The following is a 72089-nucleotide window of genomic DNA, read 5'->3' on the forward strand; positions in this document are numbered from 1 at the left end:
TATCATTCTTTCCAAGTATGGGCTATGTAAGGTACCCAACAACATATCAACCAGCTCCCTATCCAGTATTGGTGGTTGAACGCGAGCAACCAACTCTCTCCTTCTTTGGGCGTACTCCTTGAACAACTCGTTACACTTTTAAGAAAGACTTTGCAATTTAGTATGGGTCAGAGCCATATCAATGTTGTACTTATATTGATAGCAATCCAACTCCATGAAGGTCAAAAGATCTCTCTTAGTAAGTTACTTTTTGCCACTTTATATCAATCAATAGGTAGTGCATATTACAAACACAAACACCTCTCTGAAACCAACAAAAAATACCTTATTTATGGCCCCTTGTGGCTTTTACAACTTTGGTTGAATGCCACATTCAAACCAAAGCTAGAAATAACCATTTCGAAAGCTTTGATACAAGAGAATGATTGCAGGGGCATCTAAGGCACTAGACTTTCCCTAACTACCCCACATGACACTCTTTCATAAATAACGTTCATGAAGTATATTAATTTATTTATAGAGTCCAAAACCTTCGTCTCAACCATGGCACCAATTTTAGATAGATGCATTGGCCCAACTTGGTTTCGAAATAAGTTTCCTAGTGTGACTCCCTCTGTTGTTGCAATGTCGAATTCTATTTAGGCAACATTTTTGACCCCTACGCTTTTATCCACACACATTTCGATAATGCCCCGTCAGCCGAAATCCACTTTATTCATCCGACCGAGAAAGAGTCCCACTAGAGCTGAGATTAATTTGATAGAGGTATGCATGGATGATATGACAAGTATACCCTCTGATGGTATCTCAATAAAAGATCTACCAAGATTACTCCAACACTGAATTTCAAAAGGCATGACTTTGACTTCCTTATCCCGTCAGGGAAACATTTCGCACTGATAAGTTGAAGTACTACCGCTTCCATAAGAGTCACGACCATAACACTGACTAATGCATCCAACTGAAGAATGCCATCAAATGGATGTTTGAGAAAGGTAGTTTGTCTGAGCATGTCAAATGAAAAAAAAAGAGATAGGGATGAATCACCTAAAGGTAAATCCCCCTCGAAGACTGTAAATGTCGGGACTAGCAGAGAAATCAAGAAAGTCGGTAAAGGAAAATGCACATATATCGCCTCCATCACTAGAGGCGCACCTTGAGAAAATCTACCCTCAAAAGGGACCATGAAGAGAAAGATCGCCGAGATGATGACTATCTATAAAAAGGATGTGAGCACGTCGACAAAGGTTCCTGATCGGCCCATGTTGGGATTCCAGGAATCGGAGAAAGTCGGAGGTATCTCCAACGAGATTTTCCCCTGGTGATCACCGCCACAATGGGTTAGTTTGATGTCTCTCGGATCCTCATCGATGGTGGCAACTCCCGTGATATTATGTACTCAGAGTTGTTTGAGTAGATGGGCCTCGACAAGGACAACTTATGCTCGTATGAAGGTTACGACATCCAAGCGTTCAATGAGGCCACCTCCCGTCTATGGGATGCATAGAGCTTATTGTCTATGTAGGCGACGGGAATGACATACATGAAGTCAATTCACAAATACTCATCGTCCCCTTCCGGATTGTTTAAAATTGTATTCCAAGAATACCTTTTACAGCTAAGTTAGATATCGTCGTAATGCTAGTGCATCTGAAGCTAAAATATCACAATCTCTAGGAAGAACCGGCCACCATCAGTGCCGACCTAGAGGGGGCAAAAAGAATCGACCAAGCCCTCTAAAAAAGATCATGGAAAAGACATGTCATGGAGATTAATGTAGCTTCCCTCGTAGACAACTCGGAAGGATGAACATATGTTCTCCCAAAAGTGGCTAGACCAACAAAAGCTAGCAAATGGAATAAGCGGTAGCTAGCCTGCCTGATTATGTTTTCTTTGCCTTATTTATATTAAATATTCTGATTGTATAACCATTATTCTTATGTACATGGATATTTTACAGTTACAAATTAAACATGTCATTTTCTAAAATATTTGTTTCTCTCTATTTGTGCATGTAGACGACGATTCCAAGGTATGACCAACGAGCTTAAGGCCTGATACATCTAATAGTCAAGGATGCTTCCAGATAAGCTTTGTATATTTTTCTACATCAATCAATTCCACACCTAAAGTCATGAGTGTTATCAGAGACTTTTTGTACGTTCGACTACAACAATCAATTCCCCATCTAAAGTCGGGGGTGTTGTCGGAGACACTTTGTATGTTTGTCTACAACAATCAATTCCCCACCTAAAGTTCGGGGTGCTTCCAGAGACGTTTGATACGTTCGACTACAACAATCAATTATCCATATAAAGTTAGAGGTGTTGGTGGATACATTTTGTACACCCAGCTACAATAATTTATTCTCCACAAAAAATAACAGGCAACCCTCTTTAGCAGCTAGCCACTCTAGAGGTCGTAGTGGGTTTGACACACGTCTATCTTTGATCGAGTTTTCATCCGATATGGGAAAGGGGAATCGATATTTGACTGAACACAATCCTAATGACATCCAATTAACTTCGAGGACAGACCTCGTAAGTTCACAAATATCCAAAGCCATGTACTCAGGATCCTACAAATGCACCTCTAACAAGTAAATAATCATTTCAATTCAAAAATAGCAGTATACACACATTTATTATTTTATTACAAGGTATTTGACATGTAGTAAACACACAAAAAAAAAAAGGGCTAACTAAGATAAACATATATTCATATACATGTTTTCAATTTTTTAATTAAGAGTATTCTTTCATGTTATTTTGTATTTGTAATGTAACCGCTAATTTATCAAACACTTAAATTATCTTAACTTATCGATTACTGATCATAAATATGAGCTATTTTTATCAAATAAAAGTTGGTCAATAAAAAATGGTACTTCTAAGTCCTAAATCATAAAAATGAAAGAAAGTATGAGGTAATAATGTGGAGTTTTAAACCAAAATACCTTTTTTTTTAAAATACAAATTCCAAAATATCTTAAGTTGAAAAAAAAAATTCAAACTGTCTCTTTTTCTGAAAGATTCGTCTATTCATTGACCGAAAACATGAAACGAGATTTAATAAAGAAGAAGTTCGATCATTGAATATATATATATATATATATATATATATATATATATATATATATATATATATATATTTATTTATTTATTTATTTATTTTTCTTTTTCTTTCTGTTATCAATATCATGATCATTTCATTGGTCGATGCCCAACACACGCAACAAATAGAGGATACTCCCGGTCATTCAATGACCGAGTTCCTTCTTTAAATAAGATATCATAAATTTTTTATTTAAAAATAGGACAGTTATGAAAGTTATGAAATTTCTTTTTAAAAGTAAGGCATGACAGAAAAACAATTAATAATGTGTTTGTAGAGAGAGGAGAGAGAGTAAAATAAATGATAATAATGATTTATATCTTTTAATTAAAAAATTAAAAAATCCCACCAAGTTTTATACCCAATAAAACTCAAACTCAACGAAAAATAAATAAAGATTCTAAAAAGTATTTTGTCTTTTTTGTTTGCTTTCTTAATACCGAATCCGTATCCGCGTATCACGAAGGAGGCATCTGAGCCGTCGAAATCACAACCAAAAATAAAATCTAACACGCGTCACTCAGAGGATCATCTATTTTTTGTGTTTCCCAAAAGCCTCTAAACAAACGTAAACGTCTCTTTCTACTCCTCTTAAACGATTCTAGATCTTTCTCCACTCCACAACCACCCTCCTTCTCACACAAACCCTCCCTTTTCCCCTTCAATTCTCTCCTTCCGTGCTCGCGTGCACCTTCAGAAGCGGATTAGAAGATGGCCGATTGGGGTCCGGTGATAATTGCGGTGGTTCTGTTTGTGATTCTCTGTCCAGGTCTGCTGTTTCAAATACCAGGAAGAGGAAGAATAATAGAGTTCGGGAACATGCAAACAAGTGGTGCTTCCATTCTTGTTCACGGCATCATTTACTTTGGACTCATCACTATCTTACTCATTGCCATTGGCGTTCACATCTACACTGGGTAAAGTAAACTCATCGACATCGCACTGAATGGAAAGGGGATCTAGAATCTGGACGCATTTTGTTTTGCTTTCTTAATTTTCGAGATTGTCTTTATCTGTTTTGTAGGGCTTCTTTTCTGTTGTCTGTACTTTTCACGTGTATGTATGTATGTGCTTTGGAAGATGAATTTGATCTGTGATACTGTTTTTTTTTGTACTTGAAATCTGTTTCGATAATTTCTGTAACCCCACTTTCCCCTCCATAAAAATAAACAAAGGGATAAGGATGATTTTGTGACGGTGGATTTGCCTTAAATGCATTCACTTTCCTAACTTTTTCCATTATCGCCTTCTCACTTGAAAATTATTGAAAATAATACACACACGTAAACATCAAACAGAAGCAACAATGTTGACGTAAAATAAAATTAACGCATGAACAAATTTGTAGCAATAAATGAGAAAAATTCTAACATTACAAAATATTTTGATTTCCTTTTTTCTCATCCCTTTCTTTTTATGTATTGATAAGTCTAAAGTAGTCTTTGAGTATGCGTGTAAACCGTTTTAATTTTTTATATTTTAAATATTTGTAGGTATTAATTAAAAAGTATATGTAATTAACAATAATAAATATATTTAGTCATTTAACAAATTATATTTAAAGACAATCTTTGTGGAAGGACAAATAGACACAAATGAGATATTTAGGGACAAGGGCAAAGGGAGTAACGACTATTAAGATCAAATTATAATCTATTAAGATTGTGTAATTACATAATAAAATGCTAGCAATTTCATCTATAAGTCTACCTTCTAGAGGGAGTATTTTGTTTTATTAATCAATCTACAAAATTAAAAAAAAAATCAATTGAATTGAATTTTCTTTCGTTTTTTTTTGTCAAAGTAGCTTATGATTGAAATTTATCTTATAAAATCACTTGAATTCATCTTATAATGGAGAATAAGTGAGATGTTGCGGGTTGAAATTCGCGTCCCTACATTTGATGTCCCTGCAAAGCTACCAACCGAGTTGACTTAAGATCTTTTAAAGACATCTGTGTGGACCTTTTTTAAATTAGAAGTACACAATTCCGCTCTTTACTGCATTAATCACCGTATAATTCAATCTGGTGATTGACTGCACAACACGTTACATCATACACAATTAGTTTAAATCAATATTAATATATAAGAGTAAAACGCATTATTTCAGGTATTCATATTCATTTTGACTCACACATTACTCTTTATTTCTCTCACTAACTTGGCAGTTAGAATGCTAACTTTGTAGGTTAGCCCCTTTCAATTGTATTGGAAGCACAAATCCTATCTAACATTTCATCTCTAGTTCCTAATTGAGGAGTGATGTTGTTTGTAAGAATTCGACTTCTAATTTATGCTAATTTCACCCCAAAAAAATCATCTTCTCTCCACCAAAGATTCAAATATCCTTTTCTTGAAGTTTTATCGGTTTTATTCTTTGAAGTTTCAACGTCCTCCTCCAACAGATGTATCATCAGATTCATCAAGTATGATGACATACAAAATCACTCGATCCGTCATTCAACGACAAGTTGTTATTGTAGCCCCTAAAGCTTAACTTCTTCCTCCTCCTCCAGCAAAACACGGTATAGTTCTGGTGGCATCTTTTTCAGAACCTATACAACAATATTTTGATCCTCCAAGAGTCGAACAAGGAACATTCCAGGATCTTTTGTTCTTCAAATTCACACAACAATATCACAAAGGAAGACCATTACAGAGACCTTCTCCTCTACGTATCATACTTAGACATGAAATTATCCCCAAGCCTTCAGTTGTTATAGACAAATATCATAGTACAATGAGCCACAAACTTTCTAAACAACTTCTACAATTTGGTGCACTAGAAGAATTCACCATTCCTGGTAGAAAGGATTATCAGTAATGTATAAAACATTTAGTATGATTCACCAAGACACTGCATTGTACATAAGGCAACTTCTTCAGGCGATGAGGCCACCACGCTAAAGTCGGTTTCCGCTGGCATAACTATGACACAGAGAGAAGTCATGAAGTCACCATCTTGATACCAACACCAATGACGAATCAACATTCATACTACTCTCGAGGTCTAATTACCTCATCATCACGAACATGTCATCCCTAAAGAAGGAAAAGATATGTCACAGATGATTCAACTCTGGATACAAAGAAGAACTTATTATATGTCTGCATCCTTGAAAGTAGGATCCCAAAGTCTTTGTAAAAACCTTCAAAGATGCAGTTATGACAGAACTGGAGATCCAGACGAATATGTTGAGCATGTAGAGAATAATTTGGATTACTATGACACCTAAAAGGAGATGAAGTGCAATCTCTTTGCATAGACTTTGACCGGAGCCATAATGACATGATTATAAACCTTCCCCGATATGAGCATGGATTCTTGGAAGGGCCTACGTGATTCCTTCACCGTCTGGTTTACTGCCTGAAAGTGGAAACTTACGACCATGGTCGTACTCAGCATGATCAGTCAGCGAAAGAATGAAACCTTGTGTGAGTACACTAACTGCTTCACAAAAGTGGATGTAAGCATAAATGATAGGCTGAAATACTGGATGTTCAAGAATGTGTCAAGACCGCACTGCATGTACCGAGAAGTCTGCAGCTCGAGTGAGCCAATAATCTTAGTGATTTACTGAATATGTCTAAACCATATATTAATTATGAAAAAGAGTGTTGTGTTATTTATATGTGCAAGTATACATAGTCAAATAGTAGCAAGTGTTGTAAAAGTTAGAGTATTGATCCCATTGAGATTGTAGTAATTTAAGTTGATTCTCATTGTAAAAATTTGTGAATAGTCATGAGAAAAAGATAATAATAATGGTTGGTTGTCATGGATTTAGGTTGAGCAGTAGTGATTAAGATTAAAGAAGTTAAACCAATAATGAGAGACATGTTGGACAATAATTCATTTAATGATTTTTATACTTTGTGTGTGAATGATGAGATATATCATGACAAATGAGGCATAAAGTGATATAGGGGTATATGTATACAATATCAAAGCATATGCATTAAGTTAGGGGAACAAATATCTAGATATCGCAATAACATTAAAGCATATCTTGAATAACTTATTATTTCTCTTATGATTGGAGTCCTGTATACCTAAAGTGACTAATCTAGTGAACATGTCTCTCTTACTATTTTCAATAATATTTTACCATGAATTTCACTAGTTAAAAAATCTCTCAATCATTAAGAAACTTTTACCTATTCTTAAGGTGATTAGACAAATAAACAAATGTATATCAATATTTCACATTATAAAAATGCATCACTAGAATCACACCATCTAATACAAAATACTACTTTTCATTAAAATGCACATTTCTCAACATAAAAGAGTTTGGCTCATGGTGAGCAAAAGAAATACAACAACACAAGTTCTTAAAGTTAACATTTCTAAAAAATAATGAAAAGAAAATGAAAAAATAAGTGTAACACTTATACTTCTTGAAATCTTTAGTCAACAAGAGGTGAGTTATGTCGTGCCTAGTGGCATACCCCAATTTTGCCCATAAATTAATAAACTGATACGTTCATTGTAACATCTGTATCATCTGAATATCATAACGTTAATTTCTTTCTGAATAATGCTTAAAGTGTCGACCATAATAAAATTTCAGTTTTGTAGACATATCGGTTGAAACTTTTCACAATTGTGTAGAATTAGTGAGGGAAAATTTTCGAGATCGGGCTTGTAGTTGTCTATTTGATTGATTTACGATCCACATAGTTTAACTGGGTACTTTTTACTACGAGATTTGATATTTATCTGTCTGTTTTATGGAAGCATATTTTCCGTAGATTATTTCAATGCATTCATTTTACTTTTTCGCCCATTTTTACGTCCGATTTTTATCCATTTTAATTCCTTTTATTTTATGTTCTTTTGTTAAATATCAAGAAAAAATAAATAGAGATAAATAAATAATCATTTTATTTTTATTAAAAAAATTGAATTTTATTGAATTTTATTCTTTTAAATTTTTTTTTATCTTTAAAATATCCAAGGACTTTTTTTTGCAATGAATTTAATTTTGAAAAATCATAATTTGCTTATTATATTGTGCAAACTCTTTTAGCCGTTGGATTGATGTTAATCAACAACTCACAATTATTCTCATCATTTTCAGTTGGATCACTATCCATGTTTATCTCTGATAACCAAATTACAATCTCATTTCAACAAAGTTAACTTCAACAAACACACCTAGATGCAATCCGAACCCTCGATTAAACATTTTTTTCACATGGATCACTAATTAGTGCAATTCTAACCATTCTTCATTTTCATTCTAACTCCCTCCAAAACTTGCCCTCATATTTCACACAAATTTGAATTCACTTACATTCATCTTATCCTATTTAAACAACATCATATCACCATAAAAGAAATAGGAAAAAAATCAAAAGGATAACATATTCACTACTTGAATTTTCCTCAAAAATGAAAAATAATTGAAGAATTTGAAAGAGGAGAAGGAAAGGATTGAAGAGTGATTCAGATCACGTTGATCAATACCTATTTGAAATTTCATCAGAGGGTGTATACATGAAAATTTATGGAACTCTACATTCTTTTATTATATAAATATTTTCATAAATCTATTGTTCTATGATAGTGCATTAGTATACAAAAAAGAAAAAGCTATACTCTCTTTATTTTGAATCTTTCATTCACACATATATAAAATGACTCAACTTTACTTGAGATACTTTGTGAAGGTTGGTGATATAATGCTGCACTGATATTGAAAAACAGTATTTATGTCCTACACTTATTTTTTTTTAATAAAGACTCATATAGTGATAAAAGGAAAGGCGTTACAAAAAAAAAAGATCAAGTTAACCCATCAATGATAAGAGAACTTAAAGAAAGGTATGCTTAACCTATTCTTTACAAAATCATTCTTAATCAATACTACGGAAAACACGAATAATGACGGTTACAAAACACATATAATGATAGTTGCACGTTCGTTGTTAGGTAATGTGTGATTGTATGTGTGTTGGTTTCCACAACGGACGTGTGACCAAGCTAGGTAGCACGCTACCTATCACAACAATTACTTTAAACAACCATTGTGATATACTACCCCGGCATGATGTATAAGCAAAAAAGACAAGTTTTACGTTTATCACAATTACTAGTATACCCTCAATAAACTTTATGTTTTATGAGATGCATTTATTGAGGGAGACAATAAACTTAATGATGAAGATTGTTCAATTTCTCAATAAACTTAATGATTTTATGTGAGAGGGACAACACAATTACTAGTATACCCTCAATTAAATTGTCTTCTAGTAACAATAAAGTAATTAATGCAATGATACTTTTGGAATAAAGATATTAAATGTACTTAGATTTGTTGACATTTGCTTATATTTAAGGCCAAAAAAATTAAAAGACTTTTGTTTATAAATAAGGCCGGAGGGAGTATAATTAATATTTCACCACGGTTATAGAAGATAACCTTTGTGAAAAGTACCCTGAGTTTATTAGAAAATATGTAGATTGCTTATTTTTCCCTACACCTCATTAAACATATACAACCATTAAAATTGATGTAGAAGATAATAATTTAAAAAATTAAATTATTCTTCAAAAATAACTTAAACGAACCATCATTATGTTGACTAATTCGGAATCATCATCATCACTATCATCATTAGTATTTTAATCAATGATAAAAATTATTATGATGATAATGATGAAGATTGTTTAATTTCTCAATAAACTTTATGTTTTATGATATAAATTAATAGATAACGAATGGTTGCTTTGAAGAACCTGGGGCAGTAAACCAAGTTCTACGTGTTAAAAAACAATAGATGAATTATGAGATGCATGCATTTTAAAAAATATGTATGATCTAAGTTGCATTTCAAATATAACTTAATTTTAAAATTATTATTTTCTATATCATTTTAAATGAACGCATGTTCAATGAAGGGTTAGTGAAACAAACAATCTACATACATTATAATAAACTCAACAACAACATACATTATCAATAACAACATTTATCAACAACAACAACAAAATCATGAACTACATACACTTATCAAGAACAACAACAACACGATCATTTATGAACAACAACAACAATAACAACAACATGTATCAACAAAGCAACAACAACATATATTTTATTGAAAAGATTTGTGCAATGATCTGAAGTTGATATACTTTGTGTTGTTATGAAGAAAAAAATACAAGTTTGATAAAGCTTCCAAAACCGTATTTCCAAAGCAACAACAACATATATACTTTGTGTTGATATACTTCTTATATTAGTTTTTCATAGCAACACAAATTAAACCATTTATGAACCACACTTATAGTATGAGTTTTCTTGAACCAGATTTCGAAATATAAACAACTATTAGAATATTAATTTGTTTTGAAATAATAAACTAGCATTAATATAAACGGAAACATGACCCAAAAGGGAAGTAAATCATGCCAAATGAAAAAACACTTTTTAAGAAGAACCAATGTCATACATGTAACAGATATGAAAAATGTAAGAAAGTTAATGGAAAAGATTATCTTTTAGTTTAAAGAAGGTTATCAGGATGAGTTCGTTGCATTGGAAGAGATAAACGTTAGGGTTTTGTTTTGAGAAAAAAGGAAGAAAATATATCAAAATCATGGAAGAAAGCATATGAAGAAGAAGACGAAATAGAAATCATATGAACTTGATTACCTTTAAGTTTGAAGATGCTAATGAGGTCGAGTTCGTTGGATGTGAAAGAGAGTGTTGTTAGGATTTCGTTAAAAAAGTGATAGTTATTCTAAGAAAAAATTTGATAACTTCGTTTATATATATATATATATATATATATAATATATATATATATATATATATATATATATATATATATATATATATATATATATATATATATATATATATATATATATATATATATATATATATATATATATATATATATTCTAAGAAAAAATTTGATAACTTCGTTTATATATATATATATATATATATATATATATATATATATATATATATATATATATATATATATATATATATATATATATATTCTAAGAAAAAATTTGATAACTTCGTTTATATATATATATATATATATATATATATATATATATATATATATATATTATATATATATTCTAAGAAAAAATTTGATAACTTCGTTTATATATATATATATATATATATATATATATATATATATATATATATATATATATATATAAACGTATCACCACGACTGTTAAAATAAACCGTGATAATATGCAAATAAAATTCACGATGGTTTCTAGTATTAACCGTGCTGATAACTATTTTTACTTTAATATATTTATAAGAGTATAATGACAATTTTTTTTTATAATGAAAAGAAAAAAATGTTATAGGTGTTGGGAATCGAAGCAAGTAACCTTTAATATATCACAACGGTTGTGTTGAAGGGTCGTGATAAAATGCATTTTAATAAAATATTCAAAAATTATGGAGGGCGAATATCATTTATTACCACGGTGATTTAGGCAACCGTAGTAATATGGTTTTATCAAAGGTATATTTTATAGTAGTGAATCCCAATAGGGATGGAATCAAAATAGATTATAGAATTTGTGTTGAGGGCTATATTTGCAAAAACAATCAGCACAAGTGTTACCTTCCCTAAATATGCGGGTGATCATCACAGTTACATTTCCTCCAACCATGGATAGGGGGAGACCAAATAACTTCTTTAATGTTTGGAGCTTTAGGGGGAGAATTGTGACACCAAAAGCCTTAATGTGAGAGAAATCGGATAAGGAAATGGAAGAAGGGGTGCTTGAGCAGTTATATTTTATACCAGCCCATATAGTGGAAAATGTGATATTTTATGAATCCATTTTGAAATTCTAGTTAACAGACTTTCGATGTCACACGGGTTGTTATGACATCCAATTCTGCGCAGACAAGAATTATGCAGAACTTAAAAAGTAAGTGCAGTAAATAACACAAGGAATTGTTTACCCAGTTCGGTCCAACATGACCTACGTCTGGGGGCTACCAAGCCAGGGAGGAAATCCACTATTAGTAGTATTAATTCAGACCTTAAACCAACTGTTTAATCCTATCACTTAATACCTACCCAATGCAATTTCAATCTTACACTAAGATCAGAGTTCCTACTCACTCCCCCTCAATCACCTCAGTGATTACAACCTTTAATTAAGATTAAAGATAATTATGAAGTCACACTTCAAACAACTCTTGATTGTGCTTAACAGCTTTAATCAAGATACACATCACTCACGCTTAAAAGCTTAGAGTGACACAACACTTACAACTCAATGAACACCCTATACCAATGCAATCATCTCAGTAATAATAGCTTGGCTCACAAGATACACCTAATACAAGACACACAAAAATACAGCAGTGAAGTATGATGGACACACAAAATCTTCACGCCTAAAATCCCCGAGTTCTGAAAGAAGGATTGCCATCCTTTTATATTGCAGCACTTGGGCCTTGTACTTGTATTTCCTGAATTTAAGGTCAAGCGAGTTAACCTAAATTCCACAACTAGGTTACTAACAAATAGGCTATTTGTTAGGTTCGTTTATTGTAGCTTAGTTGTTGGTTTCCTGGATTTTAGCTCAGCTGTTGACTTCCTGAAGAATAGCCTGAGAAAAATGCTGAAACAGAAAAACTAAACAACCTACAATTTAGCATATGTTGCCTGGAGTGAATGTCACAACATTTAGTTTGACATCCAAAGCATAGACCATATGCTAAGTCTGTTATCTTCCTGAAAACAAACTGTACAAATTTGTTGTACTGTACAGGACCAATCTGTCCATACTTCAGTAACAACATACATTCATAAATGTCAAAGCATCCAATTTGACATTTACACAATAAGCCTTACGTCAGGTCTGTTATCCTCTTGATAAGCAGACTGAGAAATATACTAAACTGTAGTAGACAACCAATCTGCCTATTATTCAGTATATGCTGTCAATGATGAATGTCATAACATCCAGTTTGACATTCAGACGGTAGGCTTTGTGTCAGGTCTGTTATCCCCTTGATAAACAGACTGGAAATAAATACTGAGTTATTAAAGAACACCGGCTTTTCTATTCCTCAGTAACTGCTGACAGGGATGAATGTCATAACATCTAGTTTGACATTCAGTAGATCCTGTATTAGCTAAACCTGCAGCATACAACTCAAGTATGTCATGACATCAGTCAAGACATCAGAGTACAGTTAGGTATTCTAACATACAATGCAGTCAAACAGTCATCTCCACAGCATGTCATGACATCAGTCAAGACATTAGAATCCAGCTAGTGTTTTACCATACAATGCAGCCAATCAAACATCTACAAACTCCCCCTTTGGCAAATTTTTGGCTAAAACACTTTGGCCTCACAATAGAGTCCACAGCAGCGGAAAACACACATCTAGTAGAAAATTAACCTAGCTAATACACTCAGAGTAGCAGCATACTCACACAGATGGAAGTTAAATAAAACTTCACATATCAGCACACATACAGAAGTTAAATAAAAACTTCTAATTGTAGCACACATACACACACTCACACTCATAGAAGTGGAACATCAGCTGCAGCACAACCTCTGGATTAGAGGATCATCAATATCTGTTTAGCAAAACAGTTTGTTGTCCTGGGGCATCACCATCACAGGTGTTACTCCCCCTTTTTGTCAAAAATGTTGCCAAAGCAACACTTTAAATTACATACCAACATAACAAAAACAGAATTACACACAAACAGAATTACAGAAACTGATTTATTCATCTGACTTAGAGTCAGCCTCATCATTAGTGCCATCATCAGAACTGGTCTCCTCCTCACCCTCTGAACTTTGCCTTGCAGCTCCATCTGTAGCCTCAGCAGCTTCACCAAGAACACCATCATCAGACATCTCCAATTGGATAATCAGCTTTTCCAACGTGAGCTTCCTAGCCTCCAGCTCTTTGCAAGTCTCTCTGAGTACAGCAATGACAGCAGCTTTATCTGGTTGGTTGCCAACACTGGATGTTTCTCCAGTCGTCATGACAATGTCAGGGACATGCTTACCCAGGAACAATTTGTAATTGAAGGCCAACGGACTCTCTCTTCTTTTCACAAAGTCATTGTCTGTCAAGATGTTTGGGAATTGATTCAGCACAATGCCACATATGAGGGAAGGAAAGGCTATAGGCCCCTTCACACTGAAACTCCCAGCATGTTTCATGGTCTGATCAAAAATGTAGGTTCCATTGTCAAACTTTGCTTTGGTTCCAACAACATAGATGAACTTTCCAAGCATCACAAACACAGTGGACTTGTGATTTGTGGGCACCCAGTTGGCAGCTCCAACTTTGCGTAGCATAGCATACTTCACACTGAGTTTGCTGGCCACCAGTTTCCCGTTAAGAGGCCACTTCCTGACTTGATTTGCAGTGATGACTTGACAGATTCTGTTGTCAGTCACTTCAAGCTCTAGTTTCACTACATCAGCTCTTCCCAAATACAGATTGATTACTGAGGGAGAGAAGTTCACACATTTGCCTCGCACATAGACCTTTCTGAATTCTCTGGACTTCCCATCTGCACATTCCTCAGACACATTGACAATGAACTCCTTCACCAAACTCTCATAGCACTTTGGGAGTTGAGTCGCAGTTCTCATTAGCCCTACCTCTTTAATGAGGTTCACAATCTCCTTACACTCCAGGGCATTCTGAGCCAGTTCCCTCTCCAAGGCCAGCCTCTTGTGATAGACAAACTTCCACCTGTTCACACTAGAAGCTAAATGGAATGACACATTGTCAATAGGTACCTCAGGAACACTAGCAGCCAGCTTGCTAGTGGCTGGCTTCTTCTTAGACAGAGATGTTGTGACATCACATGGGACATCTGAATCAGACTCCACCACAACAGACTTGGTCTTCATTTTCTTGGGCACCTCTTTGCTCCAAGATTTCACAGGTCCATGTCCTTTCCTTTTGAGGGAACTCTCTGTCACCTTTGGATTGAGAGAAGTTGCCACATCAACCTCCCTTGTTGGGGACCTCTGCACCACAATCTTCTTTTCTCTCCTAGTCCTAACCCTTTTGGCTATGCTAGGGACAACTGAGGTCAACAGTTCATTATCAGAGAACTCTTCCAGATTCACTGTGTCAGCATTAGGGTTGTCACTGACATCTTGAGTGACACAGACCTTCTCACCTCTCACATTGTCTGAGGGTTTGTCAATTTTTGACCCCTCATGAGCATCAGGTTGCTCAGCATTGTCAGAGACATTCTTTCTTAACACGACTGCGTTTTCTTGACATGCAACATTATCAGGTATGATAGTGTTCAAGGGAACAGAAACCCTAGGAACATTCTGATTACCAGATAGTATCTTAGTGACAATAGTTGCAATGGCGTTATGCACATACCTCGAGCCTTCCCTGGTTTGTTCGTCAAGTGCGATTGCTGAGGAGAATCCGGAGACCGTTTCTTTAGGTCTTCTTGCATGGGACGAAGTTGCAGCGTCAGCAACAGGATCCCCCCGGTTAGGGTTGCAAGACTCAGTGTTGGGGGAATCAGACATGGTCGTGTAGGAGGTTGAGTCGGATTGGTGCGACATGATGAATATCTCGGAGGAGAGTTGAACAGTTTCTTTGGAAGAAAGTTTGCAAGACTGAAAGTTGAAGCGATGGAATAGGAAACGCTTGTTGCACGAGTAATGTCTATTATTTGTTGACCACTCAGAGTGCACTATTAATTGTTTAATAAGTTGACTTACTAAACAGTAACTAACTAACATCATTAGTTGCTATAATTTCTCAGAAGCGCACATTCCCTCTTTGCCCCTAACTTTGTCAAACCGAGTAGCATCCAATGTCATGACATTCTGAGTGACATTGTACTCAGTCTGCATCAGGTTCATACAAACTAGTGATGAACACCTGCTACCAAAAGCTAGGTACTTAGCTTCTGCAGTGGACACTGATACACACATCTGTTTATCCCTTGCTACTGCACCATTTATATGATGACCAATAGGTGACAATGACTCACAGCTTTCAATCAGACATTTTCCACAGTCTGTTCTTTTATCCATAAGCAGATTTGGGATTCCTCTAATTGCTCCCTTGGATATGATCTTCTTCGTTCCTTTTAAATGAAGTTGTCCAAGTCTTCCATGTCCCAGCTTCACTTCCTGCTCTCCCTTGGCTAAAGAGCACTTGGAGGAGCAGAGTGAGTCTTTAGCATCCCATAGATAATAGTTATCTTTGGATCTGGCTCCTCTCATCACTTTCTAATTGCAACCATTCAACACCACACATCCTCCCCTAGTGAATTGCACATTGAATCCTTGGTCACACAGCTAGCTTATGCTGATGAGATTAGCAGTTAGTCCTTTTACTAACAGCATATGCCTCAGTTTTGGAGCTCCAGGATAATCCAGCTTACCAGCACCCTTGATTTCTCCTTTAGCTCCATCACCAAATGTCACATACCTGGTGGCATGGGGTTGTAGATCCACCAGTAAGTTACTCATCCCAGTCATATGTCTTGAGCAGCCACTATCAAGGTACCAGTCTTATTTGGTAGATGCCCTTGGAGATGTGTGAGCTAGTTTAGCAACACATTGTTGATTCTCAAGGGGAAGCTTAAGCTTAGGTGCCTGCTGCTTAGGTCTGACTTGAGGTGTCTGATTAGCAGCCCATTTTTGTTTCTTAATGGGGGCATTATGCTTAGATGCCTTCTGCTTAGGTCAGACTTGAGTAGTCTGGTTAGGATAACCATGCAGCCTGTAGCAGAAGGGTTTTATGTGACCAAATCTACCACAGTGGTGACATCTCCATCTCTGAAATTTATTCTTCTGATGGTTACTCATCCTGGTTCCCTGATGTTGAGACATCGGTTGTGACTTCTGTTTGAGTTTCTGAACTTCAGCCTTTGATCCTTTGAGTTCAGTTGAAGACTTCTTAGCAAAGCCTAAACCAGACATGGTTCCTGACTTATGTCCCACCTTTAGAATCTCTTCCAAGGTGTCAGTTCCTTTATTCAACATTCTGATGGATTTAGTCATTTATTCTAGGTTAGATGTCAGCAAAGATATCTCACCATTTAGATCATCTATGACTTTCAGCTGCTTCTGTTTCTCAACTTCCAGCTCTTTGATGAGTTTTTTCTGCTTTTCTCCTTGGATACACACTTCTGCACTTTTAACACATAGTTCTTTATATGAAGCAACAAGTTCATCCAAGGTAAGTTCATCTCCGCTTGAGTCATCATCTGAGGCACAGACACTGGTCAGAGCAGTGACATGTTTAGCAGATTCTCCTTCAGATTCACTCTCAGAGTCTCCTTCTGACCAGGTGACAGATAGCCTTTTCTTTTGCATCTTGAGAAAGGTAGGGCATTCAGCTTTAATATGACCATAACCTTCACATCCATGGCACTGGATTCCCTTGCCTTGAGTGACCTTTTCTTCATATTTTGACTTTCTACTGATGTCATATGAAGAGTTCTTGACATTAGGTCTACCCTGTTGATCAACCTTCTTTATGAACTTGTTGAACTGTCTTCCAAGCATGGCTATGGCTTCTGAAATGCTTTCATTTCCTCCAATGTTTCCTTCTTCTGAATTCTCTTCAGTATTTGATACAAAAGCTATGTTTTTGTTCTTCTTTTCAGCATCCTCACAGAAGCCCGTTTCAAAGGTTTGGAGAGAACCAATGAGCTTATCCACCTTCATATTGAAGATCTCCTGAGCCTCTTCTATAGCAGTGACCTTCATGGCAAATCTCTTAGGTAAAGACCTGAGAATCTTTCTTACAAGTTTCTCTTCAGCCATTTTCTCACCTAAGCCACCAGAGGTGTTGGCAATTTCAAGAATATTCATGTGAAAGTCATGAATAGTCTCCTCCTCTTTCATCCTCAGATTTTCAAACTTGGTGGTCAGCATCTGAAGTTTAGACATCTTCACCTTGGAGGTACCTTCATGAGTTATCTTGAGGGTATCCCACACTTCCTTGGCCAGCTCACAGTGGTGCACCAGTCTGAAGATGTTCTTGCTTATTCCATTGAACAATGCATTCAAGGCCTTAGAATTTCCAAGGGCTAATGCCTCTTGCTCCTTGTCCCACTCTTCTTCAGGAATTTGCATACTAACTCCATCGTTACCTGTCTTCGTTGGATGTTCCCATCCTTTGTTGACAGCTCTCCAGACTTTGCTATCTAGAGACCTTAAGAAGGCTATCATATGAGGCTTCCAGTCATCATAGTTAGAACCATCCAGCATGGGTGGTCTATTTGAGTGTCCTACATCCTTGTCCATGGTACTAGAAAGTAACTTCCCTAGATCTCACCCAGAAATTAACAGGCAGGGTGCCTGCTCTGATGCCAATTGAAATTCTAGTTAACAGACTTTCGATGTCACACGGGTTGTTATGACATCCAATTCTGCGTAGACAAGAATTATGCAGAACTTAAAAAGTAAGTGCAGTAAATAACACAAGGAATTGTTTACCCAGTTCGGTCCAACATGACCTACGTCTGGGGGCTACCAAGCCAGGGAGGAAATCCACTATTAGTAGTATTAATTCAGACCTTAAACCAACTGTTTAATCCTATCACTTAATACCTACCCAATGCAATTTCAATCTTACACTAAGATCAGAGTTCCTACTCACTCCCCCTCAATCACCTCAGTGATTACAACCTTTAATTAAGATTAAAGATAATTATGAAGTCACACTTCAAACAACTCTTGATTGTGCTTAACAGCTTTAATCAAGATACACAGCACTCACACTTAAAAGCTTAGAGTGACACAACACTTACAACTCAATGAACACCCTATACCAATGCAATCATCTCAGTGATAATAGCTTGGCTCACAAGATACACCTAATACAAGACACACAAAAATACAGCAGTGAAGTATGATGGACACACAAAATCTTCACGCCTAAAATCCCCGAGTTCTGAAAGAAGGATTGCCATCCTTTTATATTGCAGCACTTGGGCCTTGTACTTGTATTTCCTGAATTTAAGGTCAAGCGAGTTAACCTAAATTCCACAACTAGGTTACTAACAAATAGGCTATTTGTTAGGTTCGTTTATTGTAGCTTAGTTGTTGGTTTCCTGGATTTTAGCTCAGCTGTTGACTTCCTGAAGAATAGCCTGAGAAAAATGCTGAAACAGAAAAACTAAACAACCTACAATTTAGCATATGTTGCCTGGAGTGAATGTCACAACATTTAGTTTGACATCCAAAGCATAGACCATATGCTAAGTCTGTTATCTTCCTGAAAACAGACTGTACAAATTTGTTGTACTGTACAGGACCAATCTGTCCATACTTCAGTAACAGCGTACATTCATAAATGTCAAAGCATCCAATTTGACATTTACACAATGAGCCTTACGTCAGGTCTGTTATCCTCTTGATAAGCAGACTGAGAAATATACTAAACTGTAGCAGACAACCAACCTGCCTATTATTCAGTATATGCTGTCAATGATGAATGTCATAACATCCAGTTTGACATTCAGACAGTAGGCTTTGTGTCAGGTATGTTATCCCCTTGATAAACAGACTGGAAATAAATACTGAGTTATTAAAGAACACCGGCTGTTCTATTCCTCAGTAACTGCTGACAGGGATGAATGTCATAACATCTAGTTTGACATTCAGTAGATCCTGTATTAGCTAAATCTGCAGCATACAACTCAAGTATGTCATGACATCAGTCAAGACATCAGAGTACAGTTAGGTATTCTAACATACAATGCAGTCAAACAGTCATCTCCACAGCATGTCATGACATCAGTCAAGACATTAGAATCCAGCTAGTGTTTTACCATACAATGCAGCCAATCAAACATCTACACATTTGCCTTGTAAATTCTGTTCTTGAGAAGAGTGGCCCAAGCCTCATGGATGTTCATTATATCCCAAAGAAATTTGAGATTGGTGGCTTCATTTAACTGAATTAGGGACCTCAAACCAAGCCCTCCATTATGAAAAGGATGTTACATTTTCTTCCAAGACACCACAACCAACTTCCTGTTTTGGATATTTACAGACCATATGAAATTTCTGCAGGCCCCTTCAATTCTTTTGAGTAGAGAAATTGGTCAGGAGTATATGTTGATTGTGTATGTGATCATACTCGGAATTATGGACTTCTCCAGAGTCACTGTCCCTGCCATGGAAAGAAGAGATCCATTCCAAGCTGCCAACTTTGCCAAAAATTTGTCAATGGTGGGCATTAGTTGAGCATCTTTGACTCTATCTATAAAAATAGGAACCCCAAGGTAAGAAAATGGGAGGGTTCCTTTTCTGAAATCAATTTGAGCAATGATTTTTTTGAGATGCCTTCTTGTAATATCTCTAGAGTATATAAAATATTTGTTCAGGTTAAAGATCGAGCTATAAGCATTAGAGTATTCAGTGAAGATCTTTTTTAGAGAGCAAATATTAGACATCTTACCAGTGCAGAATACCAATATGTCATCTGCTTACATGATATGAGGTGGAACATAATTGTTTTTGGAGGATTTTATGAGCTCAAGACTTCCATCAGAAACCAATTTGGAGATCACTATGCTGAGGACACCTTCTGCCAGGCAGAAAAGAATGGGAGACAAGGGATCCCCTTGCCTCACCCCTCTGGAGCATAATGCAAGATAACTTGTGCAAGTGCAGAATCTCCTTTGTCTAAGTCAATTCATACATTTGAATTGCAATAAAACTTCTAATAGTGACCTCGACATGAGGTGTTATTGAATACAAGTTTGAGTGGTTAAGTCTTACATCACGTATGAATAAATAAAATGTTGAATTTATAAAAGACATATCGTCATGGAGACGTGATGTTTCGAAATCATATCGAAAATGAGAGTGACACGTATCACTCAGAGTATTATCTATATTTCCGTGTCTCGTACAAATACAGAATTGAAGTTGCAGACTACTCGCTGTCATACAATCTTCCATTTTCCCATTTTCAATTCTCTCCGTTTCTTGCTCGTGTGCAGCTTCAAATGACTGATTGGGGTCCGATGGTGATAGCGGTGGTGTTGTTTGTGATTTTATGTCCGGGTCTGCTTTTTCAAATACAAGGAAAGGGAAGAATAATTGAGTTTGTGAACATGCAAACAAGTCGTGCTTTCATTCTTGTTCACACCATAATTTACTTTGGACTCATCATTATTTTACTTGTTGCCATTGGCGTTCACATCTTCACCGCGGGGGAAAGAGGATCCATCTCGATGTATTTTCTTTGTTTTTGTATTTTTTTAAGACCGTCTTTTTATTTGTTTAGAAGATTGATCTGCTATGTTCCCTTGTTTTGTTTAAGATTGTGATTATCGTTCATATATGCTTTGTGACCGTGGATCATGGTTTTAAATTACGGTTACGATTAATGCGGTATTGCGGTGTGAAATTATTTTATATACATATTAAATATAAAAAAACTATAAAATTATTGTAATTATTTATGTTTCTTGTATTTATAATTGTATTTATAATTGTGTATTAGTTTTAATTCACTTTTAAACTATTGTATCATATTTATTGTATGATATTTATGTATAATTTAAGTTGAATTCTAATGAAACAAAAATTATCATAAATAATATTGTATGTTTCATCAAACATAAGCACATAATATAAGTTACAATTTATTTAAAATAAAAAAGACTATAGATAAAAATATATTCATGTCCTATATTGTAATCTTGATGGTGAAAAACAACATCATTTTGTCACATAAAGATGTCCACTGCAAAAAAAAATGATGAAACTCTTTAATTAGTATCTTTAAATTGCATTTAATATTAAGACTTTTCACACATAGAGTTAACTAAATATAAATTCAAATGTTTTAAAATATGACTTACATGTCTCTTTCTACCACATAGTGGAATGGCGTGAAGGAGCATAACTTGTATTTTCACTCTAACTGTCATCTTGTGTAGCTCCCTGTCCAAAGACATAACCAAAAAAATCATCACTTGATTGTTGATGATAATGATTATGATAATTCGTTGATTGTTGGTAGTACTGAGGAGCTTGATCACTAGGATATTGGTTATAAGGGTTGAAATATGAATATTGATAAACAGGTGGATAAGATTGTTGACTACTTTGTGCTGAATCACCAATCCTAAAATCACTAAAACTATGAGCAATACTAGAAGAGGAAGAATATTCAAGTGGAACATTTTGTTTCCTTTTCCCTTTTCTTCCAGATTGTGACACATTTCCTCTTGTCTCAATTAGCAAGTTGTCAGAATGATCCATATCAGTTAAGTTCCTATGACGCCTATAATTTAGTGGTGTTTCATGATATGGATCAAGTTCATCATCTTCTCCTTCATCATCACCACCTCCACTTCCACCTTCACTTTCACCTTCATTATCCACTTCATTACCACCCCCGTCACCACTATTACTGCTTGGTGGACTTAAACCACCACCACTTTCATTAGTTTCACTATTATCATCAACATTTTCATCATCTGTATCAACTATCGACAACCACTCTGCATTTTAAACTCCATCCAATAATGGATTTTCTCTCTCTTCTATCCAAAGAGATAATGGATCTTCTTGAAATATATAGTCAAGATTTATCGGATCAAAATTTACTTCTATCTCTTCCTGACTCTTCCTTAATTTATCCCTCATTCTCAACTTCATATTGTAATGTGTGAAGACAAACTTATGCAATTTTTTGTACTTCAATCTGTTTCTTGTCTTTGTGTGGTTATAGCTAAATGTACTCTAATTTCTCTCACAGTTTATGGCAGAGGTTGTTTGACTAACAACTTTCATAGCCAAACGTTGAAGTTCATAAGCATATGAACCATGGTATTTCCACCATTGGGCTTTTCAAAGAAGAGAAAAAGAACATTATTGATTATATTAAAAAAATAAAGTATATTTATAAAAAATTATTTTAAAAAAATTGTATTTTACCTGCATCCATTTTAGACCAAGATTTTTGAGCTAGAGGTGTACCAAAAGTTTCACTTTTTTCTCTAAAAAGTGTTAGCTACGTAATATAACAAAACATATAAGTACATAAACAAATTTCTTAATAAATAATTTATCAAATGAAAATATAATATCCATTACTTACTTGGTGTAAAACTTTGATTTGATCATCCATGTTTCTTTTTATCTTCATGATTACATTAGTTGTTCCATTAAATGTTTCTTTATACACAACTTTTCCATTTTCAATTCCATATTGAAATTGCGGATTAAGAAAATAACTTTGAAGTAAAAATCAGTTATTAAGGATATGATATTATAAATTTAAATTCCATGACAAAATTGAAATTATAGAATATATTCACATACCAGCAGAATGAAGATCAGAATGCATGAATTTCCAACGTTTTTCAATGATATCATTATATTTGGAATGATAACGAGAATTTTGTTGAATTGCTTGTTTTGATCGATCAATGGCTTCATATATGAAACCCATTGTTGGTTTCTCATCACCACCAACTAGTCTCAAAACTTTTACAATTGGCTCAAATACTTTCAATATATCATTAGCCTTACTCCAAAAGTCCCTACTTATAACAATTTTCCTTGCTTCATATCCCAGACCTTTATTTTCTTTACCATATTTTGTTTTTCTAAATTCTTCAGAATTGAACATGTTTTCAAGACCTTCCTTTTGTCTCACAATTGCTTGAAATTGTAGAAATTGTGTTGCAAATCGGGTAACACCAGGACGAACAATATCTCTACCACCTGTATATTTTTTCATGAGCCTCACAATATATGTGTGGTTATAGATGAAGGTTGTCACCATTTTTGCTTCACTTAATAAATTATGTATGCTTTTCTTTTTTTCCTATATCCTCCAAGCAAAGATCTAAACAATGAGCTGCACAAGAAGACCAGTATAAATGTGGCCTCTTCTCCATAAGATTTTGACCAACTGCTTTTAATGTGGCTTCATTGTCTGTTACCACTTGGACTACATACTCTTCACCCACTTCTTCCACAACTTTATCCAATAATTGAAAGTAGTAGTCAGTGTTTCTACTATCAACATCAAAAGCATCAACAAATTTTCAAAATACAGTACCTTTATGACAATATACCAAGAAATTCATAATATGAGTATGGTTGATACTGTTTGTCCAACCATCACGCATTATTTTTGCTCCACTTTCTTGCCAAGTTTTTTTCATACTATTTATCCACTTTAACATTTACTTATATTCAGATTCTAAGTAAACATTTGAGATTTCATAAGGAGTTGGGCATTTGGCTTTTCCCACTTCAGAAGCAGTATAAATCAAATTATGCAACCAAGGAGAGTTAGATAAATTCATAGGCAAACGCTCGTAAATTATAAATTTACTTACAACCTCTCCAAGTCTTCAAAAATCCTTTACCAACTCTTGGTTGCTTCATACTTTGACTCCTAACAAGATCAATATTAGTATATCTCAAAGAAAAAGAGATCTCTTCTGGCCTTTCAGCGCCACTAACACTAACACTAACACGAGAGCTTCCACCATGTTCATATGCATTTTCAGAAGCTCTTGTTTCTCGTCTGAACTGTTGCATATTTTCCCATTCTCGGTGTGATCTAAGGCTTTCTTGTGTTGCATATCTCAATTGATCATCAATACGAGTATTCATGTCTTCATCTGCATCTTCATCATCTCCTCTTAAACGTTCTTCAAATTCTTCTTTTCTTCTCTTAGAATCATTTCCTTTTGCTTTTGAATCAAGTAAAAGTTTCATCATATTTTCTCTAACCATAGTTGTTACTCTACCACAAGCCGTAACCTGTCCTTTCATGTGTGTTATATGTTGCTTCAGTCATGTAATGCCGCCTTTTATTACTACATTACAAAGTTTACAACAAACATTATTGCGATTTCCGGGTTCTGGTGTTCCAAACTACCATCCAATATCCTCACTTGGAGCACCATCCAAACCTTTTGTAGGAAATTGTTCTCGTTGAGGCATTATTCAATAATACCTATTAATTGAATATATAAATAATTAGTTATAAATATAAAATTTAAATAAAATATGATATTCTCTTTAAAATTTAGTTAATTAATTTAAATAAACAAAAAGTGTTTGTCAATAAAATAAAATATTTATTTTAAGTATTGGATGAATAAAATTTAATAATTAGCTTTTTTTTTAATATTTACATAATTAACTACAAGACACAAGATTATAAATTCTTAAAAAAATTAAAATTATTCAAGCATCACAAACTTTAGCTAAAATTCATTCACTAAAAATTTATTTTCTTTATAAATTCTCTTTCATTTATTCACTAATACAATTTAAAAATTTAACTAATAAAATTTATTCCCTCTATAAATTTCCTCTCATTTATTCACTAAAATTTGTTCTCTCTAGTTTCCCTCTCTAAATTCCCTCCCACTCACTCACTAAAATTTTTAGCTAAAAATTTAAATAATAAATAAAACATACATGTGATAAAGTACAAGTCATAAAGTCAATAAAATAAAAGAAATAACATAATGATAAAAACCACTAACAGAAATGCAACCAAGAGAGAAGAAGATCAATATGAAGTCTCACACGCTTGTAACAAAAATGAAAAAAACCAATAACCACATATCTACTACAATGAATGAAATTGGATGAAGAATATACTAAAAGTAAATCTATCACAAATCTACTATAATAACAAACTATTGCAAAGATTATGAGTGAAGTGAGAAAGTGAAGTAGAGTTCAAAGTTCATACCTTCAAATGGATGAAATTGGAGAAGAAAATGTGAGTTTTTTCAATTCTGCTTCACAAAATGCAACCAAGAGAGAAGAAGATCAACATGAAGTCTTGAAGGTATGAATTAGTGAATGTAAATTATTGAAGCTAAGACAGTATAAATAAATAAAAACTCTTGTATTTGGAATCTTAATGGAGGAGAAGGAATGACATAAAGTCATTAGTTTTTGTATTTGGAATCTTGATGTAGAACAAAATTGGACATAAAGTTAATATTCCTGCTTTTTAGATTCATTTCCTGCATAAAAAATTCTTATTCTTTACTTTTTTTTTTAAAATCAAAATTGAATTATGTATAAGAATCATGTGTTGCAGTTGTTGCGGTGGAAATACGGTTTTGTTGCGGTAATTACCATTATGTTGCGGCAACGTTGCGACAGTGTTGCAGTTATTACGTGTGATTTACATTCACACCGCAATTGCGGTCTGTTGTCGATGCATTGCAGACCGCAACCGTAATATTGTAGCCGCATCAAGTGACGCGGTCCGCAATTTCAAACCATGCGGTGGATTCGCCTTAAATGCTTCATTGTTCCTCGACTTTTTTTCACTTTTGTTCCGTGGAGTGAAAATAAAAAATCTAGTATCACATAAAAGGCCTCAAATTCAGCTTGGTACTTTTTTTTACTGACGTGTCTAAGTGAGAGAAAGAGGGTAGAAAATAATCAAGTAATTCTAGATTATTCTCTTGCTATTACTTACCAAGTTTTTGTTAATAATGCTCTTGGATTTTAGCTAAGATTGTACTACTTTGCACATGAATGAAAGGCAAAGAGTTTGATGGAAATAATACTTGTTATTTATTAGAATTTATCTGTCATTCTTACTCACTATCTGTTAATGGTGCAAGAATGGCATATGATGCCAAGAAGAAAGAGAGAATGAACAAGATAAGGAAAGGAAGAAAATAACGAAATGAAGATGTAAAACTCTTATTTATTTATTGATTTCTACAAAGCTACAATAACCAGTATATATACATTGGGTAATAACAACTTGTAACAGAAAATTACACGTATACGGTTGAGATTAAAAGCAATATAAATTATGCTATATTAACATCCCCCCTCAAGTTGGACTATGGATGCTATATAGTCCTAACTTAGATAAAATGGAAGATAATGAAGACGAGTGTAATGGTTTAGTAAAGGCATCTGCAAGCTGAGACTTTGTCGAGACCGGTAACAGGTGGATTAACTTGGATTGTAGCTTTTCACGGATAACGTGACAGTCAAGTTCAATGTGTTTGCTTCGCTCATGAAACGTAGGATTGTGAGAAAGATATATAGTAGATTTTCTATCACAGAATACATAAGCAGGTTGAGAAAAATTGATCTTGAAATCTTGGAATATGAATTGTAGGCATTGAAGCTCACACGTCAGTGAGGCTAAAGCTCGATATTCTACCTCAGTTGAAGAGCGAGACACAGTGTTTTGTTTCTTTGATTTCCGGCACAACAAAGAAGAACCAAGGATGATACAATAACTTGTAACAGACCTCCTAGTGTCAGGGCAACGAGCCCAGTCAGAATCAACAAAAGCTGATAATTTGAGATTGTTGGAAGCAGAAAAAAGCAAGCCTTTTGCAGGGACAACTTTTAGATATCGAAGGATCCGCGTTGCAGCTTGATAGTGGGGGAGTAATGGATTGAAACATATTGGCTTAAATGCTGCACAACATAGGCAATATTTGGCCGAGAATTTGTCAAGTAGATTAATTTGCCAATTAACCGCTTGTAGGATCTTCTAATGGCTGACCATCATTAGCAAATAGTTTGGTGTTAGGATCAAAAGGAACTGCAGAAGGTTTTGAAACTAGAAATCCACTATCTTCTAGGAGATCAAGTGTGTATTTCCGTTGATTGAAGAAAATTCCCGTGTGGGATCGAGCAATCTCAAAGCCAAGGAAATCCTCAACTGACCAAGATCTTTGATCTTAAAGGTTTGATCTAATAAATGTTTGACAGAGTGAATTTCATCAATGGAATCTCCTGCTAACACAATGTCGTCCATATAAACTAGCAATGCAGAAAAATTATGAGGAGTTACCTTAACATATAAAGAGTGGTCAGCTTTGGATTGAGAATATCCAATAGAGATTAAAAAAGATGAGAGTTTGGCATACCACTGGAGGCTAGCCTGTTTTAAACCATAGATTGACTTATGAAGTTTACAAACTTGAGATGTAGAAGTAGTGTACATACCAGGAGGAATACTCATATAAACTTTTTCATTTAAATCCCCATGGAGAAAAGCATTATTAATGTCAAGTTGTTCTAAATGCCAGCCTTTGATTGCTGTAAGAGCTAAAAGGACTCTAACTGTGGTGATTTTTGCAATAGGTGAGAATGTATCAAAATAATCAATGCCCTCCATTTGTGTGTATCCCTTTGCAACCAACCTAGCCTTGTACCTTTCAACGGATCCATCTGCCCTGTATTTGATTTTATAAACCCATCTACATCCAATAGGTTTCTTACTAGAAGGTAATTCAACAACATCCCAAGTGTGATTCTCATCAAGAGCTTGTAATTCAACATTCATAGCATTTTTCCAACATTCCAACTTAATGGATTGGGTGAAAGATTTTGGTTAAGTGTTATAGGCTATGGCACAACAAAAATGTTTATAAGATGGAAGACATTTATCATAAGTAAGTACTGAAGATAAAGGATATGCAATGTTAAAAGCATTTGAATGCAATGCATGAGATTTGTTTATAGCAGGATAGCTGTGATAATCTGCTAAGTAACTAGGAGGGTGAGAGCTTCTGTTGGATTGTCTCATAGGTTGGATGTGATTTGAATTATCAGTAAGAACTATAGGGAGGGATAAGGTGTTATCAACCAGAGTAATATGAGGGATACTAGAAATAGGGTTACAGCTGTTGGGAAAGGATTGAGTAGATTGGTTATTATCTACTGGACTATAAGTGTCAGTATTATGGATAGGATTGTGACTACTGGAGGTAATATGCTCAGGATGTTGGATATTGGATATAGGGGATGTGGTTGAGTCAAAAGGGCCAGTAGGAGTGTCAGTTTCCTGATGGATAGTTTGTAATTCACTTTCCTGTGAAATAGGCATATCAGTAGTGGTAGCATACCTATGCATAATAAGTATATCATCAAGAAAAAAAATGAGATTGTGGGTTAGGTTGAGGTTGTTTATATTGATTTGTGGTATTCTGGTTAATTTTGAATGGGAAGTTGTTTTCATAGAAGATAACATTTCTAGAGACAAAGGTAGTATGGTTGTGCAAATCATACAAGATAAAACCCTTTGTGGCATCCTTGTAACCAAGAAATACACATTTTCTGGCCCTATGGTCAAATTTGGTTCTATGAGCTTGTAAGGTTGTGGCAAATCATAAACAACCAAAAACTTTTAAATGTATTAAGGAGGATGGTTGAGAGAATAAGAGTTCATGAGGGTTTTTCATTTTTAAAAGGGGAGAAGATAGTCTATTTATTAAGTGGATGGCATGTTGAACAAAAAAATTCCACATGTTCAAAGGGAGATTTGAATGAAAATATAAGGTTCTAGCAACATTTAAAATGTGTTGATGCTTTCTTTCAACCACCCCATTTTGTTGGGGTGTTTCAACATAAGATTTTTGGTGTGTGATGCCTTTTGACAAAAGAAACTCAGATAAGGGTAGAAATTATGTACCATTATCTGTTCTAAGACATTTTAGGGATGATTTGAACTGATTTTCAAGGTAAGCTATAAACTGAATGAGACTATTTTTAACTTGATCTTTTGTTTTAAGAAATATAACCCAAATGTGTCTACTATAATCATCAACCAAGGGCAAAAAGTATTTGTGTCCTAGAAACAAAGATAGTAGAGAAAGGGCCCCATACATCAACAGGGAGTATTTCAAAAGGGGGACAAGATTGAGTATTACTATGAGAAAAGGGAAACTTTTTCTGTTTGCCAAAATGACAAGATTCACAAGGTTTATTATTCTTTGTACAAGGAATCAAAGGAAACAATTTTACAACTGTATTTAAACCCATATCAGAAATGTGTCCTAATCTATAATGCCAAAGATTACAAGTATCATTAGTAATTGAATTATAAGCTGAAGGTTGAGGTGCAGAGTCAAGAACATACAGTCCTTGTTGCAACCTAGTTGTACCAATCATTGCCTTGGAAAGATTCTGCATGATTTGGCAAGTATCAGCAGTGAAATAAACAGAATAGTTATTACTATTGACAAGCTTAGCAATAGAGATAAGATTGACATGAAAAATTTGCATGTAAAGAACATTGTGTAAAGTAAGAAAAGGTGACACAATGACACTGTCAGACATGGATGCAGTGATATGAGAACCATCGGGTAGATTAACATGCACATGTATGATATTAAAACATGTATGAAAAGCAGTTTTATCAAATGAAATATGGTATGTTGCCCCAGTATCAAGAATCCATAGGTTAGCATGCTTACCATTTTGAGTGGTTGAATGAGAATTCATGGCAAAAGGGGAAATTGAAATAGAATTGACTTGAGGACTAAGTTTGGACTGTTGAAGTAATTCTATGATGTTGTTATACTACTCCTGAGTGAATCCAAAAAAAATGTTGTTGAGCCTTCTGGAGAAGTATCAAATGTAGTGTTAACTGCAGTAGTGGGTTGAACACTATTGCCAGCATTCTAAAATTTACTCTTCCCTTTAAATCCAAGTGGATAACCATGCTTCGTGAAACAAGTCTTCATAGTATGATTTGTTCTTCCACAATGACTGCATACACGATTATGACCTTGAGCACTAATAAACCTTGAGTCTTTCCCTTTGAGTAGTTAGGTTTTCCATAATAATTTCCTGAGTTGGTTTGAATCTAGAATGCCACAGTTTCCTTAGTGTTAGTAGCAGTAGGATTCATAGCAGCTACTGAACTATGCATCTCTCGTTCTTGTTGAATAACAAGAGAAAATGCTTTGTCAATGTCCGGCAGGGGATTCATCATCATAATTTGCGACTTATAGTGTGTAAATTTTTCATTTAATCCTTTTAGAAAGAGAATCACACAATCTTGTTCATGATACTTCCTAAATGAAGCAATAATACCACAAGAACAAGGTATAACGCATGAACATGTAAGAATAGGGAGATAATTTTCCAATTCATCCCACAAAACTTTTAATTGGGTAAAGTAATTTGATACATCAAGATTATCTTGACGCAACTTGTAAAGATCTTCTTGAATGTCAGATATGTGAAATAGGTCACTGTGAGAAAAACGAGTTTGGAGGTTCTTCCAAACACCAGTAGCACTATCGATCCATTAGATATATTTGGAAATGACTTCTGAGATGGAACAGTGTAACCAAGCAAGTACCATGGTGTTGCATCGAATCGATGGAGCATATAAAGGATATGCTACCGGAGGTTTGGTTAAGGAGCCATCGATGAACTTCTATTTGTTCTTCGAAATCAATGCAATATGCATCGACCTTGACCAACTGTGATAGTTCTTATCATCGAGTAATGGAGTCACAAGAATGAGTGCCAGATTTTCATTAGGATCGAGATAGAAAGGATTTGTGGAATTTTTCGAAAAATTATGGTAGTTCTGGTAGGCCATTGAAGAATAGGAAATCAAGAATCAAAGGATATTCTTGGAAGATATTGATTCTGCAGTAGAGAAAGTAGGGAAAAATTGCAGAACAACGAGAGAAAACAGGAAATGGAAGAGGGAGATCAATGGCTACCAGAGATTTTAAAGCTTTGATACCATGTTAATGGTGCAAGAATGGCACATGAAGCCAATAAGAAAGAGAGAATGAAGAAGATAAGGAAAGGAAGAAGATAACGAAATGAAGATGTAAAACTCTTATTCATTGATTGATTTGTACAAAGATACAATAACTAGTATATATACATTGGGTAATAACGGTTAAATAACAACTTGTAACAGAAAATTACATGTGTAGGATTGGGATTAAAAGCAATATAATTATGCTATATTAACATTATCTTAGCACATTCATAGTGAATTAGTGTTTTCATTGACCATGACTCTTCCATCTCTTTCCATCGAGGAATCACATTCGTCTTCAACCAACTTCTTCATAGACCAACATCACAACCCTCATATCTGAATTTCATGGCCTTCACGCACGTATTCCAACTTCTGGATTCACTTCCTTGTTCCTCAGGGGCCTGATATTCAATCCTTCCCAACCACCACTATGAAACTCAACATACTCAACATACCTCGTTTTAATGACTCGGATCCGTCAGGACGGATCTTTAAGATCAAACAATTCTTTGATTATCATCTCACTCATGATGATCAATGGCTGTGCATTTCTTTTATATGGAAGGAGAAGCCAAGGCTTGATTTAAGTGGATGCACTCCAATGGCAAATTGCTAACTTGATCCACCTTTCTTCACTCCTTAGAATCCAGATTTGTGTTGTCCTTATGAGGATCCCAAAGAAGCTTTGTTCAAAAGGTGTACAAAGTCAGTAAAAAAATTTGAGGCCTTAGCTAACCGCAACATGGGATTTACACCACTATTTATAACTGAGTTGTTACATTCATAGATTTTGGGTTAAAAAAACAATTTTATTTCTATATTTTAGAATTATTTTTAGGAAAAGAACAAAATACAAATTTATTTTATTTTGAAAACATGTTTTTGAGATAAGAAAAATGAAAAACTTATTTGATAGACCTATTTTTAATTTATGTATTAAAAATCAATAAATTTTTAAAAATTAATATTTATCACCACAAAACTAGATACAAGTGATTTATAAATAAAAATTATACATAAATATCATCGATTAACAAATTATATTGCCATCGTATTTTTGTAGGCATTACAATAGGGAGGGACAAACAGGGGCAAGTTTAAGCATTTTCAGCTCTATCCTCACTTTCTTGGACCAACCCCGCCACCACCTCCACCACTATTCAATATAATAAATGATCATCCACACATGTCTCCAATAGTGAATGAGTTTCTCCCACCCTACTCCATATATATATATATATATATATATATATATATATATATATATATATATATATATATATATATATATATATATATATATATATATATATATATATATATATATATATATATATATATATATTATATATATATATATATATATATATAATACAAAAATATTGATCATTTTTATTTTATCTATATTAAAAAAATATATAATAAATGTGTTATCATTAAGAAAAGAAAATATCTAGTAAATTTGTGTGGTGCAAAGGTTGCATCGATTATTCTGTTAACAATGTTTATTTGATTCTTTCTTATTTGAAAAATCCAGGCCTTTGTTGTTCTGAGTAAATTTTATAAGCTTGACTCTTATCTAGAAAACAAATATTCCTTTCAATATGCAATGATTTTGTTGGAGACTCCTTCTTAATCGTCTGCCAACCAAGCTCCAACTTGAAAAAAGAGAAATTATTATTGGGAGACATAACATCGTGTGCACGCTCTGTTTTTCTCAAAGTGAAAATGTGAATCATCTCTTCTTTCTTTGGCCAATCAATGCTATGTTATGGTCGAATATTCATATTTGGTTTGGAATCCTTTTTATTGTTGCAAGATAATCGATTAATCAAGACCTTGTCCATTTCTGTTCTTTCTTTCAATTTCAAATTTATTGATAACTTGTATTTTTTTCTACATTTTATCGGATTATTTGATTATATAGGAACAATATTTTTTTCAAATGAGAGACTTTATCTTCTTTGAACCTTTTAGATAAGATTAAATTCTTAATTAGGGAATGGTATCATATAAAAATCAATGATTTCTTAAATTATAAATGAGTTAATTTGTCGGTTGATCTGGATAGATGTCTTTGATTTTAAAGCCTGAGTTTTTGCTTGGTTGACTTAACAAAAAATATTTCATCATTTTTATTTTATCTATATTAATTTTTTTTTAATAAATATGCAATCTTAAGATTAAGAAAAGTAAATATCTAGTAAATTTATGTGGTGCAAAAGCTGCAGCGATTATTCTTTTAATAATGTTTATTAGATTCTTTTTGATTTAGAAAATCCAGACCTTTGTTGTTTTGAGTAAATTTTATAAGCTTGACTCTTATCTAGAAAACAAATATTCCTTTCAATATGCAATACTTTTGTTGGAGACTTCGTCTTAATCATCTGCCAACCAAACTCCAGCTTGAAAAGAGAGGAATTATTATTGGGAACCATAACATCGTATGCACACTCCGTTTTTTTCGAGATGAAAATGTGAACCATCTCTTCTTTTTCTGGTCAGTCAACACTATGTTATGGTCGAATATTCATACTTGGCTTTGAATCCTTTTTATTGTTGCAACATAATCGATTAATCAACACCTTACCCATTTCAGTTTTTCTTTTAATTTCAGATTCATTGATAACTTACATTTCTTTTTACAATTTGTCGGATTATCTGATTATGCAGGAACAATATTTTTTTTCAAATGAGAAACTTTATCTTCTTTGAATCTTTTAGATAGGATTAACTTCTTAATTAGATAATGATATCATATAAAAATCAATGATTTTTTAAATTATAAATAAGTTAATTGATGCATGTCTTGATTTTAAATCCTAAGTTTTTGCTTGGGTGGCTTAACTGTTGATTCTTTTTTCTTGTATAAAGTGTCGAATACTCCTAGTAGTCATTTTAATACAAAGAACTTGTTTATAAAAATAAAATAAAAAATTGGCAAGTGCATGTTTAATAATAAAATGCAATCAATAGCCTAGGCATGCCTACTCCGAAATTTTATTTAAATATTTGGGAAATATTGAGAAGAAAAGTTGTAGAGTAGATAAAGAGGGTCAATTGACAAACTTTTCCTATTACTAAAAGTCGATGGTTTTGAAATTTTTTAAGATGGTTTTCACCGAACAACCAGAGTTAACACTAGACCGATTTTGTAAACCCAAACCCAATTGTTACTATCAATTGAAAACTGATCTTTTAAACCGAAAACCCGATGACCCGTGAAAAAGACAACCCGGTTTGAGTCGGGCCACGGGTTTGTATTCACCCCTAGAAAATACAACCGGTGTTTTGAGTTTGTTTTTCTTCCTTTCCTAATACAGATTTCGTCCGTATCGTGAGAGAGGTGTTTTTGAGAGATCGAAATAATACCGAAAATGAGGCTGACACGTGTCACACGGACGGTTATCAACTTCTGTGTTTCCCCAAACCCTCAAAACAAACGTAAACGTCTCTTCTATTACTCCTAAACGGTTCCAGATCTTACTCCACTCCACAGCCACACTCCTTGTCACACAAACCCTTCTTTTTCCCATTTTCGATTCTCTCCGTTTCTTGCTCGTGTGCAGCTTCAAATGGCTGATTGGGGTCCGGTGGTGATTGCGGTGGTGCTGTTTGTGATTCTCTGTCCAGGTCTGCTGTTTCAAATTCCGGGAAGAGGAAGAATAATAGAGTTCGGGAACATGCAAACAAGCGGTGCTTCCATTCTTGTTCACGCCATCATTTACTTTGGACTCATCACTATCTTACTCGTTGCCATTGGGGTTCATATCGTCACTGGGTAAAGGGGATCTCGATGCATTTTTTATCATTATCTTTATCTGTTTTTTATAGGTTTTAAGGCTTTAGAAGATGGATCTGATCTACTGATATGTGATATTCTTATTTTGTGCACCGGATAGTTGTTGATACTTTTTGTTACTTTACTTCCCCTCCTTACCCGAAACAAAGGGATAAAGATGATTTTGTTTTGTGCTGTGAAGATTATGATTTCTTAACTTTTTTTTCTTTCGTGACGGTGAATCTGTCTGAAATGCATCTGTCAAATGACAAATTAAAAGGCATACAAGGAAAGGAAGGCAACCCTTTGCTTTTTTTTTCCAGAAAGTTTCCAGCAATTTACCTTTGTGGCAGCACCCATTTGAATGGAAATGAATTCGGTCACGCATTCACAGTGTCTGTGAATCTATTCGAATACAAGTTACTGTTACTTGATTATGATCAAACTGTTTTTTTTAACAACTATTCAGATTACTACACTATAATCTATTAAGACTTTGTAATTACATGAATACACATGTTCAATTTCATTTATGAATCTACCGTATAATCGTTTTTTTTATAGAAGCAAAAGGTATAAAGGTAATATTAAGATTTTTCATAATAAAAATAAAAATATAAAGATATAAAAGAATTTTGGGAGACTATAGTAAATTACAAGGTATAAGAAATTTTTTGTTTCATTAAAAATTTTATAGAAAAAATTCAATAGGATAAAACATTCGTGAGGGAAAAAAGAGTTTGGAGATAAGATGATTCAAATATTATAAATCAACAAAATATGTATAAAGGTAAATCTAGGAAGAAGAGGATGAGTTGGTTCATCAATGTGTTAAGAGAAATGCAAGAAAGTCTAAGTATTTTACTAATTATGTCATGTCTAAGTGAGAGAAAGAGAGTAGAAAATAATCAAGTAATTCTAGATTATTCTCTTGCTATGATTTACATTTACCATGTCTATTAGAGGGTGAGTCTACTAATACTTGTTATTTATTAGAATTTATCTGTCATTCTTACTCATTATCTTAGCACATTCATAGTAAATCAATGCTCTCATTGACCATGACTCCTCCTCCATCTCTTTCCATCGAGGAAATCACATCCATCCTCAACCAACTCTTTCATAGCCAACAATTATTTTAAGTTAAAGTCTTGACCAACATCATAACCCTCACATCCGAATTTCATGACCTTCGTGCATGTATTCCATCTCCCGGATTCACTTCCTTGTTCACACCTCAAGGACTTAATATCTAATCCTTCCCAACCACCACTATGAAACTCAACATACTCAACATACCTCGTTTTAATGGCTCGGATCCGTTAGGACGGATCTTTAAGATCAATCAATTCTTTGATTATCATCTCACTCATGATGATCAATGATTGTGCATATGTTTCTTCTATATGGAAGGAGAAGCCTTGGCATGGTTTAAGTGGATGCACCCCAATGCCCAATTGCTAAGTTGGTCAACCTTTCTTCACCCCTTAGAATCCATATTTGTGTTGTCCCTGTATGAGGATCCCAAAGAAGCTTTGCTCAAAGTGTGTCAGACGACGTCAGTAAAAAAGTACCAAGCTCAATTTGAGGCCTTAGCTAACCGCAACATGGGACTTCCACCACTATTTTACCTGAGTTGTTTTATATCAGGCCTCAAACCAGCCATCTGTCGCAAGGTCCAAGGCTTTCAACCACTCTTCCTCGCGCAGGCTATTCACTTAGCCAAACTAAAAGAGGATGCGTTCTTCGATCGAACCCCTTTTTCCGCAAAATCATTCCAACTCACCACCATTATTAACTCTAGTTCATCGTTTGAGCTAACCATGCCCGTCACACCACCAAAAACCCAAACACTAATAAAGCGCCTCTCACTTTATGGACTGCAAACACGACGAAAGAAGGATTTGTGCTACAATTGTTACAAACAGTTTCAACTATGACACCACTATAAATGACAGTTTCATTTGCTCATTGTTGAACTTGAGGAGATTGCAGAGACTTATGCGACACATCTGTGGCATGAGATAGAGTCACCCGGGGATCCCACACCACCAAGCCCACAAGAACCTGATCCAACACAATTAACTTGCATGCTCTCATGGGTCACTTAATCCCTCAAATATTATAGGTTGTGGGCCAAAATTATAAAAGCCCAATTTCCATTTTAATTGATAGTGGAAGTACACACAACTTGCTTCAAGATCGCATTGACAAGCAATTGGACCTAATCACTGAACCAAACCATTCTTTCAAGGTTCTTGTAAGGAATGGCGAGGAGTTACATTACACCACAATTTTCTCTAATGTTTGTTGTTATTGGGGAAACATGAGTTTATTTTGGACTTGTTCGTCCTCCCACTCAATGGTGCAGAATTGGTCTTAGGGGTGCAATGGTTAAAGACCTGAGGCTAAATAGTTATTGACTATGAAAAACTCACTATGAGCTTTAACAATGATGGCGCTCACCTTAATGAAGTACCTAAAACCTGACCAATAGAAGTAAATTTCCACCAACTCCAACGACTAGTAGACACGCACGCCATTGACACGTGCCTTCGCTTCCATCTCATCACCACCTGCAACTCGTCAACTTCAACTCCCAACCCTAGCCGTCATATTCCCCAATTACTCACAAAATACTTCAAACTCTTTCAAACACCCAACTCCCTCCCTTCAAAAAGACCAATTTACCACAAAATTACCTTGACTGATACCTCTAACCTAGTGAATTTTCGCCCCTATAGGTAGTCCAAACACAAGAAATTGAACCTTAAATCAAAGAAATGTTGAGTAATAGACTCATTTAATCAAGCACACACGCTTTTTCTTCTCTGGTGTTGTTCATTCGAAAGAAGGATGGAACATGGAGGTTTTGTGTTGATTACAAAACATTAAACGTAATCACAGTCAAAGATAGCTTACCAATCCCAACCATATATGAACTTCTGGACAAGATACATGGTACAAGATGGTTCTCTAAGCATGACCTCTGTTCGGGATATCACTGGATTAACATGTCTTAGCATATATCCATAAAATAACATTTCACACACATCAAGGGCACTACGAATTTCTTGTAATATCCTCCGGGCTTTGTAATTCTATTCAACTTTTCAAGATACCATGAATCTCATCTTCAAACTTTATCTGCACCGTTTTGTCATTGTGTATTTTGACAATATTTTAGTGTATAGTCTCACATTGTAGAATCATTTGCAACACTTGGAATTAGTATTTTAATGCGTAGTTGATCATGAATTTTGTCTTAAGGAATCAAAGTGCTCCATTGTGCAAAAATCCATTGAGTATTTGGGGGCCATCGTATCCATAGAGGGCATGGGCCTTGACCTTGCAAAAATTAGTGCAGTGCTAAATTGGCCAGCTCTAATCAACATCAAAAAATCATGTGGATTTCTGGGGCTTACTAAATAGAGATTCATTTGAAGGGAGTGAATAGGTGAACAATGCTTTTGAATCATTAAATAAATACATGTTTGAAGCCCCAACCTTAGCCTTACCCTACTTTAATAAAAGGTTCATCCTTAAAACAAATGCCTTATGATCAATAAAGGGATTGGTCATCATTCAAAGCAATCACCATATGTTATTATTATAAGTTGTTTTATCCACAAATGTTAACGAACTCTACATATGCGAGAGAGCTTTATGCCATTACCTCCATTGCCAAAAAATTGAGAACATGCTAGCTTGGAGGAACTTTTACAATTCATACAGATGAAATAAGTTTATGAGAGTTGATGACTTAAGTGATCAAACCTCTAGAGAAACAATTTTACTTGGCCAAGCTGCTAGGGTACTCTTCTGAGATTGTGTATAAACCCAGGGCACAAAACATGGTGGTAGATGCCCTATCTTGTGTCCATTGCTTGGCCATTTCCACACCTTACATGGAGTTTATTGAAAAATTTAAGGAAAAACTTGCCCAAGATGAAGCATTCCAACAATTTGTACGAGAGATCTAGACAAAACCTGAAGGTTATAAGGATTTCTAACTATTAAGTTGTACGAGAGATCTTCTTGAGATTTAACTATAATATTGAGCTTTTACAAGTTATGCCTATGAACCTTTTATACAAGCAAATCAAGAGATTTTACACTAGTTTATCCCCAACTAAAATAAAGCTTTTCCACTTACTGAGGTCACAAACCGAGTATAGATTTTATCGTCTAATCTCAATAATCAAACAAAACTTTTTTAGGATGAGTTATATAAACAAACAAATATTTTGAAAATGGTTTATCTCGAGAACCAAACATGATTCTTCAAGACTATCTCACTCTTGAAAGTAACAACAGTGGCGGGAAACTAATAAAACTTTTTACTCATAAGCATTTTTTCACCCAAGGGCACTAAGGCAAGTTTGTGAAAAAATATTTAGAGAGGTAGAGATAGAGAGATAGAGAGAGATGGAGAGAGAGAGAGGGAGAATAAAGATAAATTACGAAGAATCAGGAAAATCCTGAATTCTAGTGCAAAATGGAGTGAGGAGGTGCCCACTTTATATATGAAAAAATTTAGCTCAAAAAGGAAATAGTTCAAGAGTTATTTAACTCACCTAATCGATTAGGTTCTATGTCTAATCGGTTAGGTACTTCAAATAATTGATTATTATGGCCCAAAATGGAAGTTTTTGACATAGATCCATTATCAATCATTAAGAGATTATCATAATCAATTATACAATTTATTATGCTTCATCTAATTGATTAGCCTATAAATCTAACTGATTAGGTAGTTCAAAAATTTCTCATAATTAAGCTGGCAGTCCCCCAATCAACTGGCTAGGGCTTGAAAAAAAATTGGTCTTTTTGTTAGGTAAAAAGAGACTTCACAAAAAAATTTAGGTGTTGAGTTGCCTTAGTATCTTAAGAGTTATTGTCCCACTTTCACAAAACTCTAGTCACTTAGACAGACACGATCAGACGAGCTATCATAACTCTGAAGATTCCATGCTCCTCCTTTGCCAGATTTTCCAATATGATAAGCACTCTACTAGAGCCTTGAATCTTCTATTTGATGAATATTAATATATCTTCAAGTTAGTCACCATCATTAAGAAGTAAGAAGTTGTAAAGATATCACAATTGATACAATACAACATTATCGTCACAAAACATTAGAACATTTGTTAGTATCAGGATCATCAACTTCATATATGTAACCACATAGATTTAGATTATCCTCTTTTTGATGAGGGCAAAACATCTCGTAGAAGGTGGTAAAAGTAAAAACAAGTAGATAAAATTTTGAGTGGTTAAACTCCCCCTCACGTGAGTAGAGAGTATACTCTACCCCCTTGAGAGTATACTTCACTCCCATTGGTATAATGAAAAAGGTGGGAAAAAAATATATCACATAGATTACATTTCATAATTTTGAGAAAGGGAAGAGGAAGAATGAGAGTAGGAACTTAGGCATGCTAGTTAATTCATGATTGGTTTAAAATTCCTAGTTCAATTCTTATGAAAAAACTAAGCTTTCTTTAGTAAGTGTTTTTTAAAAGTGTCTATGAATTTATTAGATGAGGTCACAAACTCAAGTACACATTCCCCTTTTTCAACATGATCCCTAATAAAGTAGCGCATAATCTCAATGTGTTTAGCCTGAGACTGAAGTATCTGGTTTTTGGTGAGGTTTATGACACTAGTGTTCTCACATCTTATCGAGACACCTCTTAGATTAACACCGTAATCACTAAGTTACTGCTTCATCTAAATAATCTGAGAGCAGTAGCCACCCGCAACAATGTATTCCGCCTCATATGTGGATAATGTGACACTTGCTTGTTTCTTGCTATACTAGAAGACAAGCGAGTTTCTAAGTAAGTGACATTATTGTAGGTACTTTTACTATCCAATTTGCACCTAATAAAATCAGAATCAATATACCTAACTAATTCATAATCCTCTCCCTTGGGATGTCATAAACCTATTTGTTGTGTGCTAGTGAGATATCTTATGGCACGTTTGATCACATTGAGATGTGATTCTTTCATAGATGCTTGAAAATGAGCATATAGACATATAACAAACATGATATCAGGACGAGATGCAGTGAGATAGAGAAGAAAGCTTATCATACTTCGGTATTTCCTTTCTTTAATTTGTTTTCCATTCTCGTCCTTGTCAAGATAGTTATCGCGACATGAAAATGATCACGGGCGTTCACACGTTTGAGATGATAACAAAGTCACTGTAAGACCCCAATTTTGACCCTAAGATCCCTCATGGCATCATAACATTGCATTTGCATTGCCTCAAGGATCTTTAGCATCTTGGTTCCCTTTGCCTTTGGGTGGGACTCCTTGTGATTGGTTTGAGATCACCAAGCATGCTTGAATTATACATCATTGTTTCTCTTACTTTTGTTTACTAACCAAAAGTGCAAAAATGTGTCACTAACATCTTTTGTTTGAAGCTTGAGTATCATCCAAGACACTTTGTGGGTTTTATTTAGATGATCAGTCAACACAAGGGAATGGCTTGAGATACTTCCAACAGGTTCAAATGGGGTCTACTCGTCAGTCAAAACGTTAATCTTGAAGGAGCAAAAGTTTGTTCATGAGCTGTCATGCTCGCTAGGCGAGCAGAATGGGTCACCTAGCGAGTCCCAAGAAAAGCCACCAGAATCACCTACGCTCAGAGGAATTTCTTGAATTGTCATGCTCGCTAGGCGAAGCCCACGTGTTAAAATTAAAAAAAAAATTAATAAATAAATAAATAAATAAAATATAACAAAAAAAAATTGGACTTGGGCCTCTCTCATTTGAGCCCACAGGTCCACAAAAATCAGGTTATAAATTCAGAGTTTCAGTGAAACAAAAATGAATTCTATTCCTATTACCCTGACAGGGAAAAAGATAGTGAGAGAAGAGCTAACAGAGTTCAGAGCAACCTCCAGAGACTGAAGGGAACTCATCGGCAAAGAACCAATTCCCTCTCATATAAACCCTCAGATTGCTTTGCAAACCCAACCGGGCAATTCAATTTCATTCGATCTCTCCAATCAGGTTTGCCTTATTCCCATTACTTTATGCTTTTAATTTGAATGCTCTGAATGTATGAGGTATTATGGGTGAATTTGATACCCTTTTGATGCATGTGTTTGACAAGAGGTTTAGGCCTCCTACCCTTGGTTTCTTTTTGTGAGCTTTTTGTGAATTTTAATGGCATGATTCATGTGGTTACATTTTGATTTGGGGGCAACTCTTGATTACCCTATCCTGTTTGCTCTAACCTGTTTTGTGTTTGTTATGGCATTGTTTTCTCCTAATTCCGTCATATTACTCTAACCTGTTTGTTGAGTTTTTGCGAGGGCTCACATACTCTTGCAGAGATGGCTTGCCTGGTGTTCCACTTTATTTGTGGGATACCACCTGGAGGTCTATTCCGATTACCTGTACTGACTCGCTTTCTTTGATGGGGCTAGCTTGAGTAATCTCTAGGTTTCTTATCTCTTTAATTGTTGTTACTTCGGATCTTTATCCGTACGGTAGATCTCTCGATCCCTTTACTTTTCTCGCATGTTACCGATTTCTTAGGTTTCGTATAGCCTCTCGTGGCATGTCATTTAAGGTAGCGCGGTTCCTTCATCTAGGACTGCCTTTTTGCATGAGCATCCCTAAAACCCCAAACTCATTGATCTTTCTTCTCCTAAGAACACGTTTACTCCTTCTACTACAGGCGAGTAAGTCTCCAAAGGTCGAGCATCCGGTAGATTACGTAGTAACGTCGTTCAACCCTTACCCCGTAGTTAGTCGAACTACGTTTCGCTCTGATTCTCATCCCAGATGAGATACGTAGGCATAAGATGCGATGTCTTACCGAGCACACTCCCCTAACCCCTAGGTAGCCGAGCTACGAAGACTCTGATTCTCAGATTCAGATGAGATACGTATGCAGTGGATGCGACGTCCGTGCGAGTCATTTTCTTTTGACCCTTCTTTTAGTAAGTAGTACATTAGATAAACATACACGCTTTTCTCATCCCTTCAATCATGTTTGCACAAATAAATTTTTCACAAAACAACAACCTTTGCAACAAATGTGAAAAGGGCTCCCTAGGAGTACCTAGGATGCTTTAGGTGCCTAATACCTTCCCATTGCATAACCAACCCCCTTACCCAGATCTCTGACATTTTTACTAGTTTTTGATTCGATAAAACTTTTAGGTTTTTGTTCGCTTTCTAACCATTCCTTTGGATAAATAGAAGTGCGGTGACGACTCGACTTGTATGATTTACCTTGGATTTAGTCAATATCTCTAATGGTAACGAATACCCCGCTACAGAAAAGTGGCGACTCTGCTGGGGATGAAAATTTGCCTAGTGGGTTTTGCCTACTTTTCATATTTGTTGTATTGTATATTTTTCTTTGTTTTGTGACATATTTTTGTGTAATTTGGGATTACTGTATTGTATGTAATGATTGATTTGCTTGAATATTAATTCCTTGTATGCTTGGTGATCTTTGTGAGATGAGTTCTATACCCGGACTCGAGTGCACTTAGGATAGGAGAATGGCGTAGTCTTGTTGACTTGTGTGGAGTTATTCCTTAGCAAGTTGACTTGCAAGTCCATTCACTTGGTGGAGGTTATGTTGGGATCAATAATGTCACACAAGTAAGTTGTGGTTAGACATTACTCTTTCCAATATAGACCTTAGAAGCCAAGGACCTTAGTTTACCAAGCCCATCTTGGCCTATTCTTAGGATGTAGTGCGAAAGTCGTTCAAGTGTAAGATTTGATACGATTGTTACGCGATACTACATTCATAAGAGTCTCTCTTGAGAATATTTTTGGAATACGAGTAGTCGTTTCTCCGATAATATCCGAAAGATGGGATGATGACTATGGGAACCTTTTGTAGAACATGTTTGGCAGGTTTAAACCATAGTACATTCCCTTTGGGTGGTTCTTAACCTAAACCCCATGCTCGTGACTTGCAACAAACCCTTGATTCATGGTTGATCCGTTCAGGTATCCTTAATATCAATGGAACTTGGGTGTTGATAAGGTGTAAACCATAATCCACCAAAATGGATGGTTGATATTAAGGATAACATGATCCATCCCATGACCTTTGTTTGGTGTGCTTTGCTTGATCCTTGAGTGTGATTGTTGCATTCATGCATTCATGCACCCATTTGCATTCATATCATCAAAATAATAAGAAAATTTTCAAGGAACTTAAGAGGTTTATTTGCAAAATTTTCAGACATGGAAAGACAAAGAAGGAATACAAAGAAGTACAACTTCAGGCAACCAGATTTGAAAGAGTTAAGGAATCTGACGTCCTATGTATTAGATCCTTTGGGTTTCAAGGCTCGTTTTGGGAAACTTCTTCCTCTTCTGACTACTCAGGTGGATGAAGGATTGGTGAGTGTATTGGTGCAGTTTTATGATCCCTTGTACCATTGCTTCACGTTTCCGGATTTCCAGCTTTTGCCTACCCTTGAGGAGTATGCTTACCTTATGGGTATACCTATTCTAGACCAGTTGCCGTTCAGTGGCTTAGAGAGTATTCCTACTTCTCAAGAGATAGCTGACATGTTACACATAGATGAATCTCTGGTTGGTGCTCATATGACTACCAAAGGTGGAATTCAAGGTATCCCTTCTGAGTTCCTCGTTGCTCAAGCTACTATATATGGGAAGGCCATGAGTGAGGATGCCTTTGAAGCCATATTTGTACTTCTCATCTATGGATTGATATTGTTCCCCAACATCGACAAGTTTGTGGATGTGAACGCTATTAGGATCTTCTCTACTCTTAATCCCGTTCCGACTCTGTTGGGCGATACCTACTTCTCTTTGCATATGAGGAATGCAAAGGGTGGTGGCGCCATTGTGTGTTGTTTGCCTCTGTTGTATAAGTGGTTTATTTCTCACTTACCTCAGACGGTCGCTTTCAAGGAGAACAAGGAATGTCTACGGTGGTCCATGTAGCGGTGTATTCGTCACTTTATGATTTATTGACTAAATCAAAAGCAAAGCATACAAAGATAGAGCCGCCACCGCACTTTTATTTATCCAAAGGAATGGCTAAAAAGCGAACAAAAGCCTAAGAAGTTTTACACATAGAAAACTAATGAAAGGTCAGAGATCTGGATAAGGGGGTAATTATGCAAAGGGAAGGTGTTAGGCACCCAAAGCATCCTAGGTACTCCTAGGGAACCCTTTTCACAAATTGTTGCAAAAGATATTGTTTATGAAATATTTATTGTGCAAACATTGATTGGGAGGATGAGAAAAGAATATACAAATTTTATTATTTTTGTGTTTGGATGGATAGATCCATTGCCTACGTACCTTTATAGGATCAAAACCTCGTAGTTCAGCTAAAAGATTTCCAAAAATATGAGTGGTTTGATTTTAAACAAAAGCCTTAAGGTCTTTCATTATCCACGGGAGAAAACTCAACCTATACAACCACAAGTCCACCATGTGAGAAAAGCTTCAACTTGCTAGTGAGGGACCATGCCCTATAATAAGCAAGGAAGTCTTACAATTCAATCACTAAGGACAAAAGGTGAGATTCACATCAACCACTAAGATAATTGAGATCTATGGCTAATGTATGAAAACTTATCAAGAATGGACAAGGCCACAAAACAATTGAATGAGTGAAATTAACCAATTAGGATTATTCACAAAAGATGGTCAAAGTATGATTAGTATTCAATTCAAGAGAAGTATTATGAAAATGAAGTTTGAAAATCAAAGGCTTAAGGCCTAGGTTTCTAATTTGAAAAGAAATGAAAATGTTTGCACAATATTTTCTGGTTTGAGTTAACATGCAAATGGAGGTTTAAAGAACAAAAAGGGTGGGAGGTTAAGGGATGCAAAACTTCTTAGGTGTTCACCTCTTGAGATCATATGTAGATGATCCAAGTGATTCCTTTGGAATAGGCAACAAGCAGATAACAGATAAACAACATAAATGGATACCGGATGCCAATCAATGGACTTACACCAATCTCACAAAACAAAACAGAATAGGAAACAAGTTGCCAATCAATGATCTTATACATGACTCCACAAAACAAAACATGGATACCAGATGCCAATCTATGGACTTATACTAATCTCCAAGGAATGATCACAGGAAACAACTGCCAATAAATGGACTTACAATTGACTCCTCACAAAACAAAACAAAGATAGGATATGGAGTGCCAATCAATGGTCTTATGTCCACCTCCACAAATGATCATAGGAAACAGACACCCAATCAATGGTATTACATCTGACTCCTCACATAAAGCAAATAACAAAAGCAACAAGCAAGAGGAAACAAGTTGCCAATAAATGGTCTTACACTTGACTCCAAGGATATGGGATGCCAATCAATGGTCTTAGTCCCAACTCCTACCAGATCATAGGAAACAAATGCCAATTAATGGACTTACAATTGACTCCTCAATGGACAAAACAAAATGTCACAAAGCAATGAAAAATGATCATGAGATGATATACAATTGATGTTCAAAAGTGAAAGTAATGCACAGAGGCACACACAAAGTATTATGCACATATGGGCAAACAAACAACAAGCAACCAATTAGCACACACTATACACAATCAATGGGCTCAAGCAAGGTTTAGGCTTTAGAAACAAGCCAACTGGAATGGGGTGTTTTGAGCTCTTAACCCTAACATTGAGAGTTAGGGTGAAGCAGATGAAATGGAGATGAGGGGTGTGCCTCATAGCTCTTATCCCTGGCCTGGGAGAGCTTTAATCAATAGAAAATGTGGGAGTTCAGAATGAAGGAACTCTTCTCCACAAATGATTGACTCTATAAGATCTTGGGTTCTTATTCACAATGCATCAACACATGGTATGAGCAAAGTGAATGACACAACTGAATAGCAGGGGATGGATTACACATCCCTTCTATCTTCCAATTGCCTCTTAAGAGGACTTTACCTGCTTGGCACAAAATTAAACAAACAAAAACATGGCCTCTTAAGGAGGGCTTCAGACAGGTGCCTGCCAAAGTAACATGGCAGGTCTTCCAGACTACATGAAGATTAGGGATTATACCTAAGTGGTATGCCAACCACAAGCAAAAGCAAATCAAAGTTCAAATGAACTTAAAGCAACTTAGGTACCTGTGGAAACAATTAAACCAATCAGTATAATACTCAGACAAACAGACAACAGTCAATATCAAACAGACAATCCCAATGTACAAAGTATAAGCCATAAGGCAAACTCAAATGAGTTATCCTTAACCTACAAAACACACAATGTTAGTAATCAAAAGCAAACATCAACATCCAAATGATGAAGCATCATCAAAGCATCATCAACCACGGAACTTGGATGCTTAAACCTGAAATTCAAAGCTCACATGTAAGCAACAAACCACTAGGTCAAAGCCTAGGGTCAAAGATGAAGAAAAAATTCAAAACAGGAGCTGAAATTCAACACATTGCAACTTCAAACACATATTAACATGTCCTAAAAAGGCTCACATCAAAATCATCAAGCAAATGCATTTCATGATCAAAAGAAGTCAAAGACAATTTCAAAGCTCATATATGATCATCATGAATGAAAATTCCAAATCAAAACAGAAATGATTCAAATAATTCTGGAAATATTCATGAGCATTCAACACATCCAACATGATCATCACACAAAAAATCAGAAGCATCCAAGATCATTTGGCATGGAAATTAAATTGCACAAGTTGAACAACCAAATGTGTGACACAAATTGTCACACCAATGCAAACATGTGCATAAAACAGAATTGGTAAATGGGAAAAATACCAAACCAATCCTAAAACATCCATCAATGTGTCTAGAATCATCATGTAAAATTTCATGTCCATTGGATTAAAATCAAGCATTTCATGATAGAAAGAGTAAGGCAAGGTCATAAATGTACACATGATTAAAGATTCTAGCACCATTCAAAATCCAGCCATGCACAACTTCAGAAAAAATCATCATAAAAAACTAGACATCTCAAGGAACAATTAGCAAAAAACCAGGTATTTTTTGGATCAATTTTCAATTTGTTATGATTTTTCTAAGTTGGAAGAAAAATGAAAAATCAAATGAGGCATAGTATGTGAAATATGGAGGGAAAGCAAAAAACATGAAGCAATTTGAATATTTGCACCAGCCAGGAATCGATCCGTGTGTGAATTCAAATGTGAGCGCGCGCTAGAGATGAAACGTTGCGTTTCATTAATGACTGGACTGTACAGTCATCAGTCAAGCGCACAATTGGCACGGTCAAACCATTCCAGACCAAACAAAATGCAAACAAAGCAAAACGTGGACCAATGAGAATGAAACCCTAGCACAGCATGGCAATAACCAGAATTCGTCGCTACAACATGAATCCGATGCTACTCGTATGATCTTCATCTTCTTCATGAGGAAGAAGGTGAACAGTAGCATGAAGCTCATACACGTTTCTAGAATTTTTCAGAAATCAAAAGCAAGCATATCATTTTGAAGCTATTTCAACGGTGAGCATAGATCAACAATCATTTAAGCACAAATCATCAAGAATAGAGAGAATCGAGCAAGAACATTCATGGATGCAAAACTTTAAACACACATATCTTGCTCAATAATGCACCGATTCACATGAAATTTGCATCAGAATCACCAGGAACACAAGATCTACAAGAATATAGCAATGAATTTCAAAATTAAGAGGCTCGAGACTTGACCTCTTGAAGAGCAGAATCTTCAATTCACACGATCCACAACTTGTAATGATCCAAATCCACTCCACAATGCTTGCAATGATGTTTGATGAAGAAAAGGAAGCTTGAACACGTGTAGATCTAGCTTAATTCTGAATTTCCATTTTCAACTTCATGAGCTTCAACTGCTTGATTCTTGCACGAATTCAACAAACCAACACTTGATCTGCACTAAATCAAAGCTAGGGAACAAGAATATGAAGTAAAATTGCAATGCTATTTGAAGAAAATTTGAATTATGAATGGAAGAAAATTTTGGAGGGAGAGAGAATTTTGGATCTTGAAATGGTGAATTGTGATTAACCTCCCCCCAATTCTGTTATGATTAGAGTATTTATATCCTTTCCTAATCACCTTGCTAATCCATGTTTAATTAGGTTAATGAAAATAAGGTGTTTTGCAAAATTTTGAAAATGCATGGTGCATGGGATAATTACATGTGAACAGTACCAATCCCTTGATCATTTTCACTTAAAATCCTTTTTTAAACTCAATGGCAATGGTAGAAAGTCCATACAATGCACCATTTTTGAATTTTGCAATTTCCCTCCAAAAAAGGCATGGATATGCAAGTGATTATATGATGAGATTTTATGTAATGTGATGCATGATTTGGAAATTAGAGGTCAAGAGAAGAATATTGCAAAAAGAACCACTCAATTTGGAGTTATGGATCAAAAGATATGCTCATTTGAAGTTCCATGTATACTTGGCAATGATTCATCAGATGCTCATGATCTTGGACTTTTTGGAAATGGGAGAGAGAGATCTTCAACTTTCATGTTGTACAAAATTTCATTTGAAGCTTCTTTGATGTTGGAAAGTTGAGTTGAAGTTGGATCAAAAACTTGCCATTTTTGGAAAGTTGAAATTATAGGTCACTTTCCATTTTTGGAAACTTTTGAATTGACTTCAAATTCTTCAACCTTGATCTTTGAAATGATGAATAAGCATGATTTGGACATGAATGGGATGAAGAAACTCAATTTCCACTCTCAAAACCCACAGTTGACTTTTCAGTTGACTGCATAGGCCCTAAGATGACCTGAAATTGTTCTGATGAATTTGGGGCCTTTGCCACTTGGGAACTTGCTCCAAAATGAACCTATAGCTCAAATAAGCTCAATTAAATGATCAAATGATCCATATCTCAAGAAAATACCATCTGCTCTTTGCACCATGAATTCATCTGATGCTTTGACTGTTGATTGCTTAAGCTGCAAGTAACAAAGGTTAATGACATATTTTTGTACATTTTGGTTAGTGATAAAAAGAAAAGCAATGATATACAAATGCAAGCAATGCTTGGTGATCAAGAATCACTCTCAAAGAATACCCCACCCATAGGGAAGGAAGCAAGGTGTCCAATGATCCTTGAGGCAATGCAATGAAATGATATGATGCCATGAGGGATCTTAGGGACAAAATTGGGGTCTTACAGATGCCCCTATTTAAGGTCATTCTAACCGGAGAAGTGAAGGTTAAAATCTTCATCTCGACGTGGTAGAATGGGCTTAAATAACAGTAATGAGACAAATTTTGGTCCCTAAGAGACCTCATGATGCAGATGTATGCATGTAGCATAAACAAACTCTGTGGGGAAAACTGATCCACAAAGAAGAAAAGACGATCCATCGGAGTAATACACTCACCAGGAACAGAGACTCTAACAGGACTCTTATGGGGATAGGAAAAGGAAATGCGTGAGCAGGACACGACTCTCAATTAGGGGAAATTGACACTGCGTGTGCAAGACACGACTGGGAGACTTTACTGGGGAGTAAAGAACTGAAACTGGGGAGAAAAGAGTTCCAAAGGAAGACACATCCATTGGAAGGACTCAAGCTGACTCAAACTATCCACAAAGGATACTTCGGATAAAAAATCCGGACTCGGACTGGGAAAAAAGGATTCACACAGAACCTCCCTGCCGGGGAAAATGCATATATTGGGGAAAACGCCAATACAGCAGAGGGGTAAAAACACAACAGACTCCACCGGGGAATGTCTAACAAAGAGACTCTTCTGGGGAAAAACTGCAAGATGAGGTGTTACCGGTTACTGGGTAACAAGCTCAAAGAGACATGTGATCTAAACACTGGTTACTGGGTGAAAGAACAACAAGCTCAGGAAGAATGAATATCTAAGGCCGGTATAAGGGTGAGAGATATCAATCAACCAAACATCTGAGGAAGACCTGAAAAAGGTACATCAACTCAGGAAAATCTGACTCCACAGGGGACCAAAGTTATAATAGGGAGTAGAAAGGAAGGAGCACCAGGGATACCGGTTACTGGGTATATAATAGGTGACCAACCGAAGTGTGAATTGGTATATATGCCAAAACACTCATCATCCGAAAGGAGGGCTTGAAAAAGCAAATCGACTTACAGGATGGACATTCGACTCCGTAACGGGAAAACGAATCTTACTCAAATGGGGAAGGACAAAAGACTTCAACCAAAGAGCGCATGAGATATAATATCCATTACCGTCAGAACGTGGATAGTATACTCACATGAGATACATTATCTATTACCGTCAGAACATAGATAATATACTCGCATGGAAGGAACACCAGGGATACCGGTTACTGGGTAGATAATAGGTGACCGACCGAAAACGTGAATTGGTTTTTACTGCCAAGACACTCATCATCCTAAAGGAAGCAAAACGCACACTTATTAAAGGATGGATATTCGATTCTACAAAGAATATGAATCTTACTCCATTGGGGAAAATCAACAAAGGACTCCAACCAAAGAGCGCATGAGATATATTATTCATTACCGTCAGAACGTGAATAATATACTCGAAAAGGAAGAGACACCAGAGATACCGGTTACTGGGTATATAATAGGTGACCAACCAAAAAAAGAGAGAAACAATCGTTACCCACAACAACAGGGTAGACGAAAGATAACTCGCTGGGGGGTAAATTGCAAGCATACGACAATTATCCATGAGACATATCACCGGTTACTGGGAGATACGCTCAACAAGGGGAAACAAAGAATATTCGGTTCCGCAAAAGGAAACACGAATCTTACTCGACTGGGGAAACACAACAGGTTTCGACTGAAGAGTGCATGAGATATATTATCCATTACCGTCAGAACGTGGATAGTATACTCGCATGGAAGATTATCCACAACCGGTTACTGGGTTAATAAAGGATAAATCGACCGAAAAGAAAGGCATCGGGATACCAAAACTAGGTATATAAAGATGACCGATCAAAGGGAGCAACAATCATTACCAACAAAAGGATAGATGAAAGAGAACTCACTGGGGATGCATTGATAAAAATCAATGATCCGGGGAACAAATCACTGGCAAACGGTGAAAAGACCCGCTGAGGATAAAATTGCTAGCATACGGCAATTATCCACAAAAACAATGCTGGGAAACACAACTGCTTACTCAAAGCAATTACCCAGACAAGAGGGAATATCAACATCGAATATTGGATGAGGATAACCAAAAAGAGTAACCATCATCTGTTAGGATGAACAATTTAACACCCCGATAAAATAAGATAATTATTTAATTTAAGTTAATAATATATTTATTAATTTAATTAAATAATTGGAATATTATTATTGGAATTATTATTATTGGAATAATAAGTTGGAATATATATAAAGAGTTCCATTTGGTAAAGAAAGTTTTTTTTCACGTGAAAAGGGAAAAGAGACAGAAAAGTGGAGAAAGAGCCAGAGAACAAGGGTTGAAGAGAGGAAAAGCTTGAAGCCGAAGGATTTGCCGGATTAACTCAGGTAAGGGGGGTTTATCGTCGTTTGATGGGTATTATGGGTTAACATGTAATGGGTAGTGATAAACCATTGATTTGACCCTGATTAGAATGATGAATGTTGAAATTTATGAACTTATGGATGAATGTGATTTGAGTTATAATTGAAGAAAATTCGTAAGAATTAGATGGAATAATGTTAGAATTTGTGAGAGTGAATGGGTATGATCTGTGTTAGATGAGGTAAACGATAACTGTGTAAGAATTGGACTGTGGGAGGTTGGAATTGAGAAATCCCGTAGCAGAGAAAACCCATAGCAGATCTGGAAATTTTGGTTCTGGTCATACGCGTATGGTACTAGGCAATACGCGTATGAGATGGCTTGGAAGGGAGAGGATTGACGTTGATACGCGCCATACGCGTGTAATTACGCGTAGCTGTGAGTGGTACGCGTATGGGTTGAGGCCATACGCGTATGGATGAGGAAGATGATGTTTTGAACGTGGTTTTGTCTCTGTTGGTACGCGTATGGGGAAGTGGTACGCGTAGCATACGCGTATGAGACAGGTGATACGCGTATGGGTTTGGCTGAGAAATGGGCCATACGCGTATGGGCATGGGGCATACGCGTATGGGCAGAATTGTGATTTTTCTGAGCTGTTGTTGTGCAGTTTTGGTTGTTCAAGCTGAGTAATGTAAATTAGCTGATGTATGATAGAGTAGGGATCATTTCCCGTTGTTTTGAGCAGTATAGGTATTAGTAGAGTGTGTTAATACTGTGATTGATTATGTGGCATGACATGATATGATTATGTGATAAATATGTTGATGATGTATGAGGGTATGCATAATGCTGTGAATGTATCTATTATGTATGCAATTGTGAATGGACTGTTTATGGCTTAGAGTGTGAGCATATGTCCATTGTGGATTGTTGAGGATGTTTGCATGCTAGGTGATTAGCGTGCATATCATAGCCCTTGGGGTGGTAGCTAATTCCCATGGTGAGGAATTAGTGAGTGAGTCACTAGGTCTCAAATGAGTGGGACTAGTGAGCTTGGTAGCCGTATCTGGATTTGATCGGTGAGGTTGAACTCTATGTTCACGAATAGTCGGTACCGCATGCATGGAGTCTCATTGCATAATGTATGTATGGCGTATAATATGAATGGATGTATTCCAATATTATACGTGTGTTTTGTGTTTGTGTTGAATATGATTTGAGTTGATGTTGCCATTGCTGTATGTATGATCTGATTAGGGTGATGAATGTGTTAAATTACTTAGCATTACATGATATTTTATAATGCTTATTATATCGATTGAGGAACTCAGCCTTACAACTATGTTTCAGGTAACGAGCAGTGATTGAGTAGAAGCTAGTGCTTGGAGTCTAGTATAGTTCCTTAGTGGGTCATGCTCTGGTAGATGTAACATCGGGACGGGATGTTTTACTATGTTCTCATTTTGGTTGTTGAACAACTTTACATGTAATGTGTTACAAGTTTTGCATGTTGTCAGATTTTATCCGCTGCGAATTATGCAATGTTTTATTTTGATTAAATAAATGAGCATGACCAGATATTTTGGTGAATGGTGTGAAGTGTCAAGTGTGACACCCTTAATTGCATATCTACTCTGACTATATTTTACTGTTTTAATTAAATATTTGGGGTATTTTAGAAGGGTGTTACATTAGTGGTATCAGAGCATAGTCGGTCGAGTCGAGTCGTAATTATTCTGTTTTCCCTGTACGTGATAGGTGTTGTGTAACCCTATCAGTACTTATTATTTTAGCTTGTTGGGTTTTCAGAATAGAAATGGTTGGAAGAGGTAGAGACGATGCTGCGATTGCTGAGGCTCTGGGTATGCTAGCTGGAGTACTTGGAGGGAATCCGAATGCTGTGGGAATGGGAGCTGCTCGTCAACTGAGTGAGTTCCAGAAGAACAATCCTCCAATGTTCAAGGGAGCATACGATCCAGATGGTGCTCAGAAGTGGTTGAAGGAGATCGAGAGGATCTTCCGAGTGACTGAGTGTGCCGATAACCAGAAGGTCAGGTTCGGTACGCATATGCTGTCAGAGGAAGCAGATGATTGGTGGGTTGCTACCCGCACTGAGTTAGAAGCTGCTGGGAGTGCTGAGATCACTTGGGCGGTGTTCAGAGAGAGATTCCTGAGGAAGTACTTTCCAGAGGATGTCAGAGGAAAGAAAGAGATAGAGTTCTTAGAATTGAAGCAGGGCAACCGGTCTGTTACTGAGTATGCTGCTAAGTTCACAGAGCTGTCGAAGTATTACACTCCCTATGATGAGGCCACTGGGGAATTTTCGAAATGTGTGAAGTTTGAGAACGGGTTACGTCCCGAGATCAAGCAGGCTATTGGGTATCAGCGGATTAGAGTGTTTTCCGATTTGGTTGACTGTTGCAGGATTTTTGAACAGGATACCAAGGCTAGAGCAGAGAGCTATCAGCAAAGGGTTGATAGGAAAGGCAAGAATCAGAATGATCGTGGGAAACCGTATGCAGTTGGCAAAGGTTTCCAGAGACAGAGTGGGATGAAGAGGCCTAGTGGGGGAGACTCCAGTGCCCCTGCTAAGTGTTACAGATGTGGTCAGGCTGGACATCGTATCCATGAGTGTACCAGTGATGAGAAGAAGTGTTTCAAGTGTGGAAAAGGTGGTCACTTGGCTGCAGAGTGCCGGTTGAGGACTGTAACTTGTTTCAACTGTGGAGAGATGGGTCATATTAGCCCACAGTGTCCTAAGCCGAAGAAAGAGAACCAGTCGGGAGGCAAGGTCTTTGCTTTATCGGGTTCTGAGACTTCTGCAGATGATCGTTTGATCCGAGGTACGTGTTATATTAATGGCTTTCCTCTTGTAGCTATTATTGACACAGGTGCGACTCATTCCTTTATATCTTTGGATTGTGCTGTGAAACTTAAATTAGAGATATCTGAGATGCATGGAAGTATGGTGATTGATACTCCTGCGAAGGGTTCAGTGACTACTACTTCCGTTTGTTTAAATTGTCCTTTGAGTATTTTTGGTAGAGACTTTGGGATGGACCTCGTGTGTCTTCCACTAGTGCAGATTGATGTTATCCTGGGTATGAACTGGTTGGTGTTTAACCGAGTTTATATCAACTGTTTTGATAAGACTGTGATCTTTCCTGAGATTGAGGAAGGAAGGAGTTTGTTTCTATCAGCAAGGCAGGTGAATGAGGCAGTAGCAGATGGGGCAGAGTTGTTTATGCTGTTAGCGACTTTGGAGGCTAAAGATAAACTGGTGATTTGCGATCTAGCCGTAGTGTGTGATTTTCCTGATGTGTTTCCTGAAGAAGTGAATGAATTACCGCCAGAGCGTGAAGTTGAGTTCTCGATTGATTTGGTACCTGGTACTAGGCCGATATCGATGGCCCCGCACCATATGTCTGCTGTTGAGTTAACTGAATTGAAGAGTCAGCTGGAAGATTTGTTGGATAAGAAATTTATTCGTCCGAGTGTGTCACCGTGGGGTGCACCAGTGTTATTGGTTAAGAAGAAAGAAGGTACTATGAGGTTGTGTGTGGACTACAGGCAACTGAATAAAGTGACGATCAAGAATCGGTATCCTTTGCCGAGGATTGATGATTTGATGGATCAGTTAGTTGGTGCGAGTGTGTTCAGCAAAATAGATTTGAGATCGGGGTATCATCAGATACGTGTGAAGACTGAGGATATTCAGAAGACTGCTTTCAGAACAAGGTATGGACATTATGAGTATTCTGTAATGCCTTTTGGTGTGACTAATGCGCCTGGAGTATTTATGGAGTATATGAATAGGATTTTCCATCCGTATCTAGACAAGTTTGTTGTGGTGTTTATTGACGATATTTTGGTGTATTCGAAATCGGAAGAAGAGCATGCTGAGCATTTGAGAATGGTTTTAGGAGTTCCACGAGAAAAGAAGTTATTTGCTAAGCTGTCTAAGTGTGAATTTTGGTTAGAAGAAATTAGTTTTCTTGGTCATGTGATTTCAAGAGGTGGTATTGCTGTTGATCCTTCTAAGATAGACGCGGTATCTAAGTGGGAAGCTCCGAAGTCAGTTTCTGAGATAAGGAGTTTTCTTGGACTTGCAGGTTATTATAGGAAATTCATTGAGGGATTTTCTAAGTTGGCGTTACCGTTGACGATGTTGACTAGAAAGGGGCAAGCGTTTGTTTGGGACTCAAAATGTGAAGAAGGTTTCCAAGAGTTAAAGAGAAGGTTAACTACTGCTCCTATTCTGATATTACCGAGTCCGTCAGAACTATTTGAGGTTTACCGTGATGCTTCATTGTTGGGTTTAGGTGGTGTGTTAATGCAGAATAAGCAGGTTGTGGCTTATGCTTCGAGACAACTGAAGGTTCATGAGAGGAACTATCCGACACACGATTTAGAGTTGGCAGCGGTGGTATTTGTTCTGAAGTTATGCAGGCATTACTTGTACTGGTCAAGATTTGAGGTTTTCAGTGACCACAAAAGTTTAAAGTATTTGTTTGATCAGAAAGAGCTGAATATGAGACAGAGGAGATGGTTAGAGTTTCTGAAGGATTATGACTTTGGTTTGAATTACCATCCGGGTAAAGCAAACGTAGTGGCAGATGCATTGAGTCGGAAATCATTGCATATGTCTATGTTAATGGTTAAGGAATTGGATTTAATTGAGCAGTTTAGAGACTTGAGTTTGGTGTGTGAGAGTACTCACAATAGTGTTAAATTGGGAATGTTGAAGTTAACGAGTGGTATTCTGGATGAGATTAGAGAGGGTCAGAAATCCGATGTGCTTTTGGTTGATAAGTTGACTCTAGTGAATCAAGGTCAAGGTGGTGAATTCAGAGTTGATGAGAATGGTGTTTTGAAATTTGGTAGTCGGGTGTGTATTCCGGATGTTACCGAACTTAAGAAGAGTATTCTTGAGGAAGGACATCGTAGTGGCTTGAGTATTCATCCTGGGGCTACTAAGATGTATCATGATTTGAAAAAGTTATTTTGGTGGCCGGGAATGAAAAGAGAAATTGCGAGTTTTGTTTATTCTTGTTTGACTTGTCAGAAGTCAAAGATTGAGCATCAGAAGTCGTCTGGGCTAATGCAACCGTTGGCTATTCCAGAGTGGAAGTGTGACAGTGTCAGTATGGATTTTGTTTCTGGTTTACTGAGGACAAGTAAGAATTTTGAAGCCATTTGGGTGATTGTTGACAGATTGACAAAATCGGCTCATTTCATTCCGATCAGAATGGATTATCCGTTAGAGAGATTAGCTGAGTTGTATATTGAGAAAATCGTAAGTTTGCATGGTATTCCGTCGAGTATTGTTTCAGACAGAGATCCTAGATTTACATCGAAGTTCTGGGAAGGTTTGCAGAGGGCTTTGGGAACTAAGCTGAGATTGAGTTCTGCATATCATCCGCAGACTGATGGTCAGACTGAGAGGACGATTCAGTCACTGGAGGATCTTTTGAGGGCTTGTGTTTTGGAAAAGGGAGGTGCTTGGGATAGTTATTTACCTTTGATTGAGTTTACCTACAACAATAGTTTTCATTCGAGCATTGGTATGGCACCGTTTGAAGCTTTGTATGGTAGGAGATGTCGGACACCTTTATGTTGGTATGAGTCCGGTGAGAGTGCTGTGGTTGGACCGGAGATTGTTCAACAAACTACGGAAAAGATTAAGATGATTCAGGAGAAGATGAGGATTGCTCAGAGTCGTCAGAAGAGTTATCACGATAAGAGGAGGAAGTCACTTGAGTTTCAAGAGGGAGATCATGTGTTTCTTCGTGTTACTCCGATAACTGGGGTTGGTCGAGCTTTGAAGTCGAAGAAGTTGACACCTCGATTTATTGGTCCTTATCAGATTTTGGAGAGGATAGGGGAGGTAGCCTATCGTATCGCTTTACCGCCGTCACTTGCGAATTTGCATGAGGTTTTTCATGTGTCTCAGTTGAGGAGGTACATTCCTGATCCGTCGCATGTGGTCCAAGTAGATGATGTCCAGGTGAGAGATAACCTGACTGTTGAAACATCACCTATGAGGATAGAGGATCGAGAGTTGAAGCAGTTGCGGGGTAAAGAGATTACTTTGGTAAAGGTAGCTTGGGGAGGACCAGCAGGTGGCAATGTGACTTGGGAACTTGAGAGTCAGATGAAGGAGTCTTATCCAGAGTTATTCGCTTGAGGTATGTTTTCGAGGACGAAAACTCTTTTAGTGGGGGAGAGTTGTAACACCCCGATAAAATAAGATAATTATTTAATTTAAGTTAATAATATATTTATTAATTTAATTAAATAATTGGAATATTATTATTGGAATTATTATTATTGGAATAATAAGTTGGAATATATATAAAGAGTTCCATTTGTTAAATAAAGTTTTTTTTCACGTGAAAAGGGAAAAGAGACAGAAAAGTGGAGAAAGAGCCAGAGAACAAGGGTTGAAGAGAGGAAAAGCTTGAAGCCGAAGGATTTGCCGGATTAACTCAGGTAAGGGGGTTTATCGTCGTTTGATGGGTATTATGGGTTAACATGTAATGGGTAGTGATAAACCATTGATTTGACCCTGATTAGAATGATGAATGTTGAAATTTATGAACTTATGGATGAATGTGATTTGAGTTATAATTGAAGAAAATTCGTAAGAATTAGATGGAATAATGTTAGAATTTGTGAGAGTGAATGGGTATGATCTGTGTTAGATGAGGTAAACGATAACTGTGTAAGAATTGGACTGTGGGAGGTTGGAATTGAGAAATCCCGTAGCAGAGAAAACCCATAGCAGATCTGGAAATTTTGGTTCTGGTCATACGCGTATGGTACTAGGCAATACGCGTATGAGATGGCTTGGAAGGGAGAGGATTGACGCTGATACGCGCCATACGCGTGTAATTACGCGTAGCTGTGAGTGGTACGCGTATGGGTTGAGGCCATACGCGTATGGATGAGGAAGATGATGTTTTGAACGTGGTTTTGTCTCTGTTGGTACGCGTATGGGGAAGTGGTACGCGTAGCATACGCGTATGAGACAGGTGATACGCGTATGGGTTTGGCTGAGAAATGGGCCATACGCGTATGGGCATGGGGCATACGCGTATGAGCAGAATTGTGATTTTTCTGAGCTGTTGTTGTGCAGTTTTGGTTGTTCAAGCTAAGTAATGTAAATTAGCTGATGTATGATAGAGTAGGGATCATTTCCCGTTGTTTTGAGCAGTATAGGTATTAGTAGAGTGTGTTAATACTGTGATTGATTATGTGGCATGACATGATATGATTATGTGATAAATATGTTGATGATGTATGAGGGTATGCATAATGCTGTGAATGTATCTATTATGTATGCAATTGTGAATGGACTGTTTATGGCTTAGAGTGTGAGCATATGTCCATTGTGGATTGTTGAGGATGTTTGTATGCTAGGTGATTAGCGTGCATATCATAGCCCTTGGGGTGGTAGCTAATTCCCATGGTGAGGAATTAGTGAGTGAGTCACTAGGTCTCAAATGAGTGGGACTAGTGAGCTTGGTAGCCGTATCTGGATTTGATCGGTGAGGTTGAACTCTATGTTCACGAATAGTCGGTACCGCATGCATGGAGTCTCATTGCATAATGTATGTATGGCGTTGTAGCACCTCAAATTTGCACCTACCCTTTGTACATACATTCTCATATTAGGTCATAACATTAACATAGTTCACTGCATAACATTGCATTGTCCCTTTTGCCCAAGTGCAAGCCATTCAGAAGAATTAGGTCAAACTGGTCAGGAGATCAGTCAATCAAGCAAGTCAGTGCATTTTCCTTTGAGGCAAGGCCCTAGGGTTGGTCCAACATGTTCACATGACCTAGGGGTCCTTTTGAAGTGTTTTGGTCAAAGATTGGGTGCCCAGAAGTCATCAGTCATGGCTCAGTTCACCAAAAACCCTAAAAAGTCAACCATGGTCAACTGTGCCTGATTTTATGGATTTCAATGTGGGAAATGGTTTGAAGGGGTTCATTCATGTCCATATAGGCCTCATATAACATGTCAAACATCATCATGGAAGAATTTGAAGTCAAACAAGAAATTTCCAAAAATAGAAAGTTGACCTGTAATTGGAATTTGCCAAAAATGGAAAGTCTTGATCCTCAAAATTACATCATGATACAAGCTTCAAATGAATTTTTTCCCAACATGAAAGTTGAATATCTTGTCCTCCCATTTTCAAAAAGTCCAAGAACACTCAATTCCCATGAATGGTTGGCAAGTTATGATCAAATCATTCTCAAAATTTTTCGAACTTCAAAGTGGCATATCTTCCAAACCATTTGGCCAAATTGGGTGGGGTTTTTTGCTACAAGTCACATTTGATGCCCTCTTTCCAAATATGTCATCACAATTTACCAAAAACTCACCAATCAAAATGGCACTTTTTGAAGTGACTTGAATTATTTCAAGTGAGGTGAAAAAGTGATTTTGCAATTTAAGCCTTTCCAATATATTTTGCCAATTAAAATTGCTAAGAAATCATATTTGGAGTGTGTACAAGGCCCACTTTCGCAGCTGTAACCACAGACCTTGCCATTTGAGTGAAAATTGACAAATTAACCAAAACACCTCCAATTGCAAAAATCCAATTACCACATAACTAACCAAGCTTAAGGACACTAAAACACAGTATATATTCTTCATTTTCTGCAGAAGAAACCCTAGCAGCCACACTCACTCAAACAGAAAATCTCATATTCTCTCAAACCCTCATTTTGCATTTTTGAACTTTTCTTGAAGAAACCTCAAAGAACTCGTGCATTGCTTGTTGGTACCATCACATACAAACCATTTAGAAGCTATGGCAAACCTCCAATCCCAGCTGTAAAGCCTTTTCTGTGGACTGTTTTGCAAGAGCTCCATCCATGGCAGTCCACGATTTGAGCTGCTTTGAACACTCCTGAGCCAAAATCCTTCAACCATTCATCTCTTGGGAGCTTGTGGAGTCACTGTTTCAGCCATTCACAACCAAATAGCAACTGTAGCTCAACTGCACTTCAGATTTGGTGAGTTTTCGAGCTCCTTCATTTGCTAAACTATGCTATGCTTCTGATAGGTCTCACTTAGCTGGTGATTTTAGACTTTGAATCGATGAAAATGGCTAAGTATTTTGAAAGTTATGTTGGTTTAAAGATTAATGTTCAAACATGTTTTTGCTTGGTTCTTGGTTGATAGCTCGATTCAATGGAAATTGTGGTTGGATTTGTGTTGTTCATGCTTAGATGTGTCGATTGGTATGTTTAATTCGAATTTCTGGAAAAAATTATTTGCACGAGTTGATTGGAGAAGATGAACATGTACTGTTACAAAAACCCTAAGTTCATCGTTGCCCAGAATTTTGTTTTGCATGAAAAGTCCTGTTTCATTGGCCATGACGTATCACCGGTTGCCACGCCTCCTATTGCTGCACTGCGTTTCATTTAAGTTTCCAACTATTTACTGAAATGCCACTCCGTGCCCAATTAAACCATTAAATCATGTTTATATCAATTATTTCTTCAATAATTATTCCATTTTGATGCTCACCTTCCAAAAATCATAGCACCTTCATCTTTGATCCAAAATTAATGAGATTTTTTGCTAAATGCTATGCTTGATCTCTAGTTTTTGATCATGATTTTTCCTGAATTTTTGGATGAATGGTTTTTAAATGGTGCTAGGGTTTGTGACATGTGCTCATTTTTTGTACACTTTGCCAAATCAATTGTGAAATGATGATGCTTTATCCAATGGCTCCCAAATTTTTTTTTGTGCTTAAACTAGACACACTCATGTTGATTTTGGTATAGAGTTTGTGAATTTATCATTGCTGGTTTGTGAGTTATGATTTTTTGAATTAGGGTGTGACAATTTGTGTCACACCATTGATGTCCAATTTCATGATTTTATTTCCCTTGCCTAATGAACTTAATTTGGTCTGATTTTTTGTATGAATGTACTCTTGGATGTCTAGTTTACATGTGAGTTTTTGTGGAATTATTGATGGTATTTCCTAATTGTTTGGGATTTTCTCCCCTGTTTGGTCATATGTTGACTTTTTGTGACACATGTTCTCATATTGTTTGTGAAATTCTCATACTTAATTGGATGAACATGAAATTTGACATGTGATTAGTAGACATCTTAAGCTTTGTCATGGTTTTGATCCCATTCATTTCTCATATGTTGTCACTGATTTATGATTTATTGAAGTAGGTGCATGTTTGGTTGACTTCTTTGAGCATGTTTGAACTTGCCTTGCCTTTCTGATTTTCATTAACCAACTTCCCTTGATCCAAATGAGCTGAAATTTTATATGCATATCATGTTATGGATTATGATTGATCACGAATTATTTGATGATTTATTGAATTGTTTGCGATTGGATTTGAGTAGCATCATTCTGTTGACTTCTTTGAGCTTCTATATGCCATGCTTTGACCTAATTGCTTATGAAATGATGATGATGATTGATATGAACATGAAACCAATTGAGTTTGTTTCTTGATTATTTGAATTTGATTTTGGACACTTGTCACTTGCTGTTTTGACTTTCTTATCTCTTTTTGACCCTAGGCTTGTCCTAGTGGTCATGTTGCTCATGTTTAAGTTTGTTGTTTCAGGTTAAGCAACAAATACCCAAAGAGATCAATACAAATTGATTGAGCTTGATTGATTATCATGACTAACTTGTTTGTTTTGTAGGTTGCTTAGCTCACATGCTTAGAGCCTTGTGCATTGCACATTTGACTGACTATGTTGTCTGTTGACTTATGCTGTTTTGTTTTAACTTTGTGTCTGGTATACTAACTGTGCTTGACTGATTTCAGGTACTTTAGTTGCTTTTAGTTCCTTGTGAACTTTGCTTTGCTTTGCTTGAATAGCAATTTGCATTGAGGTATATTTTCTCATCTTCATGTAGTCTGGAAGACCTGGCCTGTTACTTGGCCAGGCAACTGTCTGAAGTCCTCCTTAAGAGGCAATGTTTGTGATTGTTTACAATTTGTCCTTGTATAGAGTCAAAGACCTCCTAAGTGAAGAGGCAATTGGCAGAACCCAAGGGATATGCAACCTACCCCCTGCTATTCTGTGTGTCATCTGCTTTGCTCACACCACTGTGTTGATGCATTGCAGATACCAACCCAAGATCTTGTACAATTGTACAGTTGAGTCAGTATCAAATGTGTAGAAGGGTTCCCACTTTCTGAACCCACACATTCTTGTCTTAAGCTCTCCCAAGCCAGGGATAAGAGCTGTGAAGTCTCATCTTCACTCACCCTTCATCTGCTTCACCTTAGCCCCTCAATGGCAAGGTTAAGAGCTAACACTACCCAGTTCCAGTGGTTTGTTTGTTGAGGTCGATATGACCCCTCGACTAAAACCTAACCTTGTTTGAGCCCATTGCTTGCATATAGTGTGTGCTACTTGTGCTTGTGTGTTTGTTTGACTTGCTTCCTGTGCAAGTTAGGTTTAGTTTGACTTGCTTCCTGTGCAAGTCAGGTGTGGCTTGCTTCCTGTGCAAGTCATGATTAGGATAGGCTTGCTTCCTGTGCAAGTTAGCTAGAAACCTTAACTTAGGGATGACTTTGCATGACAACCTCTAGGCTCGAGTCGTAGTCTCCCTAGTGTTGTGTCTCCCTTTGTTATCTGGTTAGGCTAGTCCTTTTTCCCTGCGTAGGGGAACTACGTCGCCCTGATTCTCATACCAGATGAGGTACGTAGGCAGGAGATCGTGCGAGATCTCTCCGGGCACACTTTTCTTCCTTTTGGTGTGTGTGCTTGACAGTTATAGGCTCGAGTTCTCGACTCCCTATTAACTTGTTTGGTTGTTGTGTGCTTGGAAGCTGATATAAGTCCATCGAGTGGCATTCGGGTTCCAGTGTGTGTGTGTTTTGGTTCGGATGCCGATGTAAGTCCAGTGATTGGCGTTCGGGCTCCACGTTTGCCTTTTTGTGTGTGTTTTGGTTCGGATGCTGATGCAAGTCCAGTGATTGGCATTCAGACTCCATGTTTGCCTGCTTTTGTGTTTTGTTTTGTTTCGGCGTGCGTGTAGCCGAACTACGGCAACTCTGATTCTCATGTTCAGATGAGATACGTAGGCACAAGACGCGATGTCTTGCCGAGTTTGACTAACGACTAACAACTAATCCTTGTTTGCTTTCGCCCTTGTTGCGATCCTTTCTCTCGCCCTCGTTGCGATCGAGACCTTCCTTTTCTCTTGCCCTAGTTGCAATCGAGACCCTTATTCCCATAGTTAGTTTGAACTACGTTTTGCTCTGATTCTCATTCCCGATGAGATACGTAGGCATAAGATGCGATGTCTTAGCGAGCACACATCTCTTTAACCCATAGGTACCCGAGCTACGAAGACTCTGATTCTCATATTCATATGAGATACGTATGCAATGGATGCGACATCCGTGCGAGTCATTTTCTTTGACCCTTTCTTTTAGTAAATAGTACATTAGATAAACACACACCCTTTAGACAAGAACAACAAGAGTGGATCCCGTAGAGTACTACGGATGCGTAGGGGTGCTAATACCTTCCCTTCGCATAATCGACTCCCGAACCCAAGATTTGGTTGCGAGACCTTGTCTTTTCCTTTCCTTTCTCCAGGTTTACTTCGAGCGTTTCCTTTCCCTCCTTTGGGATAAATAACGCACGGTGGCGACTCTTCTGTCATTTTCTTTCGCCGGTTGTTTTTTTCGCACCACTGTATTTTTCGGGCTGCGACAGCTGGCGACTCTGCTGGGGACTATGTTTCCCTAAGCGAGTCCCTCCTAGCTTTTGTAGGTTTCTTGTTTGTTGGGTGTTTATTCTTTTTGTACAGTTATTTATTTTCAGCATTTACCTGCTTTACCTTATTACATTCATGTACATATGTTTGTTGTATCTGTGGGTTCTGTGGGTTGTCTGTTTGTTGGGATGGGATATTTTGTGAGAAATAAGCCCACTACCCAGGCTTGAGTGTACACATAGGTGTTAGAGTGGATAGTCATGAGGCTTGCGTGGCATGTTGCTATGATAAGTCGTTCATGAGACCCACATTCCAGACGAGGTTTCTGTTGGATATATTTTGTCCTATGGGTGTTCCATAACGACAGATATTCCTTTAGAAATCGTCGACTCTGGTGACCATTTCCCGAGAACTCAGTCGAGGCCTCTCCTCCGAGACGTGATTATGTTAGCTCTGGTGGGCGCATTCTCGCTGCTCAATCCGAGGACCCCGAGACTGGGAACTTGCTTTAGGATATCCTGTTGAGGGGAGTCAGCAGAGGTCTTTTATCCCGTAATAATGCCAAACCTTCGGTGGTAAACGTATTATTCTCGACTGAAGGGCTGAAGCTGACAAACTTCTGTTCTTAGAACCTACCAGTGAGGGGAGGGTTTGATCTCTACAGATACGGTTTCTGCCAGTGGTGCTGTGATGGTGACTTTGGTTCAGCCAAATTTATGGACATTTATTTCTGGGACGCCGGAGTTCTGTCCGTGGTTTATCAATGGGTTCCGTTTATTTCGGATCCCCGGGTTGAATTTGAGAGTACCTGTTCAGAGGATCTGACTGTCATCCGTTCAGTGGATGTTCCTGTGATGATAGTGATGTAATCTCCAGTTCCGTTTATTTCGGAACTCCCCAAGTCGGATTCATGGTGACTCAGTTGACTGTGACTGGTTCAGAGAATGGGTCTTCAGATGACTTGTTGGCGCAGTGACTTGCATTCATGCATTTGCATCGCATTCATCTGCATTCAACTCGTGTCTATCCGTACTCAGGGTCCACTTTTTGATTAAGATTCTGGTTGAGAGATATCCAGATGTCAAAATGTTATTGATGAAAAATTATTTGTCTCTGTGAAACCAAAATCAAAGGAATATTCCTGGTACAGATAGACATTGCATGCGTGAGTCATACTAACCCATTTGCTGTTTTGTAGGTGTCAACCGGTGCGCATAGCTCTTCCATTCAGACATACAGTCAGACTCAACAAATCCAAGCTGATGGATCTTCCCAACGCCGACATCCTTGAACTGAAAGAGATGATGAGGGGATTGTTCAGTATTGTGCAAGGGCTTGCCTTGGGGCAGAAAGCCATGTCTGAGAGATTGGAAAGGATTGAGAGTTGGATGATCAAGGAGAAAGTTCAGGGAAAGGCTCCATCATCCGATGTAACAAATCCCTCTGGCTCGATAGCAAAGAAACTCTCTGACAGTGGTCCGCTCAAAAAGGAGGTTGAGTCAAGTGGTGTGCCAGCAAAGAGAGAACGCAGTAAGGATCATTATCATCCTTATGCTGTTGCTGTAACCACTCTTGTTGGTAACTCACCCGTACCCCCGCAACAACCACCACCTCAACAGAAGGCACCGAGAGCTAGGAGCCAGGTGAAGAAAAAGAAGGAGGATCGTCAGTTTGAGGAGCCACCTGTGACCTACACCCTTCTGTTCAGGAGATTGAGGGATTTGGGGTTAGTCCGGCCAAGGATTTTGATTCCCATAGCACAACAGAAGAGGCCTGCACACTATGATGAGAATGCTAGTTGTGAATTCCATTCTGAGGCACCCGGGCACAGTGTTGAGGGTTGTAGAGCTTTCAAGCATGTCGTACAGGACATGGTGGACTCCAAGACCATCAGCTTGGCCCAGATAATGAATGGGGATGTCAACCTGGTACCTAGGCAGGGTCCTGTAAAAGTGAAGATGGTGATAAAGGTCAAGAAAGGAATGGAGATGACTGAGGAAGATCAGCTAAAGGTTCCCCTGGCTGTGGTTCCAAAACCTCTGGTGCAGGATGGAGTCTTCCCTGTGGTTGATAATTGTTGTGCGGCCGTTGCCACAGAGGGGTGTGTATTGATGGGAGACACGACCCAGAAGATGAAAGAAGTAGAAATGGACATTGGAAAACTTGAAATACCCAGTCAAGCAATCGAAACCGTCCAGGTGGAGAGCGCTCTTGTTGTCGAGAAAGAGAAGAAGCTGTCCATTTCTTCTTATAAACAAGCTCTAGAGGTGGTAAAGAACCAAGAGGCCCGAGGTTGGGGCAGGATCATCGATATAGTGGTAAAGGCAGACATGTTCGGGATTGGTTATCCAGATCAAGAGTCGTCTAGACCAAACAGAGGACGTCGCCCACCGTACATCTTTGTCAGTGCAGGAATGCTGGATTCTGATCATGCTTGTTCAGTGAGTGAAGAGGTCGACCGCGACCGCGAGCTCGAGCTGTGGATAAAGTCGTGCGTACCAGGCAACTGGAAGGCCTCCAAAAGCATCACTGTCACTCATCCGGAAGTGTAGTATTTCTGTGTTTCAATTGTCGTTTGCATGAAAGCCATACGTTTTGCCCGAAACGTACTGGTCCATGGTAAGGGCCATCTCACGTGTTTCATTTTGCAACGTTTTGCATCGGTAATAAATGGATGTTTTTGTGATTAAAAGCGGTGTTCCTTGTTTTTCATTTTTTACAGTTTAAAATAAAAATAAAAATGGCAATGTTTTTCGTTTTTCTTTTGAACTTGTCTCGTTCCAACCTCGAAAGTGATTACCCTCCTGATCTCATCGATAACAATTTGGTTACACCTTTATATGACTTCGACAATTCGATCTATCATGCCGAAGGAGAAGGCGAAGAAGATTGTGATTTGTTGGAATTAGCCGGGTCGTTGAAACCAGAGGAGAAGGTGATTCAACCGCATGAGGAGTGCTCAGAATTGTTGCTCCAAGCACCGCCGAGATCAGAAAGCGAATATTGAGGCCGCTTCAGAGGCAAGTCAAGAACAAGATGGTATATGTGCGCCTGGTTGTATCTAGATACACCAAGGTAGGATACCAATGTTGTGGAGGCACGAGTTACCATGGAGAAGACTGTCCTCCAGGGAAGTGGAAACTGGTGCTGAAAGATGAGAATGTGTGCGGACTGTCGAGACGTGAGCTGAGCTAATCTGAAAGATGAATTCCCGGTACGTCACAACGAGGTATTGGTTGATTATAATGCTCAGTTTATCTTCATGGATGGCTTCTTGGCCGAGACCAGATTGAACTGTTGCCAGATGATATGACGTAAACCATGTCCATCGCACAAGGGGCACCTTCTGGTTATAAGGTGATGTCGTTCAGTATCGAGAAGGCCGGTGCCAAGTATCAGAAGTCTAGGGTGACTTTGTTTCATGATATGATTCATCGTGAAAGCAAATGCCATGTTGATGACATGATGGCAGAGTCCCAAGCAGAAGAGGGGCATCCGGTGGACCAAGTTGTTTGACAGATAGAGATAACTCATATTGTTGAGTTCGAATTAGCGCACTTATGGAGTGCTGTCCAGCAAGCTGCCGAGGCATGTTGCAAACGAAAGAGGAGTCGAGGTCGATCCTGCAAAAAAAAAAAAAAAGAAAGAAAGAAAGAGTACTAGAAACGCCTGAACCAAAAATAAACAAAAAAGAAAGAAATCAAATGGTCAGGTGGAATGAGGACTGCCAAGGGGCATGGAAAGACAAAAAAAAGGAGTAGCAGGAACCTTTGATTCTGATACCTTCCGGGGAAGAAACGACATGCTAATCTGGTACCTGACAGCCCTTAAGGGGTCTATGAGGTGCGTATTGAGTCAGTATGACTAGTCTTGTCGAAAAGAGCACGCAATTTACCTAAGCAAAAAGTTTATCGACTGTGAAACAATACACTCACTGCTCGAGAAAACTTGATGTACTTTGGCATAGGCTGCTCGCCGATTGAGACAGTGTATGCTGGTTCATACCACCTTGTGGATGTCCAAAATGGATCTGATCAAGTATGTGCTTGAGGAGCTAGCATCGAACGGACGGGTTGTGAGAGGGCAAGTGATGTCGACTGAATACGATATTCAGTATACCTCCTAGAAAGCAACCAAGAGGAGGGTATTGTATGGTTATCTCGCCCAACAGCCCACTGATGATTGTCAACCAAGGAAGTCTGAAGTCCCTGATGAGGACATCTCGAGGTACTCGAATCGAAAGATTGAGAGTGATCGATCCCGGAGGAGGGGCCTGACCCCGAATCCGAACGGGTTTTGATGTCTGATGGGAGAGAGTTAAAGAGAGTGAGCTAGTGCTTCCCCGATAACATGTGAACGCACCAATGATAGTGGCTGAGTACGAAGTTGGTATCCTGAGTGTCGTACTTTGGTACGTGTATCTACTGGGGCAATGCCTTCCTCATGCGGTATGGGATGGAAGTGATATTGCCTGCTGGAGGCTAGATTTCATTGTGAAGAGTCCGGATGGATGAGAAGTTAGAAAAGGGCGAGTGGATGAGGACTCGGTATAACACATTGAGCCTGATTGAGAAAAGAGGCTGACAGTTACTTGTCATGGGGCAGTTGTACCCAGTAAATGAAGCGTGTTGTTGACCGAGAAGTGCGACCTCGTGGGTAGCATGGAAGAGATGTGGTGTTGAAAAGGATCCTTCCTCCTCAAGACGATCGTGGGGCAAGTGGATAAACAATTATGAATGTCCGTTCGTGGTCAAAAGGGGTTTTCTCTGACAGAGCCTTGTTGCTGACGACCACGGATGATGAGGATTTTCCATCCCCTGTGAATGCGGACGCAGTTAAAAGATACTTCGTGAAAAAGAGACCCGCTGGACAAAAAGAATAAAAGAGTCCAGGCAAAAAGGGGCATCCCGGCGAACCAAGAAAAAAGAAGAAAGGTTCGGGCAAAAGTTAGGGATAATAAAAGAAAAGAACTGTACACCCGGCAAGTCGAAAACCCCACAAGGGCGACTTGGGCAAAAAAGGGTATCCCGGTGGACTGAAACCTGAAAGGGCGGTCCAGGAAAAAGAGGGAATGAAACGAACAACAACGTCTAGCATGATCGTTTGGGCTTTGAATGACTTGGATAATCTTCGACAGAGACCGATTAGAAGCGTTTTGTTCAGAAGGCCGAAGGTGCGGAAGGTCTTGAGGACATATGAGGTGTAATCGAGTTGGAACCCGATGAGATCACGGTTTCACATTGCCATTAGGATAGATTTTTCCTTTTGTGCGCAATCACCTCTTTCCAGGGTTTGCCTCCTGTGCGTCGCTCAGTTCTGAGCCACCTTTTTGTTTCAGTCAATAAATGCGTGTTCAGTCAAATAATTTTGTTTTTGTTTTCACTACCGTTTTGATTACGAAAACATCCATTCGTTTTGATAAGAATAGTCGCATTTTGAAACATAGAGGTCCCTTCCGATGCGTGCTTATAAGATTGAAATCCGGAAATCTTATTCGGAAGTTTGGGTGACCTAGGTGTTGAAATATGGGGCACGCCTGGGGCACGCCTGGGGCACGCTTTTATCTAACAATCTCTTGTGCAGGTGCTGTTTGATATCTTCATTCGATGGCATGTAGTGGTATGAAACCTTTTGACAAAAGAGATCCCTGCAGAGCCCGACCAGGGGCAATGGATAGACAAACGGTGAAAAGCCCGTGACAGAGTTGTGACGGCGACCCTGGAGGATTAATCATCTTCAAAGTCTAAGGACTGGAAAGTTTGTATGAATCCCAGGAATTCGATCTTCGTGGGATGAATCAGAGGAGTCTAGGCGAGTCTGGGTGTTCTCAAAAGAGGAAAGCCGACACTGTGGGTGGACGATGGATGCCGCTGTTCGGCGACTCGACAGGTGTTCCGTGTCCAATAAGCTGTATTTCCCCAGTGGGTGTGAGAGGGTTACCTCCCTAACAGATTTGAGATCAGTGTCTCCTCAGCGAGCCTAAAGGTTACTGCCTTCCCAGTAGGGTTTGTGTTGATGGTTTTCCCTCAGCGAGGTCCCCAAGCGGATCGGGTTTGGAGAAAACCATCCCCAGTAAAGATAAGAATGGGTTGCCTCCCCTAGCAGGGTAATCTCTAATCAGTTTGGGTTCGATGGAGTGCATCCCCAGCAAGGTTTGTCTTTCCCCAGCAGGATGGAAGTTGACATGGTTATAGGATCCCCAGCACAGTTCCTGGAGTTCCCCGGTGTTGTCTCTGGAGGAGACGTGTGTTTATGCATTCATCATTTAGATAAGCATAGCATATTGCATCATTAGTGCATAGCATTTCCATGATCATGGGGCATTGTGTAAAACAAAAAAACTCATGCATCAACATTGCAAACATGTCCATTAGCCC

The 72089-nt window shown here is 37.2% G+C and overlaps 4 protein-coding genes across 4 annotated transcripts; 3 read left to right on the plus strand and 1 right to left on the minus strand.

The window, feature by feature from the left end:
- Positions 1-3459: 3459 nt before the first annotated feature.
- On the plus strand, positions 3460-4309 carry LOC127107964 (uncharacterized). Its single transcript, XM_051045315.1, has one exon. The coding sequence runs from the start codon at positions 3826-3828 to the stop codon at positions 4033-4035; it is 210 nt and encodes a 69-aa protein (XP_050901272.1). The 5' UTR covers positions 3460-3825; the 3' UTR covers positions 4036-4309.
- A 16814-nt stretch (positions 4310-21123) lies between these two features.
- LOC127102061 (uncharacterized) lies at positions 21124-21666 on the plus strand. The gene is made up of 2 exons (XM_051039478.1): positions 21124-21353; positions 21624-21666. The coding sequence occupies exons 1-2, from the start codon at positions 21124-21126 to the stop codon at positions 21664-21666; spliced, it is 273 nt and encodes a 90-aa protein (XP_050895435.1).
- Positions 21667-22042: 376 nt separating this feature from the next.
- Positions 22043-23918, minus strand: LOC127102062 (uncharacterized). Its single transcript, XM_051039479.1, has 5 exons — positions 23453-23918; positions 23229-23317; positions 23066-23141; positions 22885-22974; positions 22043-22614 (listed from the first exon to the last, which is right to left on the minus strand). Exons 1-5 carry the CDS (start codon positions 23916-23918, stop codon positions 22043-22045), a joined length of 1293 nt encoding a protein of 430 aa, XP_050895436.1.
- Positions 23919-34983: 11065 nt separating this feature from the next.
- On the plus strand, positions 34984-35652 carry LOC127107965 (uncharacterized). The gene has a single exon (XM_051045316.1). It carries the CDS (start codon positions 35246-35248, stop codon positions 35453-35455), a length of 210 nt encoding a protein of 69 aa, XP_050901273.1. The 5' UTR covers positions 34984-35245; the 3' UTR covers positions 35456-35652.
- Positions 35653-72089: the final 36437 nt, after the last annotated feature.

This window comes from Lathyrus oleraceus, chromosome 7 (genome assembly GCF_024323335.1).
Source record: "Lathyrus oleraceus cultivar Zhongwan6 chromosome 7, CAAS_Psat_ZW6_1.0, whole genome shotgun sequence".
Taxonomy (NCBI): Eukaryota; Viridiplantae; Streptophyta; class Magnoliopsida; order Fabales; family Fabaceae; genus Lathyrus; species Lathyrus oleraceus.

Coding starts and splice junctions, on each gene's coding strand:
- LOC127102062 (XM_051039479.1), bottom strand. CDS start 23,918: ATGGTGACAACCTTCATCTATAACCACACATATATTGTGAGGCTCATG. Junction 23,318..23,452: donor TTCTGATCTTCATTCTGCTG/GTATGTGAATAT, acceptor AAAATGGAAAAG/TTGTGTATAAAGAAACATTT. Junction 22,975..23,065: donor TTGGTCTAAAATGGATGCAG/GTAAAATACAAT, acceptor TTCTTTGAAAAG/CCCAATGGTGGAAATACCAT.
- LOC127107965 (XM_051045316.1), top strand. CDS start 35,246: ATGGCTGATTGGGGTCCGGTGGTGATTGCGGTGGTGCTGTTTGTGATT.
- LOC127102061 (XM_051039478.1), top strand. CDS start 21,124: ATGACTGATTGGGGTCCGATGGTGATAGCGGTGGTGTTGTTTGTGATT. Junction 21,354..21,623: donor GAAAGAGGATCCATCTCGAT/GTATTTTCTTTG, acceptor ATTGTGTATTAG/TTTTAATTCACTTTTAAACT.
- LOC127107964 (XM_051045315.1), top strand. CDS start 3,826: ATGGCCGATTGGGGTCCGGTGATAATTGCGGTGGTTCTGTTTGTGATT.